Genomic DNA, 72,089 nt, shown 5'->3' with positions numbered 1-72,089 from the left:
CAGTGTATAAACATTGCAGCTGATTAAAATGGGCGTGGCGCAATGACGTGGTAGCGTCAAAGGGCGTAGGTAGGCGCGGCACTGTGCATAATGTCCGGGGGGAGGGAAAGTCACGCCCGTACATACAAGAAAGGCACATAGGCGTTCCAGTCAGTGGGGTGGGCATGGCACAGTAACGTAGATGCGTCGGACAGCACAGCCAATGGCGGTGCCAACGAACCATACGACGGATCCCGCACAATAAAGGGCAAGTAGAAAAGGAAAAAGAAAAAAGGGAAAAGGGAAGGGAAAAGAAAACAAAGGAAGCGAACGATACATAGGGCAAAAAAACGGGCAAAAAAACACACCCAGCAGAAAATAAATAGCATTAGGTGTAAGAAAAACATATCCCCCCGCATACTCCAAACGGTGGAACAAAGAGTACATCCCGAGTGGCAGGAGAGGCCTACAATGGGGCACCAGGAACAAAACAAGCAAATAAACCAGTGGCTAAAAATGGGCTAAAAGACAGAAATATCTCCATGCATATGTAGTGGCTAAAAATAGCCACAAGATGGCAGCTGTGGTACAAACAAAGTTGAACAACGGGCATATAAGGCAAAGACGTCGGTACAAGCAGAGACCCAGGTCACATACCATCAATTGAATAAAAATCAGTACAGAATATAAAAACATTTGCTATAGAGATAACATATTAATATAACATATTGGTTCCCTGATTAAACAAAAAAGAATAAGAAGAATTGTACAAAATTAATTTATACAAGTACAACGGGAATAAGGGGAGTAGTATTGGACTTGTTCTCATATATTGTGATATATTCCATGGTATGAAATATATTCCCTTCTTTTCTTTCCTGGTTAGAGACCCCATACAGGATAGTAAGCATGACATATTATAGGGTACAAGATGTAAATTGAATACCAGGATTCAGCTTCTTCATGGATGAATGCAACAGCGTTAGCTTATGACAGGTATAACATAGGGGGGGGGATAGGTGGGATAAGAGAAGGGGGCTAGTGGTATAGAGAGGGAGAATAAATATATATTTTATTTTTTATTTCATCATGTTGTTAGAAAAGGCTTAAAGCTCAGGGCATCGTTTAAGCCAGGGAACATATGGGCTCGAAGTTTGTAAAGCCAGCGCGTTTCGCATTGAAGTACACGTTGGTCAAAGTTACCCCCCCTGGTATCTTCATAAACACTCTCTAGGGCGGTAAATTTAAATACATATGGTTCGTATTGATGTCTGAATGCTACATGGTGTCCCATAGTAGTATTGAGCAGGCCACTTGTGGCATAGTAAATGTGATCCTTAATGCGTTTCCAGAAGGGACGGATGGTTTTCCCAACATAGAAACTACCACATTGACATTGAATAAGATACACATATGGATATATATTTTTTATTTTTTTATTTATTTAATTTTTATTTTTAATGCTATACATGGGGCTATATATATTGAAATCACACATACAGTATATATATATATATATATATACCGTATTTATCGGGGTATAGCGCGCTCCCGCGTATAGCGCGCACCCCTAAAGTTGCCCCGAATGTTGCCTGTGGAAAAAAGTTTTTTGTACTTACAGTTTTGGTGTCTTGCGCGGCGTCCTTCGGCGGCCTCGTCGGGTCCGGCGTCCGTCTGCGGCTTCGGGTGTCCTCTTTGTCGGGTCCGGCGTCCTTCTGCGGCGTCCTCCCCGCTCATTTCCCACGCCGAGTTTGAATACTGCGCCGACATATACAGAGCGCAGTACACTCGTGTATCGTCGGGCAGGCTCGGCAACTCTTGCGCTGACGTCCTGTACGTCCAGGACGTCAGCGCGAGAGGACCCGAGACTGCCCGACAATACACGAGTGTACTGCGCTCGGTATATGTCGGCGCAGTATTCAAACTCGGCGCGGGAAAGCGGGTATTGGCGTATACCGCTCACCCACGATTTTGCCCTGATTTTCAGGGCAAAAAAGTGTGCGGTATACGCCGATAAATACGGTATATGTATTATTTTTTTCCTGTCTTGTAGTTGTACTAAGCTCTTCTAGAAGCTGCATATTGATGGTACGCCTGCGATCTTAAATGTCTCCGGTGCAATGGATGGCTAACGATCATTCCGGTTCACATTGAACATATGCTTAACCTGAATTTCATCCCTACAGGGGATACAAGAGATTGACACTTCCAGAAGTATCACTTTCTAAGCAGACTTTAGAGAAAGCTTTCTCTTTAACAGAGTGGTATTTGGCAGCACAAGCTTTGTGGACATTTTTTTTTTACCTGACAATTGATTTAAAAAAAAAAGGACAGTTAAATTACCAAATAATTGAAGACTGAACTGTAAACATAAAAAAAGTGATGAAGTCTACGTAATAAATAACTTTCATTTGGAATTCAGATGTGCAATCATTTTGTAAATTGCCAAATAAATCAAATACTGGTGGAGCAAGAGTCTGGTGAAAGCCAGTGCAGTGATAGTAAATTCTTCCTGAACAAGCAATGTTTATTTATAGGGAGGCCAAGTATTTTATACAATTCTTTTCCTTTCATAACTCCTTGTGGAAATAAATCATTAACTTTGAAGTCGGTCCAATTACTCAGCTCTCATTTAATTGGAGTAAATTTACATCTTTATTTGGGGAGTGAGAGAGTATCTAGCATCAAGAAGCCAATGTAGCCTTTTAAATAATCTTAACATAAAATAGCAGCTCACTAAGCGTACAGAGAATGTGCACAGATTGCAGTTTTTAAATTGTGAAATATTAATGAATAGATCTTGTGCAATTGTAAACTGTTTGCTAAATATTTGATACAAATATTGCCCAGGGTTACTTTTTTTGAATATGCATTTAACTGGGCACTGTACCGCAATAAAATTGTGCCACATTTAATTGTAAGTGCTGTACATTTGAACTTCAATACCAAGAGGTGAATGCTGCTGATTTGGATGCACTGTGCTTAGGCTGTAATTATGTACATCCTACCAGGACACCTATCACCACACCAACATTTTACTGTTTGTAGGTCTTCTTACCCCACAATGTTTCATGAAAATGTCTTACATATGCCATTTAGCAAAATAAATATTTGGAAAATAAGCAAATGAAAGCAAAACTAAGTCTAAGTCAGTGTTTCTTGACTCCAGTCCTCAATTCACCCCAACAAGTCATGTTTTCAGGCTGTCCATTATTTTGCACAGGTGATTTGATCAGTTTCACTGACTTAGTAATTACCACAACCGTTTCATCGGATGGAAATCCTGAAAAACTGGCCTGCAATCTGCAGCCGGCTAATGGTGGGCTCCAGTATGTACTGTGGTGCACTTAAATACCACCCCTTTAAATCTTATTGCAGTAATGTGTTTTTAATCTACTAGACAAATAGGTAGTCTCCTCTTTTCTTTATTCTGCTAAGTAGTGGAAGAATCAGAGCAGCTACAACCACTCACCAGTCCTGGCACCCAGCAAACCTTGTCCTGGAGACTTGTCTGTCTCTAGTCCACAGGAACCCAGTCCTCAGTGGATCAGTCCTTAGCACTCTGGTTCTCAAAGGTTTAGTCCCTGGCATTTTGGTTTTCCAAGGCTTTGATTCCCAGCATTCAGGTCCTCAGTGGTAGTCACTAGTCTCTGCATACACAGCACACATGTGTGTACAGAGAGTGTTCTGTAAATCTCAAGCCCAAGAAACTCTTCTCTTGCTTCTCTTACTCCTCCCTAGTTTTTGTAAGCATTGTAGCTTGCAGCCTTATCCGTTGGTTTCTCCAGCTCCCCTAGACAGCATGGTGAGTGGTATAGAGGGATGTAGACAAGCAGGAGAAGACAGTAGTGCATCTCTGCACCTAGCTACATAGGTGTCTTTACTAGGGGTCGATCTATATAGTTTTTTCATGGCCGATACCGATTTTTTTGGCTGCCTTTAAGGTCGATAGTCGATATCAGGTGCCCATTTTCTGTAGATTTTACTTTTTTTTTTTTACATTGCCCTTTTACGTTTGTTTTTTTTTCAATTTTATTGCTGTCTAGGCGGTGACAGGTACTCTTTATGGAGGGATCACGGGTCTAAGACACCAAACCCCTCCACTGCACTTAAAAGTATTCAAAATGCCAAGATCTGGGTTTTTGAATACTTTCTATTTTTCAAACCTTTTTTTTAAACCATGTTTTGGCTCCTTTAGGATGATAGTCCGGAAGTGCTGTCATGACAGCACTTCCGGGTAACTAGATCCAAGACCCGAACAAAGCAATCAGCTTTGTTCGGGTCTCTGGCCAGCCAGTGTATAACGTCCGTCGATAATTGGCCATGTTAATAATCGGTCGACCTCTAATCTTTACCTGTTGGTGTAATCCACCCTCTAAAACCCTGTACAGTATATTACACTGTATAGTATGCTATAGTTATAGCTATGCCCTTTCTTGCAGAGGATTTGTAGTTTCAGGAGGAGAACTCCCAAATTTCCTGGTTCCACCTTACAAAGCTGCATGGCAAAATTTGTAAAAAGTAGGGGCGTGGCCTGACGCGGAGGACAATGGAGGCTTTCTGAGGAGGCTCCGTCTAGCCGAATTCAATCAAGAGCCATCCGGTACCTAGATTCGGAGATTATCGCTCCTAAATCCTCCATCCCTATTCAGGATATCCCCCAGTACATTTCGGTACCATTATTGTACCTTCAAAGGGACCCCCGGTGGTGTACGGTGCTCCGTAACGGAGCTCTGTAGGAGAGATCTCGTCGCCATTTTGGGGCCTACGAAGCCTTCTCCTCAGGCGCACTCAAGTGGGGAAGACTGGGCGAATACTGACACATTCATTGTGTCTTCTCCCTCGCGGGTAGCAATCGCAGTGAAGAGGATACGTTACCCGATAGACATAAGGCATACTTTGTACCCCAGCACCGGATCCCTCGCTCCTGAGGCCTATGCTCCCTCCTTGATCCACGGTCTCAATTACCGCAGAAGACGTCACGATCGAGTACAGCAGGGAAGGCAGACAAGTTAATCTGCCAGTCCTCTCCCATCTGTACCGCATCGATCGACGGGGGGACCCGAGACGAATGTCTGACAGGAGACTGGTGGAGATACACAGCTGATATACCTGAGGCCCTCTGACGTACTTTATAATCAGGCTGTGAGGGGGAACGTCGCCATCTTGTGGTCTAAGAATATATTGTTATAGAACTAGTTCTTATGTACTATAGACTGCATGGATTCAGATTGGCCTTTTTATTTTTTATTTTTTTCTAATTAATTCATCCCCTGGAGCCCGAAAATTGGAGTGAGGTCATCCGTTTACTTGCACCGGTAAAACGCTGCCTCAAGAGGGAAACTGAATAGTATTTCTGATCGGCGACCGGGAAAAGAGCCCGATCTTACTATCATAAGCCCACAGACATCATTTGAGGTCTATATGAGGAGGTAACGCTGCCATCTTGCGGCCTGCATACTTCAAGATACTACAAAAATAATATGAACACTTTTCTGTGGCAATAACTACTGAAAATACACACTTTTCTCTCATAATCCGCCTCAGTAGCTTAAACTCGATGTGTGGTGACTTGTGGTCATTTTGAAACATACATAATCCAATGTGTCACGCTATTTGGAGTTCTTATTGTATTTATCTCTTCTCTAATCTGAGGTAATTCTTTGTACACTGGCTACCTGACTGCAATAATAGTCTAATAGCGGTAGTCAAAGATTGGTTACCAACTGGATACGGTGCCCAGGGTAGGTGTTGTATATTGTAGGATTATCCTATGATTGTCCCTGCTATGGAAACTTGCTGAGGTATTCCTACACACCGTCCGATGTTAGTCGACAAAAGCTACAAACCAATCCGCTAATATAACACCTGCATGATATGTAATTTGAGGCATTTTTATGATGCTGATCTTTTCACAATACTTACTGTAAAGGCTCAAATCTGGGCCTGGTCTGTTCACATAAGTAATACCCACTGTAAGATGGTGGTTATAAGACTGTTATGCCTATAGGAGCTGATATAGGAGTGAACTGTTGATTTTACGATATAGAGCAACTCTACCCCTGCTGATAAGAATTCACTATAACACTTATTATATATGAAGGGGAAACAGGGCAAAAAAAATAAGAACTCAATTATCAAGGAGAGTCTTTTTGATATGGACACCCCTCCTCATACAAGTCCTCAGGTGCCTGTGGTGGATCCTAAGTTTACTGAACATTTCTCGTCTCATGTGACACCCTCCTCATCACCTCCTCCCTTAAGTTCTACTACATCTTCAGCTTTATTTTCATCTGTAGTAAGGGAGGGTATAATACCTATAATGGCTGATCACGGGATTCCTATGGTTTCTCCCTCACATGACCCTATACAAGTAACTGCTAACGTTGAAACTGCCCCAAAAGTTTCTTTCAATGTTGCTGATCTCTATAACAGGATATCTGAAATGCTGGAAAGGGGTTTAGCTCACACGGCTGAGAAAATTACTAAAGATATTAGGGCAGACTTCCAATGTCTTGGCAACAGGATGGATTCAGTTGAGCATAAATTGGACACTAACGTTTCTAAAACTGAACAACATGATGATCATATCCATTTCCTACAAGAACAACTGGAGGCCGCTCAGGCTAAGATTGACGATTTGGAAAACAGGTCAAGAAGAGAAAACTTCAGGGTTAGGGGTCTTCCTGAGTCCATTATGGACGTTCATTCAGCAATACGAGACATTATGAGAATCCTCCTTCCATCTGCACCTGATATAAAATTGGAAATTGATAGGGCTCATAGATCATTAGGTCCACTGAGAAGAGATGGTTTGCCCAGGGATGTGGTGGTCAAGCCTCATTATTTCTCCACCAAAGAAGACATTATGAAACGGTCCAGACAACAGGAGAATCTTCAATACCAAGGTACTAATATACAAATATTTTCTGACATTTCACCATATACCATTCAGAAAAGAAGAGCAATGAAACCGTTATTGTCTGCCCTCATCAACAAAGACATCAAGTATAAATGGGCTTTCCCCTTCGCCTTAAAATTCAATTATAATGGTAGAAACCATATAATACATAATTTCCAAGAAGGTGAACGACTTCTGTCTGATCTGAAAATTATATCTCTTGATCCTGTCATGGACACTAATCCGCCTCAACTTCCATCTGCCAAGAGGAACACACCTACTAGTCCGACTCAAAATCCTTGGAACAAGGTCAAGTACAGGAAAATTGGAGGTGACCAAGCACCCTGATATTGAATAGACTTACCCAGGACGTATCTCTTAATCTTTAATTCAGATGAATTTTTATCCCGGATGCTTTTTAAAAAAGAAGACTCCGGGATTACATGTCTAGTTTAATGCCGTTTTTCTTTAGATTATTCTCCTATTGTTTTTGGGTCATCCTATGATTCACATGCCTTTTTTCTTAAACTTGTTTTAAGGTGTAATGTTTAATCTGTCGGCAACTGACGACGGTGAGGTATTGAACCTCAACTTACCTCTTGTGTCGACACTTTGTCGACCCAATGGGTAAGAATATAGTCCTTTTCTGGGACTATGCAAAAATTTCTTGTTTGAATGAGGGAAGGAGAATCATTCTCTTCCCCCATTCTGGGTCACGAATTGACCTTGCACGATCTAATAGTTTATTGTGCTATATGTTTTTTTATTTTTCTCTTTTTATCTCTCCTTTTCATTTATTTTTCTTTCTTCTTCATACTCTCTTCGTTTCTTCAGCCTGCCTGCCATTGTTCGTATTTGCGAGACTATTGATGATATCTGTACGGTCCCGCATGTTCATAGATGTCGACAAGACTTATGGCTGGATCGAATGATGTATCTAAACCCCTTAGTGTTGTTACTCACAACACTCAGGGGTTGAATTCTCCTGTTAAGAGGCGCAAAGCCTTTCAAGTATACAAGTCTCTCCGTGTAGATGTGGTTTTCCTTCAAGAAACCCACTTTCCTAAACGATACAACCCTTCCTTTATGCATGCCCACTTTCCATTGTTTTACCTAGCTAAAGCAGAAAACAAAACTAAGGGTGTGGCAATTTTGTTTTCTAGGTATTGTAATTTTAACCTGACTAAAGAATTTGGAGATCCGGAAGGTAGGTTTCTATTGTTACAAGGTACCCTTGATGGCAGACTATACACATTTATTTCTTATTATGCTCCTAACAGAGGTCAGAATTTTTTTTTCTCACAGATGCTTGATACCCTCCGACCATTTATGGAGGGGATCATTCTTATGGGTGGAGACTCTAACCTAGCTTTTGACACGGGATTGGATAAGTCCAAACCTTCTGTCAATGGAATCGTCAGACCGACTAAACTTAGTCTACAAGTAGCACGCATTCTACATCAGTCTAGATTAACTGACATCTGGAGGGAGTTGAACCCAAAAAATTAAGGACTATACTCACTACTCTAACCCTCACCACTCTTATTCGCGTATAGATCATATATTAATCTCTAACCATCACGTCCCAGCTGCCATTAAGTCTCATATAGTTGATGTTTCTTGGTCAGATCACTCGATGGTTCTATTGTCACTGAGGAGAGAGGACACTTCTCCTAAAGTGTCTCATTGGACACTAAATAAGTCTATTTTGAAGGACCCTGTCCTAATGAAGGATATTGAGCGATCTCTTCTAGAATACTTTAAGCATAATGATACAGGAGATGTGTCCCCTGAAACTCTGTGGGCTGCCCACAAGGCTTCTATCAGAGGCAAAATTATACAAGTGGCCGCTGGCCTCAAGAAACAAAGAAACATAGACATAAGGAAGCTGGAAAACAACTATCTAGAGCTCCGTAAAAAACATAAATCTGATCCTCTTAACTTTCCTACTCAGGCACTTGATGCAGCTAGATCTGCCCTAAACTTGGTACTTACCACTAAAGCTGGGGAAGATATGAAATGGACTGGAGCTAATTTCTATAAATTTAAAGATAAAATAGGCCCGATGCTAGCTCATAAACTCTCACCTAGATTTCAATCACGGTCTCTCCCTAAAATAAGGATGACTGATGGTTCTCTTACCCTGAATCCTAGGAAGATAATGGAGGCCTTTCATGATTTTTTTTCTAAGCTTTATGCATCCACTGATGATTCTTCTTCAGAGGGAATGGATGATTTTCTGGACAATTTGAATCTACCTCAATTGACTGAAATACATAGAGAAATGATGGAGTCTCCCATATCAGCTGAAGAAGTATTGTTAGTAATTAAAAACCTAAAATTAGATAAAGCCCCGGGCCCTGATGGGTTTTCAAGTGCTTATTATAAAACATATTCGAGCATTTTAACACCCTACATGGTTAAATTTTTAGACCACATGACCGGTGGAGTTCCCATAGACAGGCAACTTAATTTGGCTTATATTTCGGTTATCCCAAAGCCAGAAAAAGACCATAGCCTGGTGGAAAACTATAGACCTATATCTCTCATTAACAACGATCTTAAGATACTCACTAAGATAATGGCCAATAGAATGTCCTCTTTCATTGGCCAGTATGTTAGTAAAGATCAAGTAGGCTTCATCGCTGGAAGGCAAGGTCCTGATCAGGTTAGGAGGGCTGTGGATCTGATCTCCATTTTGAACTCGGGTTGGACTGGTGATACTAATCAAAGGGGAATGCTTCTTTCTATTGATCTACAGAAAGCATTTGACTCAGTATCATGGCCATTCATGTTAGAAGTGATGAAACGTTGGGGGTTTGGCACGAAATTTCTTGGAGTCTTATCTGCACTTTACTCTCATCCTAAAGCTAATATACGCTTTCAGGGTATTTTTTCGGAACCTATTGAGATTCATAGGGGTACTAGGCAGGGTTGTCCTCTGTCTCCCCTGGTGTTTGCAATAGTTATGGAATCCCTGGCTATAGCTATTCGTGAAAACACAAACATCAGGGGAGTTAGATGTGCCAAAATGGAGCATAAATGTGCCTTATTTGCAGATGACCTTTTACTGTTTTTGACCGCTCCAGATACATCCCTACCGGAATTATATTCTCTTTTAGACAAATTTTCTATGGTTTCAGGTCTAACTGTGAATATGGCCAAGTCTAGGGCCCTCAATGTTTCTCTCTCTGAATCCTCGGTTTCTCTACTGAAGGAAAATTATGGATTCAAATGGGACACCTCTTATATCAAATACCTGGGTATCTATTTGACCCCCAACATCCAAAACTTGTATTTGGCCAATTATCCACCTATGTATAGAAAACTTGAGAAAGATTTGAGAGATTGGGGGACTCAGAATATAGGTTGGATTGGTAGAATTAACTCGGTTAAGATGACTCTTCTCCCTAGGCTTTTGTATCTTTTTAGATCATTACCCATACCAATAATCAAAAGTCATCTAAAATCCTTTCAAGGAAAGATTATCAAGTTTATTTGGAACAATAAGGGTCCACGCCTTCCATCTCGCACTCTCTATAACTTGCCTGAACAGGGGGGTCTGGGGGTACCCAACTTATTATGGTACTATCAATCAGCAAGATTGGCACAGTTATCGGAAACTTTTCTTAAACATGAACGCCCTGACTGGTTAGATATAGAAGAGCAGGCGACCCCGAATCTAACGATAGAGGAGTTAATGTGGAGTCCTACCAAGAATAGGCCTTCTATTTTATCTCCGACTCTTTCTCAAACCTTTGTTTTATGGGATTCACTTAAAAACAATCCCTCTCTAATTTCTAAAGGCAGACCTTTATCGAGTGTTTTTCTAGACCCACTCTTTGTTTCTAAAATTGAAGTAGATTCTTTCGAATGGTGGCATGACAAAGGGTTGTATCGTATAGGCCGTTTTTTTTCGCGCCCGGTCCACTTCCTGAACAACACTTCATTGACAAGCTAGGTCTTCCTGTCTCAGAAAAATTAAGATTTTCTCAACTACATGACTATGCACAAAGCCTATGGGATAGTGGCTCGATCTCTGGACTATTGACACCTTATGAAAGTAATTGCGATCAGGGTTTGATCAGGAAGGGGAATATTTCAATCATATATCAATCGCTTGCTAATAACTGCACCAAATTACCTCATATGCTGGCCTGGGAAAGGGAACTTAATAACAATTGGGATTTATCTGACTGGTGTAGTAATTATACTAGATCCATTAAAGGATATGTGAATATATCCCTTGTAGAGGCTAATGTAAAAATTTATACTAGGTGGTATTTAGTTCCCGTTAAACTGGCTTCCATGTATCCGTCAACTTCGCCCCTTTTGCTTCAGAGGTTGTCAGGGATTGGGGTCTATGGTACATATATGGTGGGAATGTCCCAAAATACGTGGATACTGGAATAAGGTGTTCAACATAATAAGACGTGTCACAGGCTGTATTTGCATCAATCCCCCACTATTGCTTTACTTCACGGATGTTACCCCAAACCTCCAAGGTACTAGAAAACTCATCCTATACATTCTGACAGGTGCCAGGATCACAATTGCAGCTGCGTGGAAAAAGTCTACTGTCTCCATCCGGTATATGAAACAAAAGGTTACATGGATTATGGAACAAGAAAAGAGGGTCTGTTCCATGTTGGATATGTCTACTCTTTTCCATGAAATATGGGAACCGTGGATGAAATTTATGGGAATATCTTTTACCCCATAAAGGCTGTGGTGATATTTATATCCTAGGACGATGTTGTTCGTTGGCAGCAGGCTGCCATTTCCTTTTCCTTTTACTTTCCCCTGATCTTCTTCGTACTTTCTTTTTTGCTCATCTTTTTGTCTTCTGTTTTTTTTTTACTTTTTTTCTCTTCTTTTCATTGATTGTTCTTTGATTTGATAATTTTGTTTTTTATACGAGGATAAAATCCTTGTTATTTCTCATTCTCAGAGTGTTATGTTTAGAAAAAAAAAATATATATATATATAAACATTTGTATTAGCCTATGTTTAGGTTGTCAAAAGATTCCACCAAATTTTTGGGGATGTTAGGTATGTTAAGGGTTTTGAGAATATATATTTACAGATACTGGTGGGTATTGGTGATAATTATTGGAGGGAGGGAGGGGGGATTGAAAGGTTTGCTTAACCTCTTGGACACAGACAGTTCCCAGTGGGGGTGTCAGAGAGGTCATTGTTATCCAGAAATCCTATCCTTTATTCGTTCCATGAAATTAGATCCAGTACACACATGGGGTTTTTTATTGTGTGACAACAATAACCCTAAGGAATTATATAGTATATGGAAATATCCTTTTATTTATTTAATTATAAATTATTGGTTAAACCTAGCTTTTCTTCTTAGCTATTACAAACTGTTATACTCTCACCGTATGGTGATAGCATATGATATGGCTGTATATGATAGACAGTTTCTACGACAAGACCATCTACTATGTAAAGCAATGCATTTGATTTATTATTTTCTGTGTATTACTGACTTGTATACTGCTGTTATAGTACAAATGTATGTACTTTTATTGAAAATAAACTTAAATTTGAATGAAAAAAAAAAAAAAAATTTGTAAAAAGTGGCAACTGCCTGATTCTGCAGTGCAGAAGATATATCTGAATCACAAGACTAGATTAACAGTGTTACACATCCATTGGTTTGACAAACTGTTTGAACATACTGAATTGTTTAACTATATTCTATATTTTTGCTGTTTGCCCAGAGCACGCTTACAAATTCAATACTGAATTATGTCTAAGAAAAGCTGAAACGCTTCATGAGGCTGCATTTTAAATTTATTAGGCAATACATGTTATTACTCTTTGTGCCTAGCTGTTCACAGCATTCCAAAGACACATTTCCTTAACATTTCTGGTAATATTCTATTACCATCAAAGGCCATCCCAGATAGATTCAGCTCATTTGTCTTTGCCCCATTGACACTGCAGCAGACAATGGGATGTAGGCAAATGTGCTTTGTAAGTAAAATATGTAGGATGCTTTATTGTAATGATCTGTCTAACAGCAGTGTGTTGTTTGATGAGACAAGGCTAAAAATTTATCCAGAGCCACACTGGCATCTAGTGGCCAAAAAGTATATCTATATCTGTATCTATACCTATTCTGTGTGTGTGTGTATATATATATATATATATATATATATATATAAAACTATTTACAGTATCTCACGAAAGTGATTAAAAGTAATGAGTGTACAGCTTGTATAACAGTGTAAATTTGCTGTCCCCTCAAAATAACTCAACACACAGCCATTAATGTCTGAACCGCTGGCAACAAAAGTAAGTACACCCTAAGTGAAAATGTCCAAATTGCGCCCAAAGTGTCAATATTTTGTGTGGCCACAATTATTTTACAGGACTGCCTTAACCCTCTTGGGCATAGAGTTCACCAGAGCTTCACAGATTGCCACTGGAGTCCTCTTCCACTCCTCCATGACGACATCACGGAGCTGGTGGATGTTAGAAATTAAACGCATTTTAGGGTGTGCCCCCCAAGTATGTTCTTTGAATTAGCCCCTGTGTCCTGTATGGACAGTCGACTCCTGCTGCGTGTTGTGGTGCCCTGCATTAAGAAAAAAAGGGCATGCGCATTTTTCTAATCCTTAGGTAGTTCGTTCAAATGAATGGGCAGACTTTGCACATTAAAGCGGTGTTCCAGTCAATTAGACAATTTAAATGATATAATATTAAACATCACATTAATCATATTTAATCTTCCCTAATCAATCGCTAAAGTATGTTAAAACTTGCCTCGTTTGCCGCAGTGATTGATGTGGCTGTTGCCATCCTATGTGTGGGCATCTGAAGCCCAGTGCATTTTTTTTACTTTTCTCCGTGGAGAGGTGCATGCTGGGTAACCAGCATGCACCTCTCGATCTCTTGCATGTGCATTAGAGCCACGCTCGTAGCTGCGGTTGTTTGTGCCGTTGTCATAACAACAGGCGGCGGCAGAGGAACGTCCCGCCCCGTTGTTATGACAACAGAGATAACACAATCCCCACACTAGCGCACAGTCTCCTGGGAAATTATGACACTCCTTTCCCAGGAGTCTGTGCGCAGTGGCGTCTCCAGCTTTCATATTTAGGGGGGGCACAATGGGGGACAGGGACAAAAGTAGGGGGGGCCACTATAAAATGCAATTATATATATATATATATATATATATATATATATATATATATATATATATATATCCTGGGGCCCTTTACTACGATCCCACTATGGGGCCCTTTCACATGTTCTGCAGTGAGCTCCCTTCCTACTATACTGGGGACCCCCAGGGTGGCAGAAAACAAGAGATATGTCACCAGCACACCAAGAAAATATAAGGGTCCAAAGCAGTGGGAGAACTATCAGGGTTGCAAAGGTTGTCTTGCCACCGGGCCCTGGTGTTCTGCCACTCTAGGGTTCCCCAGCTGTCCTGTCCCTGCTATTTACAGAGCTGGTCTGGCGTCTGTCTCCTTGGCAGCGGCGGCAGTCTATTAGAATCTAGTGCTGGTGACATTATGGGTGCATGCAGGGGAAGGCTGGCACTATTGGTTATAGAGAGCTGAGCCCCCAGCTGGTCACCTAGCAGCAGTTATGCTGTATAACCTTCTCTGTTGACATGGTGATCGGCATGTGATCCAGGTGATGCTCCCAGTCAGATCTAATAAACACAGTATTTATTAGCATCAAGAGTACAACCACATAAATATAATCAACCATATGATCAGCAACCATGTGGGCTCTATGCCTGTAAAGTGTGGGCTTTGATCAATAAAATCACTGATATTTATGACTAGGATTTGACTAAGAGCATCACCTGGATTGCATCATGATCAGCATGTCAGAGAAGGCTCCACTGCTGCTAAGCAACCTGCAGGGAGCTCAACAGTCTACAAACAATAGAGATGGGCTCGGGTGTGTTTGAAATCCCACATGCCCAATCCCGCCAGGAAGCCGACACTCCACAGTGCTAATCAATGTGTGGGCTGCCTAAGAGCTAAGACCAGCCATAGACAGTTTAAATCTCAGCTGGTTCAGCAGAAACTGGCTGAGATTTGAACCATTAATGAGCAGATTCTCTTATAATTAATCACTAGTGGTTGCTGTATAGCCACTGGTGATAATCACTGTTTGTCGGGAGAATATAATTGCTGGCAGGAGGGATATTCCCCTGTCACCACTGTCTGTTGATGGGGGAATCATGCAAGTTTCTTTCCTGCAATCTGTGGATGCAGGAAAGAAATTTGCACCGTATATTATCTGCCTAACTGAAAGTGAAAGTAAATTGTGAATGTTTTGAAAGAACAGAAGAGGGGGAGGGAGACAGATCGGGGGACAGAAGGGATGGGAGGATGGGAGCGGAGACTGCGAGCCAGGCCATCTTGTCCTCATCAGTGCGTGACTTCACAAATGTGCTTTGGAAAAATGGTCAAACATTTCCATAGACACTCCTAAACCTTGTGGACAGCCTTCCAGAAGAGTTAAAGCTTTTAGAGGGGTGGACTAATTTAATAATTGAACCCTAACGGACTAACACTGGGATGCCATTAAAGTTCATTAGTGTGTAAAGGCAGAGAGAGGAGAGAGGAAAAGAATAGAGGGACAGAGAGGGAGAGAGAGAGAGAGAGAGAGAGAGGCACAGAGATCTTCTGACTGTGACTGTCATTCACCAAAACCACATTACTCAAAAATCTTGTGGCAATAGTTTAATCAGACTTTATTGGCATGGAAGGGAACACAACTGTGAGGCCCCGTACACAATCATAGATCCATCCGCAGATAAATCCAGCAAATGGGTTTCAGCGGATAGATCCTATGGTGTGTACACGCCAGCAGATCTTTTTCCGCGGATATATCTCCCCTGGGATGGATTCCAGCAGATCGAATATTTGCTGACATGCACACATATCCATCTGCTGGAGTCCATCCCAACGATGGATCCGCTGGTCTGTACAGACTCACCGGATGCATCCGTCCGAAGGTATCCCCCGCATGCGTCGTAATGAGTTTTGACGCATGCGTGGAATTCCTTATATGACAGCGTCGCGCACGTCGCCGCGTCATAATCGCGGCGACGGCGCGACACGTCATCGCCAGAGGATTTCGGCGCGGAATTCAATGCGATGGTGAGTACACTCCATCGCAGAGAAATCTGGCTGAAATCCTCGAGAGGATTTATCCGCGGAAACGGTCCGCTGGACCGTATCCCGCGTATAAATTCTATCGTGTGTATGGGGCCTGACTCGTATTTTTTTACTATTACAAACTAATAGTACATTAAAATCATATAGAGACAATAATAGTGTCAATAAGAACAATTTGTACTTGCACAACTTAGAAACCAACTACAACTTATTTATCTACATTATGTACATGAAAAAGTCAGTAGTGGTAGCTTGAATGCATGGGTAGTGGTCTCACAGCAAAAACAGACAGATGATCAAGCCCAAACCAATCCAGCCATCAGAAACTACTACTGCAATGCCGTTTTACTGTTATCCTAGGATTTTTTGCTGTGAGACCACTATCCATGCATTCAAGCTACCACTACTGTTATTTTTAATGTGTCCTGAAGAAGCAGAAATGAGAAACGCACTGACCCATGAGGAAATTTTTCCACAACATACTTTTTGAACCAAGCAATGAGCTGTCTGTTTGAAATAACATATTATTTTATGTAATATTTATAATGTAGTAAAAAATAAGTTGTGGTTGGTTTCTAAGTTTTTCAGTGCCTAATAAAGCTCAATTGTACGACACTCCTGCAAGTGTCGGATGAGTATGAGATTTTTATCTTTTCTTCCTAAAATCATTTATTGATCCATTCAGGCCACTCAGGTAAAATAAGTGGACACCCCTCATCCAAATTAGATATGTGACATACAGTATGTAAATGTTTGCAACCCAATATTTTTTATAAGTAATGGACTTTGCATTTCAATAGAACCTATAACTTAAATAACATAGGCAGCAATAAAGTATATTCATAAATTAACAATCTAAATCCGGATTCTGTTATATATTTTTTTACAGATTAACTCAATAATATGTAGCTGTAGTTATAACGACATTCTCAATTTTAATGTCACAATAGCTGTAATATTTTATTTGGGAAAAGTAGATGACATTTACAAATGAACTACATGGATGAAGTCACGTGGTGTGACGACACGCGTCGGGATTGGAGCATTAGACTGAGCATATTCTGACGGCAGGAAGACGAACTCGCCGCTCGTAGATGATTTGTACCGCAGAACTGCAACAAATGTGAGTGTTTTTATTGTGTTTTACCATCAAATATGTTCCTATCGCGGGATTATGCAATGTACCTCCTTCTCTCTTTCTTTATTATTATCCTCTGAGCGATACATCTCATAACATTGGGAAGCTAGGAGGAAGAGGAAGAGACCCACAGGATTACTTACTTGTGATTTATTACATTCAGGAGTGTCCTCACAGTATTACGCCATATATCCCTTTGCTGTTTCTTTCATATGTAAACCTGGCGCTGAGCCCTCCAGCTACAAAAAAAATCTCTTGTACTACAGTACCTAATATACATCTGAGGTTTTTTGGCTGTCCGTGCTACAGCCGTGAGGTGAGCATTTAAGGGCCACAAGAGGTGTTTGCACCGAAGCTATCTATCCTCTCAACACTTACGTCTGGTTTTGTGATCACTTTCTAGAGACTTTTTTTCACTCTACAAGTCCGTTCAATCACATAGACTGTGTCATCTTTTTATCACGTTTGAGTGATATCACTTGTATTATATATATTGTTTGCTTTTTTGTTCACCTTGCTTTGATGTTTGTTGAAGTATTACATATTGTGTTTTATAAGAGGCTTTTTATTGCCTCTAGTGTGTAGTTCACAAATTTACCTATAGATTTAGTCACACTGTCTATGTTTGTTTAGTTATACAGTGCAGTCACCATCATTTATTTATTGACATTTTTTTCTGGTGAGGACAGATTACCAGGTGCTTGCAGCAGTGCCCCTAGCTTAAGTCACTGATAGCGCAGGAGCCCCTCTTTTGCAAAAGGGTGGACTAACTCAATACTGAACCCTACGGACAGAGACTGGGATGCCATTAAAGCTCATATGCTTGTAAATAGGTCTTAACAGACCTCTGACATCTCCCCTTTAAGACAGAGAAAGGGACTAAGGACACAGATTCCCCAGTCCCTTTCTCAGCAGCCTCAGCTGAAATGAATGGAGAGAAGCTTCTCTGCATTCATAAACTGAAGCATCATAAACACAGGAGGTTACGATGCTCAGTTATATGAATGGACAGAGTCGGTGATCACCGACTCTGTTCATTCGGTAAAGGTAGGAGCCGGGCTTACCTCCGCTCTCCCCCTGACAGATTGAGGGGGGAGAGCGGCACGGACGGGGGGTTGGAGAGAGAACTGCACAGACGGACGGGGGGAGAGAGATCTGGACGGACGGACGGGGGGGGGGGGGAAGAGAACTGCACGGACAGACGGACGGGGGGAAGGGGAGGAGAGAGAATGGCACGGACGGACGGGGGAATGGGGAGGAGAGAGAACGGCACGGACGGACAGGGGAAGGGGAGGAGAGAGAACGGCACGGATGGACGGGGGAAGGGGAGGAGAGAGAACTGCACGAACAGACAGGGGGAGGTGAGAGAGCAGCACGGATGGGGGAAGACAACAGCACGGGGGGAAGACAACAGCACGGGGGGGGAGACAACACTGACCACGGGAGAGAGAAGATTTGCAACTCCCCTGCCTGCCCAGGTATCGGATGAAGCATCGGGAGCATTTCCCCGAGTACAAGTACTCGGGGAAATGCTCGGTATCGGGACATTCCTACTTGTCAAGGCAGAGAGAGAGAAGAGAAAGGAGAGAGAAAATAGGTGGAGAAAGGAGAGAGAGAAGGGTGAAAGAGAGAGAGGAAGAGAGGGGGAGAGTGAGGAAGAGAGGGGGAGAAAGGGGGAGAGAGGGGGAGAGAGAAGAAAAGAGGGGAGAGAGACAGAGGAGAGAGGGAGAAAGGAGAGGAGAGAGAGGGGTGAGAGAGGGGAGAAAGGGGAGAGAAGATGAGAGGGGGGAGAGAGAGGGAGAGAGAAAAGAGAGAGGAGAGAGGAGAAGAGAGGGAGAGAGAGGGGAAGAGAGAGGGGGAGAGAGAGGGGAGAGAGAGGGAGAGAAAGAGAGAGAGAGAGGGGAAGAGAGATAGGAGGAGAAAGGGGGAGAGGGGGAAGAGGGGAGAGAGGAAGAGAGGGGACGAGGGGAGAGAGAGAGGGATAGAGGGGAGAGAGGCAAGAGAGAGGGGAGCGAGGGGTGAGAGAGGGGGAGAGAGAGGAAGATAGGGGGAGAGGGGAGAAAGAGGAGACAGAGGGAAAGAGGAGACATAGAGAGGGGGGATAGGGAAAGAGAGGGGAGAGAGGGAGAGAGAAGGAGAGGGAGAGGGGGGAGAGAGAAGAAGAGAGAGGGAAGTTCCTGCTGTATACAGAGGACCTCCTACTTCTGTCACCAACAGAGAAAGGCCTACAAGACAGCCTGGAAGTGCTGGAGAAATACAGTGCCACATGGGCACTACCAATCAACTCAAGAAAAACAAATATCATGGTGTCCCAAAAGAAAAATACAAAACAAACAAAGAGCCCTTCCTTTACAATAAACAACTACGCTGTTAATGAAACTAACAGCTACAGATATCTCGACCTAGAAATGAACAAATCATGAAGTTTCAAGCCAGCCATAGAGGCACTAAAAGACAAGGCATGCAGAGCTACTATGTCATCAGAAGACAGCTGTACCACCTAAAATCACCAGTGAGAGTCTGGCTCAGAATATTTGATAGCGTCATCGCCCCAATTCTGCTCTATGGCAGTCACTACAGAGAGACTACAAACTGGCCCCATACCTGGAGGTGCTACAAGACCCCAAAGACATACAGACCCTGAGCCTGTACAGACTGAGCGCCCACAGCCTGGAAATCAAATTTGGACAACACAGACAGACCTACAAGCCCAGGGAGAGTAGACTGTGCCAGCAATGTGACCAGGGGGTCCTGGAGGATGAGGACCACTTCCTGCTACAATGCCCAAAGTATTTATCAGTGAGGGACACTCACTTCCAGAGACTCTCATCCCGGACTTCAATTATATAAAAGAGAAGAGGAAACTCCAATTTATACTAAGAGAAGAGGAGCCAATGGTGAAGATAGCTGCCCAATATGTGACAGCGTGTCACAGACTGAAAGGGACATGAAAAACAGAGGACTTAAAAATCCTTTCACAGACTTATGTCCATTCCCCTTTATATTACCCCCCCCCCCCCCTTTTCTTATACAAACTCAACTGCTTTGGCAATTCTAACATGTATTTGGTCCTGCCATAGGACCACCAACAGTGTACCCATGCAAAATTCACAAAAGTGATGATCCATAAATAGTGACATCCACTGGTGTGACAATATCCACCACCATAGATAGTATGGGTATGCTTACCAGAGGGTGTGGACCCAAGTACCTTACGTGGCACTTTTATTTCTGATGTTATACACAATATTTGTCAACTGTGGTGCTAGCAGATCTGCACAAATTTACTAGTGCAGTAATTATTTTTATTTTGTATATATATATATATATATATATATATATATATACACACGATTCAGGAAGAATGAAACCACATGTATGTAGGATAACACTGAGCGAACAATGGTATATCAAGGCCGAGAAAGAAAGAAGTCAAGAAAAACTCCATTTAAAATACACTGGATTAAAAACTGGACAGATTATCAAGCCCCAAACCAATCCAAGCCACCAGGAAACTACTACTGCAATGATGTTTTACTGTTAGCCTAGGATTTTTTGCTGTGGGACCACTACCCATGCATTCAAGCTACCGCTACTGTCTTTTTCATATGTCCTGAAGAAGCAGAAATGAGAAACGCGTTGACCCACGAGGACTTATTTCCACACAACATACTTTTTGTTCCCTTTCATGCCAATAAAGTCTGAATAAACTATTGCCACAACATTTTTAAGTGCCTAATAAAGCTCAACATTCGACATATCCCTGCAAGTGTCGGATTAGTATGAGATTTTTATCTTATCTGCCTAAAATTATTTATTGATCCATACAGGCCCCTCAAGTAAAAGAAGTGGACACCCCTCATCCAAATTAGACATTTGACCTACAGTATGTAAATGTTTGCAACCCAATACTTTTTTTTATAAGAAATTGATTTTGCATTTCAATAGAACCTATTACTTAAATAACATAGGCAGCAATACAGTTCATTCATAATATGCAGCTGTAGTTATAATGACATTCTACATTTTAATGTCACAATAGCTGTAATATTTTATTTGGGAAAAGTAGATGACATTTACAAATTAACTACATGGGATAAAGTGTTGCTACTCTGAGATAAGCTCCCAACAACAAGCAGGAAAAGATCACACAAAGCACTGCTGCTCCTGGAGGTATTTAGAGATAAACATATTTCAATACTGGCAACTGTAAATGCAGAGAAATGTAGCACTGAGACCTGAATTATTTATATTTTATAAAGTGAATCTGTTGCAAATCCAAAGTCAATTTGAGCATAAGATGAGCAAACTGATAAGCAGAGGTTGCCTTCCATGCCAAAACAATGAGGCCCCGTACACACGACCGGATCGATCCGCTGAAACTGGTCCGCCGGACCAGTTCCAGCGGACAGATCCGGTCGTGTGTAGGCCCGAGCGGACAATTGTCCCACGGATCGGACAGTTTCCAGCGGATAAAAATTTCTTAGCATGCTAAGAAATCTATCCGCTGGGAACCAGTCCGTCGGACGTGTTCGGTCGTCTGTAAAGACTCACCGGACACGTCCGACCGACCACCATCCCTCGCATGTGTACTGATTCGACGCATGCGTGGAAGCTTTGAACTTCCAGGACCGCCCACGTCGCCGCGTCATCGTCGCGGTGACGGCGCGGCCACGCCCCGCATATTGTTTACGCGCGGATTTCTGTCTGATGGTGTGTACAACCATCAGACAGAAATCCGGCAGCGGACCCAGCGGATCTGTCCGCTGAAAACGGTCCGGCGGACCGTTTTTAGTGGATAGATCCGATGGTGTGTACGGGGCCTCAGTATCAATCAGTATATATAGAGATAAAGGTAGCTGAAGTTAAATACAAATCTCTAATTTATTATACAAGTTCAGCTTGCTTCCCTTCCTGCACCATGGTCTTACCACTGCCAAAGCAAAACTCACCATTAATGCACTTTGTGGCCTCTAAACTTAGATCAGTTGGCTTAGAATGGCCAATATTGGAAGTTTGTTCACTAAAAAAAGGCACAGTTACCAGCTGTCATATTGACAATATGGTTGGTTGCGATAGGAAAAGGATAACGAATCTGCTGATGAAGTGCATAGGAACAGATTAGCATAGAGTAGAGTTAGAATTTAGGGATGGAGGAAGGAAAGGCTTGTTGCATGTTAGTGCTGCAAGTGTGTGTCCTGCAGCCCCCACATGCATTGTCTACAATCATAACAGGCCAAATGTGTGTTTTTATTAGGGCATATTTTCTATTTTTTGCAGCAATGCACTTCTTCACTGCTATCTGGCTACATGTGTATTTTCATTGGGCATATTTTCTATAAGTTGCTTCCTACATTGCTTCCTACATGTTTTTTTTATGTAGCATCCCTGGGCAATGTACAGAAGCTCAATTTCTCCTTTGGGAATGCATGTGCTTTGCAGGCATGCATATTGTGGGAGGCAGAACAGAACTTTGTCACCCCATAATAGAAAGTATCCAAATATTCTGGAACACTTATTGCAGATATCCCAACCTGCAATAACTAATTTCAGGGAGTTGGCAAACTAATTTCAGGGAGGGGCTCCGCCCCCCAGTGGCAAAATGCGGGCTCGGTTTAAATTGCGCTACATATTGGGCATGGCTTAACCACTTCTCCCCTATACAACGTCATATGATGTCGCAGAATTTCAGTGGTGATATCTGAAAGATGCCTGCAGTTACAGTTATCATTCATATATAATTTTTCTCAGTCAGCAATTTCCTGCACCATGAGAACAATCATAGTGGCTGTTCAGCCGCTTGATCGTACTTGCAGGTGGCGGGAAGGGACGCCCCCCATTCCGCCACCCTCCGGTGCTTCTACTGGCTCGTCTGTACGATTGGCAAGCCGGAGAAGGAATTTGCCAACCCCTGAAAGTTACCATAGAGAATACTGGGGGCCAGATGGCCCCAGGAAGTCTCTATGACCTTTTTTTTTATTTCAGGTTTCCCAGCCTAGAGGCGAGATCTGGGGACCTGTCATGCCCTATTCCTATTACAAGGGTTTTTTTACATTCCTTGTAATAGGAATAGAAGTGATCATTTAGTTTTTTTAAAGAAAGGGTCAAAATATTAAAGTAAAAAAAAAACAATAAAAAAAAGTAAAGTGCCCTTTTCCCCACATGCTTGCTTGCATAACGCATAGGTACAGTGCCTTGAAAAAGTATTCACACCCCTTCATTAAGATTGTAACGAGACCCTTGCTCGCTCGGTTCCACTCTCCCAACACTCCTCTGCTACTATTGGATCAGATTGCAGATCGCAACGTCTGATGGTTCGGCCATCCGATGTGCCGGGATTCGAACTACAGCTATGTGCCATTCGAATCCATTTGTGATAGCTCAGAACAAACACCAGGCAGGCTGTATGTAAGTTCAAACAGGAATCTCTTTTATTGGATGCACACACACTTTTATACATAGCAGTTTGAACACCCTGCCCCCAACAACCACTTTCCTATTGGTCAATTGTAAAGTACATTGTAGTTCTCAATTAGGTGGTCTTGGCCATGCAAATGAGGACTTGAAACAGGGTCAGCAGGGATTGTTCCGATTGAATAGAGGAACTGATATGTGTAATGACACAGAAGCCCCAGGGGGTAATTAAAGTACATAAACAAACAGTCAAACACAGAACAATGCTTTGCTTCCAGACCATGGAGCCGTCTGGAGGGGGGGTTAGCCTTAAGGCAGGGCAGAAGACCCACCACTGTGTAACAGACTCAAAGGAGAAATACTTCAGTATTCCAAGGTTTATGACAATACTCCCCCCTGGGAAACAGTCCAACAGCCACAGTGGGGACCCCGAATGGGTCAACTTGAGGATGTTGGAAAAGTAGTCTTTAGGTTGCAGGTCCGTCTGCCGGGATAACCCATCCGCCTTCCTATTTTGAGGCCCTGGCCCATAATTGGAAGGCAAGAGGCTCGCATTCAGTCCTCTCCAAAAGCCTCTGTCCCGGCTAGGTCTGTCACAAAGATCTCTACTCCAAAATGTTTGCATTGACACATGTCCTCCAGGGCAGTAACCAGGCCCCATACACTTTTTATGGTCGATAAGTTGAATACAAGCCTTCAAAATGGGGATTTGGGATTTTTCAAGTTTGGGTCCCATAGACTTTAATAGGCTTTGCGGTCCAGGTCCGAACTTTTGCGATGTTCGAGAGTTCTGGCACAAAACCAATCGTGTTTGGCCCAACTCTAGCCATGAACAGTCATCTACAACAGTTATATCAAAGTGCAGTGATCTACTCCACAAGGGAAAGTGGAAAAAGACCTGTGAAAAAATATGTCTTATCAAGGTGTTTCCTGATGGACAATCTAAGAAAGCAGTTAAGGTGTACGCTCCAAAATAGTAAATAAGCGACATTGCACTGTAACAGTGCATATAAAGTGAATTGAATTAAATAAGTGACAGAAGCTCGCACAACAATGTACACCTAAAGGAGAAGTCCAGCCTGAGCTTTTTAGGCTGGGTTTCTCCTAAGGATCACAGGAGTGCAATTACAGTAGGTGCACGCGATATTGTGTCAATCTCGCTCCCTTTCTCGGCGAGATTAACCACCTACGAGCCCCATCGCGGGAGCCAGCGCCGAGCTGGCTTGCCGCGATGGAGACAGAGCCGTCATAGAAGCGACGGGAGATCCGACTTGGATTCCCGCCAATTCTACACGTGTGCGGCGTTTGTTATGAATCCTGAGGGGGAAGTCCCCGCCGGATTTTAAATAAAAATCCGGCATGGGTTCCCCCCTCAGGAGCATACCGGGCCCTTAGGTCTGTTATGGGTTGTAAGGAGAGCCCCCCTACGCTGAAAAAAACGGCGTAGGAGGTCCCCCTACAATCCATACCAGACCCGTATCCAAAGCACGCTACCCGGCCGGCCAGGAAGGGAGTGGGGACGAGCGAGCGCCCCCCCCCCCCCCCCCGAGCCGTACCAGGCTGCATGCCCTCAACATGGGGGGGGTGGGTGCTCTGGGGCAGGGGGGGGCACCGCGGCCCCCCCCCCCCAGAGCACCCTGTCCCCATGTTGATGAGGACAGGGCCCCTTCCCGACAACCCTGGCCGTTGGTTGTCGGGGTATGCGGGCGGGAGGCTTATTGGAATCTGGGAGCCCCCTTTAATAAGGGGGCCCCCAGATACCGGCCCCCACCCTAAGTGAATGGATATGGGGTACATCGTACCCCTAACCATTCACCTGTAGGAAAAATGTCAAAGTTAATAAACACACCACACAAGGGTTTTTAAAATAATTTATTTTTCTGCTCCGGAGGCTCCCCCTGTCTTCTTTATTAGCTCTTTTACCAGGGGGAGCTTCTTCTTTGACGTCTTCGGGTGGGTGGGGGCCGCCGTCTGGTTCTCTTCCACCGCCGGGGGGGGGTGGCTTTTAAAAAAGCCCCCACCCCCCCGGCGGGTTTCCTCCGGCGTCTTCGGCGGGGCTCTTCTTCTTCCGCTATCCCGACGGGTCTTCTCCGCTATCCGGGGGGTCTCGCCGCTCTCCGCTGTTGACTCGTCGCACCCCGGTTCTTCGTCTCGCAGTCCGGTCCCTTCTTCCGTGCTGTACGTCTTCTTCCGTGCTGTGAGTTCTTCTTCCGCGCTGTGACGTCATGTTCTTCACTTCTCTTCTTCTCCCGATGTTGACACGCCGGTCCTCCTCGCTGAAATGACGGATGCGCGCCTTGCATCGGACCTATATAGGCCTCACAGTCCCATCATGCTCTGTACCTACCCATGTGATACCTACCCACGTGGGTAGGTATCACATGGGTAGGTACAGAGCATGATGGGACTGTGAGGCCTATATAGGTCCGATGCAAGCCGCGCACACGTCATTGCAGCGAGGAAAGGCGACGTGTCAACATCGGGAGAAGGAGAGAAGTGAAGAACATGACGTCACAGCACGGAAGAAGAACTCACAGCACGGAAGGAGAAGAAGACATACAGCACGGAAGAAGAAGGCACCGGACAGCGAGAGGAAGAACCGGGTTGCGCCGAGTCAACAGCGGAGAGCGGCGAACATAGAAGGAGACCCCCGGAGAGTTGAGAAGACCCCCCGGATAGCGGAGAAGACCCGTCGGGATAGCGGAAGAAGAAGCCCCCCCGCCGAAGACGCCGGAGGAAACCCGCCGGGGGGGTGGGGGCTTTTTTAAAAGCGACCCCCCCCGGCGGTGGAAGAGAACCAGACGGCGGCCCCCACCCACCCGAAGACGTCAAAGAAGAAGCTCCCCCTGGTAAAAGAGCTAATAAAGAAGACAGGGGGAGCCTCCGGAGCAGAAAAATAAATTATTTAAAAAACCCTTGTGTGGTGTGTTTATTAACTTTGACATTTTTCCTACAGGTGAATGGTTAGGGGTACGATGTACCCCATATCCATTCACTTAGGGTGGGGGGCCGGTATCTGGGGGCCCCCTTATTAAAGGGGGCTCCCAGATTCCGATAAGCCTCCCGCCCGCATACCCCGACAACCAACGGCCAGGGTTGTCGGGAATGGGCCCTGTCCTCATCAACATGGGGACAGGGTGCTCTGAGGTGGGGGGGGCGCACTGCGGCCCCCCTGCCCCAGAGCACCCAACCCCCCCATGTTGAGGGCATGCAGCCTGGTACGGCTCAGGAGGGGGGGGGGCGCTCGCTCGTCCCCACTCCCTTCCTGGCCGGCCGGGTAGCGTGCTTTGGATACGGGTCTGGTATGGATTGTAGGGGGACCTCCTACGCCGTTTTTTTCGGCGTAGGGGGGCTCTCCTTACAACCCATAACAGACATAAGGGCCCGGTATGCTCCTGAGGGGGGAACCCATGCCGGATTTTTATTTAAAATCCGGCGGGGACTTCCCCCTCAGGATTCATAACAAACGCCGCACACGTGTAGAATTGGCGGGAATCCAAGTCGGATCTCCCGTCGCTTCTATGACGCGCTTGCTGGGATGTGCTGTCACTATTCCAGTGAGTGCGAGATGTCGGCGAGATCTCGGCACCATGTCGCCGAGAATCAGCGCGATGCTGTCGTGCTAAAAACACAATATCACAAACACCTACTGTAGTTTTGCACTCCTGTGACCCATTTTCAGCGAAGAACGTTCTGAAGTCCGCTCTTCGCTGTTGTCACTGTCATCAGTCATGGCAGCGCGTCATCACGACTTCCAAGTTGGGATCCGCCAGGTACCCTGATTGTTGGCAGTCTTAGCGAGCCAATGAGACGGCCCCACCCTGCCTCTCCATTGCTAAGTGCTCCATGAATGCTGAGGAATAGAGCAGAAGCCATGCTGACTGAGTCAGCATCGCTCTGCACAGGGAGAAGTGAGAACCGAGCCATCGGTGGTGTTCCGTGGCTCGGTTCTCAGTGCAGAGACGCCGGGGGACAGCTGCAGCATCTGCCTGATGCTGCATCCACCAAGGTAAGTATGAATATAAAAAAAAAAAAAAAACATACTTCTCTTTAATAACAAAAAATCTAAATCAAAAACGTGTAGCGCTTTCAAAACGTGACCATAATGATTAACCACTTCCCGCCCGACCTATAGCAAAATGACGGCCGGGTGGTGGGTCAGTTATCCTGACTGGACATCATATGACATCCAGCAAGATAACAGCCATCGCGCGCCCGTGGGGCACGCTTTTGCGGCGATCGGTGGTGCAGTGTGTCAGTCTGTGATCGGCCATGTCATCACGGCTGATCACGATGTAAACAGGAAGAGCCGTTGATCGGCATTTCCTCACTCGCGTCTGATAGACAGGAGTAGAGGATTGACAATCGACGGCTCTCCTGACAGGGGGGTCTGCGCTGATTATTTATCAGTGCAGCCCCCCCTTGGATGCCTACACTGGACCACCAGGGAAGCCGCCAGGACCACCAGGGAAGCACCTAACATGTGGATGGCCAGGTAAGTCCCCCATGGCCATCCACATGTGCAAATGTATGCATAACATATGCCAATCCAAAAATGGGCACTGACTGGCACCATTATGGCACAAAGAAAATTTGTGATGCCCAGCAATGCCACCCAGCAGTGTCCATCAGTGCCCACCTATCACCAATGGCGTCCCTAGGGGGCAGAGGGGACCCTGACCCCCCCCCAACATTATGCTGTGCCCCACCAAAAAAAATAAAATTATTTTTTTTGTATTTTGCTCGGGCCGCCGCTGGAGTAACACAATCTCTCCTGAGGGGGAGAGTGTCCCCAGTCAGCTCCTGCGGGGGATTCCTCCCCCTCCCTCTGCTCGCTGACACTGCATAATGCGAGCGCTCACACAACCACAGCCACCCGATCTGCTTCTTCCCCTGTATCCTCATTGGCACGGAGAAGAGCGAGTTGCAGGAAGGACTTCATGAGCACTGGTGGGGGGGGCCCAAGCCTTCATCTCAGTTACTGAAAAACAGACTGATTTCTCCTGTCCTTAGAACAGGAGAACCAGCCTGTAAATTCCGAGAGTGGTGACTGCAAGCTGAGCCGAGTGTCAGTCTATGACACTCTTTCACAGCCCAGCAAGTCAAGCCATCCCCTCACATACGAGCAGGGAGGAATACAGCTCCTCCTCCTTCCAGTCCCGCCCACACTATCCCGGCGTGCTGTATCTGAAGAGAAGGAATGTGTGGGCGGGAAATATAAAAATCAGCAGCATTCCTGGCTGTGTGTGAATGATGCCTGAAATTCTAGCCTGGACCGTGGGTAAGTGTGTGCACTGCAGTACACTGTAATCACTGAGCTGCATTATCTCCATCCCTTCTCTCCCCCATATGTCTCCCTCCCCCTCTCCTGTTCTTTCAAGACATTCACAATTTACTTTCACTTTCAGTTAGGCAGGTAATAGACAGTGCAAATTTCATTCCTGCATCCACAGATTGCAGTAAAGAAATTGGCATGATTCCCCCATCAACACAGACAGTGGTGACGGGAATATCCCTACTGCCCACCAATTGTATTCTCCAGACAAACAGTGATTATCACTAGTGGCTATACAGCAAACACCAGTTATAATCATATGAGAATCTGCTCATTAATGGTTCAAATCTCAGCCAGTTCCTGCTGAACCAGCTGAGATTTAAACTGTCTATGGCTGGTCTTAGCTCTTAGGCAGCTCATAAATTGATCACTTTTTTCATTCAACTATTAGGTTGAATGAAAAAAAAAAAAGAAATGATGCAATTCCCCCATCTACACATTAAAGGTGGATGGGGGAATCCTAGCGTGGACCAGTGGTTTAACAACCAGAGTTGCTGTCCTGTCCCGGCTATTCACAGCGCTGGTCTCTGTCTCCCTGGCAGCGGCGGCAGCACATTGGAACCCAGTGCTGGTTACTTTATTGGGCTGATGTACAGGAGGGCCAGCACAATTTGTTGTTAGAGATGGGCTGGGCATGTTCAAAATTCCACATGCCAGAGCCTGCCAGAAGCCCACACTGCACAGCACTAATCACAGGCAGTGAGATATTTCCCGGTCCGCAGCTGCACAGATCAGGAAATGTCTCACTGGCTGTGATTAGCACTGTGGAATGTCGGCTTCCTGGCAGGATCAGGCATGTGGGATTTCACGCACACCTGAGCCCATCACAGAGATAAAGAGATAAAAGGTAGCTGAAGTTAAATGCCACCAAATACCACCAAAAGAAAGCTTTTTTTGTGGGAACACAATGACAAAAAATTTGTTTGGGTACAGTGTAGCATGTCCGCGTAATTGTCTTTCAAATTGCGACAGCGCTGAAAGCTGAAAATTGGCTTGGGCAGGAAGGTGTATAAGTGCCTGGTATTGAAGTGGTTAAAGTATAAAAGAAATCTATTAGATTGCAATAAAGATGACATGTGAAAAATGAAAAAAAGGAAAAAATAAAAACATTAATAGTCCAAATGTCCCAATTCCACATCCATAAAGTGAATTCATGTATGCTGATCCAATGTTCAATCTGTGAACCCGGTGCTCCCCAATAGAGAGGGCAAGTATATCTGCTTACCAGATTTTAAGACCCTCCAGGGTCTATATGCGCATTAGTGAGCTTTCACCCCTCACTATGGGCTCAACCGCACCTGCTTAATTGGATTCAACAGGTGTATACCCCACAGTTATTATCAGTGAAGGAAACTGCAGAGAAAGAGGAAGATGAACTCATTGTGCAACATTCTTTAAAAGCACATTAGAGTTTCCTAAAAGTTGTACAAAAACAATAAGATTAGGCTCAAAATGGAAACATTTGTTCATCCAGCACCCTCAACGAGGTATTGCCTCACAGAAGAAGGACGAAACTTACACCAGGCTAGGCACGGAGCAGCAGTGACGCTTGAACCCTCCTGGAGGGTGCTGGACAAACAAATGCTTCCATTTTGAGCCTATGGTTGGCAACTACATGGCAAATGAGGTTTAATGTAGAAAATCTTTAAATAATGCATTTAGGTAGCAAAAATATGAATGCAATCTATACACTAGGGGAGAACCTCTGTGGGAATCTAGGATGGAAAAGGACCTGGGGGTCCTAGTAGATGACAGGCCCAAGCTGCTGCAAACAAAGCAAACAGAATATTGGCATGCATTAAAAAAGGGATGAACTCCAGGGATAAAGTGATAATTCTCAGACTCTACAAGACTTTGGTCCGGCCGCACCTGGAGTATGCCGTTCAGTTCTGGGCACCAGTCCTCACGAAAGATGCACTGGAAATGGAGCGAGTACATAGAAGGGCAACAAAGCTTATAAAGTGGAGGACCTGTTGTAAATTTACAAATACCGTACTGGTGACCCACAATGGGGATAAAACTTTTTCATGGAAGGGAGTTTAACAAGACACGTGGCCACTCATTAAAATTAGAAGAAAAGGTTTAACCTTAAACTATCTAGAGGGTTCTTTACTGTGAGAGGGGCAAGGATGTGAAATTCCCTTCCACAGGCGGTGGTCTCAGCAGGGGGCATCAATAGTTTCAAAAAACTATTAGATAAGCACCTGAACGATCACAAACATACAGAGATAAACAATGTAATACTGACCTATAATCACACACATAGGTTGATCTTGATGGACTTGGTGTCTTCTTCAACCATCACCTACTATGTAACTATGTAACCCCTTATTAAAAAAAGTGTGAAGATGTATGTCATAAAAATAAAATAAAATGCAAATTGAATTGACTTTGCACACAACAAGGCCAACAAAACCAAAAGATAACCTGGTTTTCAGATCAGTCAAGGATTGCCGCAAAGACTCTCTCATTTAATTCTGTTTCCTGTATTATATATGAATGTTACAGTAATGGGATGAGTGACTGAACTTTGATTTATTTAGTATAATGTTTATTCATTTTGCATATTTATATTTGAATATATATTTGAACCGTGTGCACAGAAGTACAACTCCAGGCAAATAGCTAAAATAAAAAGCAAATGAACCATCCCCCCCCCACATTCTGTTGTGGAAATTTCATGAAGATGTATTTAATATGTATTGTCATAGTGTCACCCATTGTTGGTTCTCCCGCAGCCCGCTCTAAAGAGCTGACTGGGGCGGACTGAGACTGGTTGAGATACACTTCCTGATTTGGAGAATGGTGTTTGTGGAGTGGGGGTGTCGGCCAGCGATAGGGCCCCTGTGTCATGCACAGATATTTGCCTGTCGGATGTGTCCACTCGGCAAACTCATTGTCGGTTTGGCAGGTGTGCGCTCTTGTCATGTCTCGGAGCCTGATCAACACTGTTTTGTGATGTGAGGATACACCTGCAGATAAGCTCCCCTCATCAGGAACTGTAGAAAAATAGAGGGGTCTCAAGGATTCCCCAACTAACCCCGAGACTCCAATGAAGCAATGTGGGCAGGGAGGACTATACCGGTACTTAATAATTAGGTTTAGAAACCTGGATAATTCATATTTATGAAAGCATTTATTAACAAATAAACATTCAAGACAAGAATAAAATTACAGAAAATACAGACATTACAAAAAATACAAACTTGACCACAATCAGGTCACCGGTTGTGCAATTCCCATTTAGCAGACGGGCTAAATATCGGTGAAGCAATTGAAATCATGAGACCATAAGTCTCGAGTCTCGACTAGTTTCGCTTTCCCGCTTCGTCAGGAGACGGTCTAAAAACACAACATAAAAACAAACATCAGGTATTAAAACAACACAATTTGTTATTAGTAACGGGGGTCTTTTGTGTAAAAAGACTGCCCGTACATACTGTAATATCCAAGGGGATTTTTATGTCCAAACATGTCTCATACCTAGAGGCACAAAGTCTCTTGTTCCCAGAGAGAGCGGGGGTCCCAGTTGAACGATAAGTCATAAGAACTATGACCAGATCTAATAAAACAGACCTGGATAATACAACAATATATGGTAAGTTGAATGTGTATATATAAAGAATATATACAAGAAAGGGAGAAGAAGGGGGATATCAATTTGTGAAGGAGCTTCCGCAGATGCAGAGTGCATGCAGTGATATTAGAGACTGTGACCTAAAAAAAGAGTTAGGTCCAGATACGGTCCAAAAATTACTTATAAAGAACAATTGGTGCATATATGAAGTGTGCTGAAAAAGGTAGTATAGTAGATGCCACCCAGACTGAAAGTGAGTGGGATGTGAAAAAAAGGGAGAAACCAAAAAAGAGAAGGGAAAAAGTGGGGGGGGGGGGAAGGAAGGGGGGGGGAAGGGGGGGGGGGGAAGGGAATAGAAAGCCAGGGGGAAGTAAAAAGGAATATTTGAATGGGAAGTGGGCGCAAGGAAAGGGGGGAGGGGGGGAGGGAGAAAAAAAAGGAGAAAAAAAAGAGGAAAAAGAGAAAGGGGGACCAAGGGGAAGGGAAAATATGGGGAGGAATTGACAAATCAAGGGGGGGGGGGGAAGAGGGGGAGGGGGGGGGGGAAGGAGGAAGGAAGGGAAAGGGGGAAGAAATAAGAGGGAAAGAAAGCAAGTGAGGGAACAAAAATAAGGATGGAGTGGATGAAAGGGAGTGGAAAAAATAATGAAATAAAATAAAGTACCATCAAGATCCATACTAGAAGGTCTAAGTTAAAAAGTGCCAATGCAGATATAATGAAAAAGTCAAACAAGCTCAGGGTGACCGAGGATTCCACCCAGTGTATAGTTGAAAAATACAGTAGTGCCAAGAAAGGAACCTAAAATCCAATTCCCGTGAAAAGGTGGTGGAGAATCTAACATAATCTCCATACCTGTATGCCTGATGGGGCCTTTAAAGATTAGAGGGGTGATAATGGGTCCCAGGACATAGACGTCCTGTAAACCAGGAAATGCTCACAATAATGCCAGTAAGGAGGCCAATGCAGAGGCTGGTAATATATTAGTTACCAGTCAGGGGGATAACCTTCAAGTGAGCCTGGAAAAGGTAATGGCAAACAAATATCAAATATTAGTGTCTATGTTAAATCATCCAGTGTTAGATGGGGGTAATACCCCCTCTATAAAGGTAAGCCTTATACTTACTTTTGGTAGTTGGAGTGTGTGTATGTCCTGGGACCTGGCTCCGGTGCATTGTCTCCAGCTGAGGACTGCAGCTAAATACCTCCCCATGTGCGTCTCAATCAGGTGCGTCCTGAACACAGGAACGCGCTGACGTGTGTAAGGGCGGATTTACAGAGAGGCTGGCTATCTCTCTGGGCGGCGAGGGACCTGGGTCACGTGCTTTGGTCATCCAATAACTTCAGCACATAGAGCTGGAGGAGGAGCCGATAACAGCACGTCTCCGCCCGCTCTGTGTCTCGCTGTAATAACACAGCGTGCAGGGAGAGAGGGCGGGAGCAGCCGTGCGAGTACGTAGAGGGATAGCAATGACTTTCTCCATGTGGGCGGATCTACGCCCACGAGACTCAGCCGTCCCACTATGTGTCCGAGTGACAGACAGCCAGGGGAGGGACCAGCTGTAACAGTCACTGCCCATGTCACGCATCGCCCTGTGGACGCGGCGAATAAGGAAAGAAGAGAGGAGGGGGGGGGGCAATAATCTGCATGCTGTAGCCAAGGTGACCGCCGGTGGGCGTCACCTAATGAGGCAAGAAGTAGTACTTTCAATCGCCAATAAATTTAAAGAGGAGGATGTCACAGCATATTCACAGTACACTGCTGGAGACACGTCCCGGAGTGTGGGAACCCAGGCAGCGAGCACCCAGATATAATTTACACAATCCAAGTATGCTGACGGCTAGATATAATAGTTACTAAACTTGGATGTAGAGGAAAAAGAAAAAAAGGACAATCAAGCGAGTGAGGGCAGAAAATAAAAAGGAAAGGGGGGGGTAAAAAAACCGAAAGGAAAGGGGGAAAGTGGAGAAAATGTTATCAAAAAAGTCCTGGGTATCCCAGCTCTATGGGTCAAGAGTACATTTAAGGCATGAGGACATGATGGATGGGATAATAAAGATAGCAAAAACATTAGTGATGATAACATAATTTACAATTAGTTAATCATTACATTTGAGGGGTTTGTATAGCAATACAGCCACAATTTATATTTAGGTATATAAAACAACCTTCTGTATAACTGGAGGTTGTTTATTGCAAGTCATTTCAAACAAAATAATGTATTAACTCACAGATCGATCACTTAGGGTGACAAAAAGGACAAATACAACGGAGTGGACAGCGTGTCGGGAAGCAAAATATTGTGTGTCTTCCCGACCCAGATAGGGGGATTCAATCAAATGAATCTCACACTGCCATTTCGAGAACCGTCCATGTCAAAGCAGGTCGGATAAATGGATGGGTTCTAATTGGCTCCCTGTCCCAATAAGAGGGGGGGGGGGGGCAGGGACCCAATCAAAACCGTCTTAATCACAAAAATGGTTTGAAAGAGTTCATTTCGTTCAAGCCGGGGAACACCGTAGCCCCCAGTCGTTCTATCCATAGGCATTCACGCTGGAGTAATGTTTTGTCTCTATTCCCTCCTCGTGTATCTACGGGTATCACTTCTAAAACAAAAAACTTTATGACATTGGGGTTGAATCTATGATAGAGCCCTATATGTCGGCCAATAGTTGTTAATTTGCCATTGGTTGAATGGTACAGGTGATCTCCTATGCGTTGGCGCAATTCCCTTATAGTTTTTCCTACATAAAAAGCATGGCATTCACAGGTCATGAGATAAATTACTCCAGTGGTGCCACAATCTACTGAAAAGTGTGGGGCAAATAGTTCCCCATTGGGTAAAGTGTGTTTGTGACCCGAGAGTATCCACGGGCAGCGAGAGCAAGATCCACATCTTGATGTGCCCCTGGGGCCTCCTGTTTTGACTTTTGGTGGCCTGTAATGACTACTTGTCAGGCGGCTTTTAAGAGCATTAGCTCTACGGAAAACTAATTCAGGGGTAGCACGTACATGTTTGTGAAGAATAGGGTGGTCACTCAGTATGTGCCAATGTTTGCTCAAAATTGACCGTAATTGGTCATGATGTGCGGAAAATTTTGTGATCACCTTCGCTGTGTGGGGTCTATTAACTCGAGGTGTTTGAAATAATAAAGAAGATCTCCTTCGGGTCTTAGCCCTATTGAATGCTCTTCTGAGGGTTGATCGAGTATACCCTCTCAAGAGAAGGCGTTCCCGTAATGCATTAGCCTGGGTACAGAAATCTGCATCTATAGTGCAGTTTCTCCGCAGGCGTAGGTATTGTGCGTAGGGTATACTTTGTATAAGCGAGTGTGATGTGTGATGACTCTCGGATCCCCTATCTGGATCTGACAGTCATCAAGAATGTAGATGGTACGATTATTACTGATCTCTTTCGTAAACCTACGGCCGGGAACACCCTTTTACATGCCTCCAGTGCTCATCCACACTCGCTTATACAAAGTATACCCTACGCACAATACCTACGCCTGCGGAGAAACTGCACTATAGATGCAGATTTCTGTACCCAGGCTAATGCATTACGGGAACGCCTTCTCTTGAGAGGGTATACTCGATCAACCCTCAGAAGAGCATTCAATAGGGCTAAGACCCGAAGGAGATCTTCTTTATTATTTCAAACACCTCGAGTTAATAGACCCCACACAGCGAAGGTGATCACAAAATTTTCCGCACATCATGACCAATTACGGTCAATTTTGAGCAAACATTGGCACATACTGAGTGACCACCCTATTCTTCACAAACATGTACGTGCTACCCCTGAATTAGTTTTCCGTAGAGCTAATGCTCTTAAAAGCCGCCTGACAAGTAGTCATTACAGGCCACCAAAAGTCAAAACAGGAGGCCCCAGGGGCACATCAAGATGTGGATCTTGCTCTCGCTGCCCGTGGATACTCTCGGGTCACAAACACACTTTACCCAATGGGGAACTATTTGCCCCACACTTTTCAGTAGATTGTGGCACCACTGGAGTAATTTATCTCATGACCTGTGAATGCCATGCTTTTTATGTAGGAAAAACTATAAGGGAATTGCCCCAACGCATAGGAGATCACCTGTACCATTCAACCAATGGCAAATTAACAACTATTGGCCGACATATAGGGCTCTATCATAGATTCAACCCCAATGTCATAACGTTTTTTGTTTTAGAAGTGATACCCGTAGATACACGAGGAGGGAATAGAGACAAAACATTACTCCAGCGTGAATGCCTATGGATAGAACGACTGGGGGCTACGGTGTTCCCCGGCTTGAACGAAATGAACTCTTTCAAACCATTTTTGTGATTAAGACGGTTTTGATTGGGTCCCTGCCCCCCCCCCCTCTTATTGGGACAGGGAGCCAATTAGAACCCATCCATTTATCCGACCTGCTTTGACATGGACGGTTCTCGAAATGGCAGTGTGAGATTCATTTGATTGAATCCCCCTATCTGGGTCGGGAAGACACACAATATTTTGCTTCCCGACACGCTGTCCACTCCGTTGTATTTGTCCTTTTTGTCACCCTAAGTGATCGATCTGTGAGTTAATACATTATTTGGTTTGAAATGACTTGCAATAAACAACCTCCAGTTATACAGAAGGTTGTTTTATATACCTAAATATAAATTGTGGCTGTATTGCTATACAAACCCCTCATATGTAATGATTAACTAATTGTAAATTATGTTATCATCACTAATGTTTTTGCTATCTTTATTATCCCGTCCATCATGTCCTCATGCCTTAAATGTACTCTTGACCCATAGAGCTGGGATACCCAGGTCTTTTTTGATAACATTTTCTCCCCTTTCCCCTTTCCTTTCGGCTTTTTTACCCCCCCTTTCCTTTTTATTTTCTGCCCTCACTCGCTTGATTGTCCTTTTTTTCTTTTTCCTCTACATCCAAGTTTAGTAACTATTATATCTAGCCGTCAGCATACTTGGATTGTGTAAATTATATCTGGGTGCTCGCTGCCTGGGTTCCCACACTCCGGGACGTGTCTCCAGCAGTGTACTGTGAATATGCTGTGACATCCTCCTCTTTAAATTTATTGGCGATTGAAAGTACTACTTCTTGCCTCATTAGGTGACGCCCACCGGCGGTTACCTTGGCTACAGCATGCAGATTATTGCCCCCCCCTCCTCTCTTCTTTCCTTATTCGCCGCGTCCACAGGGCGATGCGTGACATGGGCAGTGACTGTTACAGCTGGTCCCTCCCCTGGCTGTCTGTCACTCGGACACATAGTGGGACGGCTGAGTCTCGTGGGCGTAGATCCGCCCACATGGAGAAAGTCATTGCTATCCCTCTACGTACTCGCACGGCTGCTCCCGCCCTCTCTCCCTGCACGCTGTGTTATTACAGCGAGACACAGAGCGGGCGGAGACGTGCTGTTATCGGCTCCTCCTCCAGCTCTATGTGCTGAAGTTATTGGATGACCAAAGCACGTGACCCAGGTCCCTCGCCGCCCAGAGAGATAGCCAGCCTCTCTGTAAATCCGCCCTTACACACGTCAGCGCGTTCCTGTGTTCAGGACGCACCTGATTGAGACGCACATGGGGAGGTATTTAGCTGCAGTCCTCAGCTGGAGACAATGCACCGGAGCCAGGTCCCAGGACATACACACACTCCAACTACCAAAAGTAAGTATAAGGCTACCTTTATAGAGGGGGTATTACCCCCATCTAACACTGGATGATTTAACATAGACACTAATTATTTGATATTTGTTTGCCATTACTTTTCCAGGCTCACTTGGAGGTTATCCCCACTGACTGGTAACTAATATATTACCAGCCTCCTGCATTGGCCTCCTTACCTGGCCATTATTGTGAGCATTTCCTGGTTTACAGGACGTCTATGTCCTGGGACCCATTATCACCCCTCTAATCTTTAAAGGCCCCATCGGGCATACAGGTATGGAGATTATGTTAGATTCTCCACCACCTTTTCACGGGAATTGGATTTTAGGTTCCTTTCTTGGCACTACTGTATTTTTCAACTATACACTGGGTGGAATCCTCGGTCACCCTGAGCTTGTTTGACTTTTTCATTATATCTGCATTGGCACTTTTTAACTTAGACCTTCTAGTATGGATCTTGATGGTACTTTATTTTATTTTATTATTTTTTCCACTCCCTTTCATCCACTCCATCCTTATTTTTGTACCCTCACTTGCTTTCTTTCCCTCTTATTTCTTCCCCCTTTCCCTTCCTTCCTCCTTCCCCCCCCCCTTGATTTGTCAATTCCTCCCCATATTTTCCCTTCCCCTTGGTCCCCCTTTCTCTTTTTCCTCCTTTTTTTTCTCCTTTTTTTTCTCCCTCCCCCCTCCCCCCTTTCCTTGCGCCCACTTCCCATTCAAATATTCCTTTTTACTTTCCCCTGGCTTTCTATTCCCTTCCCCTCCCCCCCCTCCCCCCCCTTCCTTTCCTCTCCCCCCCCCCCTTTTTCCCTTCTCTTTTTTGGTTTCTCCCTTTTTTTTTCACATCCCACTCACTTTCAGTCTGGGTGGCATCCACTATACTACCTTTTTCAGCACACTTCATATATGCACCAATTGTTCTTTATAAGTAATTTTTGGACCGTATCTGGACCTAACTCTTTTTTTAGGTCACAGTCTCTAATATCACTGCATGCAGTCTGCATCTGCGGAAGCTCCTTCACAAATTGATATCCCCCTTCTTCTCCCTTTCTTGTATATATTCTTTATATATACACATTCAACTTACCATATATTGTTGTATTATCCAGGTCTGTTCTATTAGACTTGGTCATAGTTCTTACGCACTTATCGTTCAACTGGGACCCGCTCTCTAGGTATGAGACATGTTTGGACATAAAAATCCCCTTGGATATTACAGTATGTACCGGGCAGTCTTTTTACACAAAAGACCCCCGTTACTAATAACAAATTGTGTTGTTTTTAAATACCTGATGTTTGTTTTATGTTGTGTTTTTAGACCGTCTCCTGACGAAGCGAAAGCGAAACTAGTCGAGACTCGAGACTTATGGTCTCATGATTTCAATTGCTTCACCGATATTTACCCCGTCTGCTAAATGGGGATTGCACAACCGGTGACCTGATTGTGGTCAAGTTTGTATTTTTTGTAATGTCTGTATTTTCTGTAATTTTATTCTTGTCTTGAATGTTTATTTGTTAATAAATGCTTTCATAAATATGAATTATCCAGGTTTCTAAACCTAATTATTAAGTACCGGTATAGTCCTCCCTGCCCACATTGCTTCATTGGAGTCTCGGGGTTAGTTGGGGAATCCTTGAGACCCCTCTATTTTTCTATTGAACTAGGACGATGGTACACCCCCTATCTACTTTTACTATCAAAAAAATAAAAAGGTTTTGATCATATTCTCATCAGGAACTGTGTTCATTGGTTATTGTATTATTACTGTATCGTATTGTTATTGAATTATTACTGTATCGTTATTGTATGTATCCCTGTCGGAAAGGGTTTATCATGTGCTGCCAAATCCATTTATTGGCATCTGCTGGGTGGAGCTCACTTCCTATGGAGGAGGTCACATGCTGTGACATCACTACCTCTATGGTCACATGCTGTGATCTCCTCCAATCAGCTGTGGTCTGTGAAGGCTTTTGTTGTAATAAAAGGACTCCGTGTGGGCGTCGGCAGAAAGTCTGGTGATGATGGCTGTGATGGCGAACTGAGAACAAGATGGTTGATGTTTGGTTATTTGAATGAATGGCAGACCTAATGCATGGTGAGTGAACCTTTTAGCTTAAAGATGGATTATTTCACTAAGACGAAATCTGTTACTATTAGGCTCCATTCACACCTAGGCAGACAAATTTGCGGCGTTTTGTCGCCGCAAATCGCGGTACAAATAGCGACGTTTTGTACCGCGATTTGCGGTGACAAAACGCCGGTATTGTCCGCCTAGATGTGCCCCAAGATTACACCCTCTATGGAGATGGTTCCCATCTCCTAGCCGAACGCCGAAAGCCGCCTGAAAAAAAGGTCCGGGACCTTTTTTCAGGCGGCAGGCGTCAGGCGTTCGGCGTGGAGATGTGAACCATCTCCATAGAGGGAAATGTGTTTTCATCCCTCTGGCGGCAGCGGCGTCACACTACAGGAGACAAAACGCCTAGGTGTGAATGGGGGCTAAGAGACACGATATCTGTCTGTGTGCTCTGCATACAGCCAGATTCCCCCCCCCCCCCCCTCCACATTCACAGAAGTACAACTCCAAGCAAATATCTAAAATAAAAAACAGATGAACCAACCAACAATGCTCAATCCCCCCCCGCCCCCCCCCCTTTTACCCTCCAAAGTTTTTCTTACTTATTTTTTTTATTATAACTCTGTTCAGCCACTCTTGGTGTCCAGGCAGTCCTGCAAATCAATCCTGTCCTGTCAGTGGCCTTACTTTACTTCACTGCAGTTCATAAATACAGATTTCTCAGAAACACACCCCTGGCCGATGATGAATAATTGACAATACTGTGCAATGCAGTAAAGCCTGCATACAAAATGTCAAGTCCTCATACAGACTGATATGTAGCAATTTATACAAAGCTAATATACAGACAGATTCAGGTAAATATAAACTAAATGTATTTAAACATACATTTAACTTTGTTTTGAGGAATATAGAACTGCATTCTTTGGCATATGCCTAGACCTCAGATTAATGTTTGAAAACAAGGTTCCAAAAGTCCTGAGTGGTAAAATTTTTGGTTTCTGTCAACCAGCAGTCTGAATGCCTGAGCCTCTTTTTTGACTGTTCAACGCTGGGCTTCCACATGTCTCTCATACTTGAGACTTTGATGCACGTTCTTGCAAGAATGAAAAGGATTCTGGCACGGGACATGTTAGGTGAGGTCACCTCTGCTTTCCACTGCTTTTCTTTTAGACCCTGTAAAAAAAAAAATGTCAGGTAGAGGAACATGGACCACACAAAGCACTACATCAGAGTTTTACATATGTTACCGACTCTTAAAATACAGTTTATTGTTTGGGTGTAAAACTTTTGGGACACTCTTTACCAGGACATAATAGACATATTATTAAAAATCACTTCCTCCTCTTCACAAAAGTATATGCAGTTCTAATCCTTCCCCACTCCATCCTCTAGTGTCATTCTAAAATTGAAGCATTTATTCTTCTCTCATATAAACTACCCTTTCCACCCATTCTAAATTTTAACATTTCCACAACTGTCCACATTTCCATGTCTTTTTGTCAATATAACAGTATAATCTGCTTTCCTGCTTATAGACACAAGTAGTTACAGTAGTTTGAGGGGCACTCAATTTCAAGTTCATCACTTTTTATAGCTGAGATCTGGGCTTTTCCTTAGAATCCATGGAAAAGAATTTCCATGCCAAATTGTTTACATTGTTGAATTGGGAACCAAGTGAGTTCACCATTTTTCAATACAATCATAAGCTTTACAAAAGTTTAGATATGTTTAATACAGTATCACAAAACCAGATTAATCTTCTTTTCAGAAGAAGAAACTCTAACACTATTCAGCCTTCTCCAGAGCAACCTAATAAATGGGTATTTCTTTACCTGTAGGACATCTGTCCATAGCATCTGGCCTTCAGGATTACCTGACATTAGACATACAGAGCCTTGAAAAAGTATTAATCCCCTATGAAATTTTCCACAATTTGTCATGTTACAACCAAAAAATGTAAATGTAATTTTATTGGGATTTTATATGGGAATGTCGAACAATGGCGGACTGTAGCGGTGCATGCAAAAACAGTAAAGGAAAATAAGAACAAATAATGTAATTTTTATTAATTTATTAAAAGACAGCGTAGTGTCAGGTTGAAGGACATATCATAGACTCTTCGAGAGCCCACTACATAAATCAATAACCTGAACAAATGTAACAAAGTTAAAAGGTTTCCATAACAGACATAGGTACTGTACAGAGATCACAACCCGGTTGTAAACCCTATATATTTCGGCCTGGTTAGGCTTCTTCAGGGTGGTTGAGATCAGAGTTTTGGGATTCTGATAATGACATACAGAGAAAAAGAAAGTTAATCATTTGTACATAGATACATTAGATATACATAAACAATAAATAAAGTCGCTCTGTCAGTGTATATTTCAGTAATGCCCACCTGCTGGTCCTATGGGAAGTAAGAAGACAACAGGGGTGTGTAATACCCTGATACCATCACATGCCTGAAAGATCAGGCCGTATGAACACGAGTTGACAGCCACAAGGGTATCCTAGGCAGGAAAAAGTAAGAAACCGCTGCAGATGGGGATTCCCATCTGTTCCATGATGCTGTTTGTTCACTAAGGTTCTAACAAACCTCTGAGGGCTTCACAGAACAGCTGTATCCTGAGATTAAATTACAAACAAGTAGACTCTATTTTCTAATTAGGTGACTTCTGAAGGCAATTGGTTCCACTAGATTTTAGGTAGATTGTATCAGAGTAAAGGAGGGCTGAATACAAATGTACTCCACTCTGTTTACATATTTTCTTTGAAAAAAAATATTGAAAACCATTTTTCCATTTTCCTTCACTTCACAATTATGTTGCCACCTGTGTTTGGTTTATCGCATAAAATTCCAATGGAATACATTTATCGTTTTTGGTTGTAACAAGACAAAATGTGGGAAAATGTCATGGGCATGCATGGGTTCAGGGTTTTGAAGGAAAAGAAGGTGGGAATATTCTGCAATGGTCGAGTCAATCACATAATCTCAACCCAATTGAGCATGCATTTCACTGGGCTGAAGGTAAATCTAAGGCAGAAGGCCCACAAACAAAGAACAACTGAAGACAGCTGCAGTAGAGCCTGGCAAAGCATCAGAAAGAAGGAAACCCAGTCTTTGGTAATGTCTATGGGTTACAGACTTCTAAACGATTCTCAACAAATAGTAAAGATTAACATTTTATTAATGATTATATTCATTTGTCCAATTACATTTGAGCCCTGAAATGGGGCACTATATATAATAAATGGGTTGCAGTTCCGAAAAATGTGTACTTCATATTTATTTTCAACCCCTTGAATTAAAGCTGAAAATCTGCACTTCAAATTCATTTGGATTGTTTTGTTTTACTTTTTAGTCTGGTGGCATACAAAGGCCAAAAGTATGAAAACAGTGTCCAAATAATATGGACCTAGCTGTATAAGAAAACAGTTTCAGATTCAGTGGAGATAGTCTATGGTTTTGATTAAGGACAATATAAACATATTGGCCGGGATTCAGATTCATTGGCGTATCTTTAGAGCGGCGTAGCGCATCTGATATTCGCTACGCTGACGTAACATAGAGAGGGAAGCACACGATTCACAAAGCACTCGCCGACAACGTTGCGGCCGGCGTAACGGAAATCAGCTGGCGTAAGCCCGCCTAATTCAAAGTAGGTGGAAGGTGGGCGTGTTGTATTATAATGAAGCGTGACCCCATGTAAGATGAAGCGCCGAACGAACGGCGCATGCTCGCGCGCATGCTCAGAATCACATCGAATTTACTCCATAACATTACGCCGACTCAATGCCTGTGACGTGAACGTAACCTACGCCCAGCCCCATTCACGTACACATAACGTAATCGACGTAAAATTCGACGCTTGTTCCGACGTCCATACCTTTGCATTACCTGCGCCTCATATAGCAGGGGTAACATTACGCCGGACGTAAGCCTTACGTAAACGGCGTAGCTTACTGCGACGGGCGCAAGTACGTTCGTGAATCGCGTATCTTGCTCATTTACATATTCGACACGTAAAATCTATGGAAGCGCCCCTTGCGGCCAGCGTAAGTATGCGCCCAAGATCCGATGGCGTACTAAGACTTACGTCGGTCGATGAAGCCATATTTTAGGCGTATCTAGTATTGTGAATAAGGCCATAGATACACGGCGCATCTCTACACTTACGCTGCGTATCTGTAGATACGCCAGCGTAAGTGTTTTCTGAATCCCGGCCATTATCTTTCACATTAACTAGATTAGATATACTACACTATATGGCATTTTTTTCTTTCAAGATTTGTTCACTGTCGTGATCGAAACACTACAAAGGAGTTACAACCAGAGAGGCCATTACTGATTGTTGTCTGGTCTACATTGTACATGGAAAAGTTTGAGAGGAAGATTCTTTGGAAGGACATTTTTTGGATTGGGACTTTAAGATTATTTTAAGTTTGCAAATAGGGGTCACTTATTGATATATACTGTATGGTAATCTCCCTAACTGTATACAGGGGGCAAGTTCAGAGGGTAGTGATAAATGGGGAGTACTCAGAATAGTCTGGTGGTAATGGGGTCCCCCAGGGTTTTGTCCTGGACCAATCCTATTTAATTTATTCATAAATGACCTGGAAGATGGGATAAACAGCTCAATCTCTGTATTTTGCGGATGATACTAAGTTAAGCAGGGCAATAACTTCCTCGTAGGTGTGGAAACCTTGCAAGAAGATCTTAACAAATTAGTGGGCTGGGCAACTACATGGCAAATGTAAAATAATGCATTTGGGTGGCAAAAATATGAATGTAATCTACTCGCTGGGGGGAGGACCGCTGGAGGAATCTAGGATGGAAAAGGACCTGGGGGTCCTAGTAAATTACAGGCTCAGCAATGGCATGCAATGCCAGGCTGCTGCAAGCAAAGTAAACAGAATATTGGCATGCATTGAAAAGGGGATTAACTTCAGAGATAAAAACGATAATTCTCTCACTCTACAAGAATCTAGTCTGGCCGCACCTGGAGTATGCCCATCCAGTTCTGGGCACCAGTCTTCAGAAGGATGTGCTGGAAGTTTTAGAGAGTCCAGAGAAGGGCAACAAAGCTAATAAAGGGACTGAGGACCTTAGTTATGAGAAAAGGTTTCGAGCACTGAATTTATTCTCTCTGGAGAAGAGACGCTTGAAAGGGGAGTATGATTTCAATGTACAAATACCATACTGGTGACCCTACAATAGGGATAAAACTATTTCGGCAAAAGGGGAATTTAATAGGACAAGGCGGCCATTCACTTAAATTGGAAGAAAAGCAGTTTAGGCCCTAAACTGCGTAGAGGGTTCTTTACTGTAAGTGCGGTAAGGATGTGGAATTCTCTTCCGCAGGCATGGTTTCAGCGGGGAGCATTGATAATTTCAAAAAACTATTAGATAAGCACCTGAACGACCACATCATACAGGGATATACAATGTAATACTGACATAAAATCGCACATGTAAGTTAGACTTGATGGACTTTTTTCAACTTCGCCTACTGTGTTACTATGACACAAACTAGAGGCTAAAATGCACTTAACAGGAAATAGGAAAGACTTGAAATACAGAATAATAAAGGAGCTAAAGCTGGACATACACAGCAAAAAAATGGGCCTGCTGAATAATCTGAAATTCAAGCCTTGGCACTACCCAGTTTAACCAATTGCTTACTGGGCACATATACCCCCCCTCCTGCCCAGGTGAAATTCAGCTTTCGGCACTGCATCGCTTTAACTAACAATTGTGCGGTCGTGCGACGTGGCTCCCAAACAAAATTGACGTCCTTTTTTCCCCACAAGTAGAGCTTTCTTTTGTGGTATTTGATCGCCTGTGCGGTTTTTATTTTTTTGCGCTATAAACAAAAAAGTGAGACAATTTTGAAAAAAATACAATATTTTTTACTTCTTGCTATAATAAATATCCCAATTTAAAAAAAAAAATATTTTTTTTTCTCAGTTTAGCCGATACGTATTCTTCTACATATTTTTGGTAAAAAAAAAAAAAAAAAATCGCATAAGCGACTGGTTTTGCGCAAAAGTTATAGCGCTTACAAAATAGGGGGACAGAATTATTTTTTTTAATTATTTTTTTTACTAGAAATGGCGGCGATCTGCGATTTTTAATGGGACCTGGCGACGTTATGGCGGACACATCGACACATTTTTGGCGCCATTCACTTTATACTGCGATCAGTGCTATAAATATGCACTATTACAGTATAAATGGTGACTGGCATTGAAGGGGTTAACACTAGGGGGTGAGGAAGGGGTTAAATGTATCCCTGCTTAGTGTTCTAACTGTAGGTGGAGGGGGGTGACAGGGGGGTGACCGATCTGTGTCTCTATGTACAAGAGACACAGATCCGTCTCCTCTCCAGAGACAGCACCGCTGTCTCTGTGTAAAACGGCAATGAGAGATGATCTCATATGTTTACATATGAGATCCTCTCTCATTGGCCGCACAGATCGCCTCGCGAACGGCCACCTCTGATTGGCCGTTCGCGGCGATCTGTAATTGGCTGTGTCCGAGGGGACACGGCCAACACAGATTTTCCCCGCAGCGCGCTCTGGAGCGCGCGCGGGGACCGGCCCTAAGGGGCGGACGTCAATTGACGGCAGTTTGGAGATTGGGATCCGCACTGTAGCCGTCAATTGACGGCAGGGGCGGATCCCAAGTGGTTAATAAATGTGAATGAAATTCAAAGAAGGCAGGTGGAAAAATGTTGGCTGAACAGTGACTGTATCCTATCAGATGCAATAGAAGGATTTTGAATAACCAGCTTACCTGTAAAATCCTTTTCTTTGAGTACACCACAGGACACAGAGCCTTAATCATTACATAGTGGGTTGTATGGTCACCAGAGGTGATTGGACACTGGTACAACCTATGAGAACAAGTTTCCCTCCATATAACCCCTCCCATACAGGAAGTTACCTCAGTTTTTGTAGCAAAAGCAGTAAGTATCCCATAGAAGGGGGACCCTCTGTGTCCCGTGGTGTACTCAAAGAAAAGGATTTTAAAGGTAAGCTGTTATTCAAAATCCTTCTTTTTATCGTACACCACGAGACACAGAGCCTTAATCATTACAATACTGGGACATCCAGAGCAATGCTCAACATAAAGGGTGGGAGACACAGATCCATCAGGGCCGCCAAAGGACAATAAGCCCTAGACCGCTGCCTGCAGCACACTAAGCCCGAAGGCAGCCCCCTGGAACTTCACATCATCCGCTTCGGCTTTAGGGGTGGCAATCTTCAGATTTTCCACTGCCGATTTATCAGCCAGGATTTCAGAGTTGTCAGCTGATATTTCCTGATAGTCCCAGGAAAAGGGAGCCCCACCCTGCTGCTGAGCAGAGTCTAGCAGCTGTCTGTAGGCGATCTCCAGCTCCCATTCCTAAATGGCCAGAAACTCCAAATCTTCCTGTGCCCACTGCCCTTCTGAGACATTCAATTTTTCTCTCTGTGTTCCATTATTTCCTCCAAGCGCCACTCTCAATCACTCCCAAAGTCAGGGTCACTGGACAGCTTCCAATACAAACAATCCCAGGCCATCAAAGTCAAAGCCTTCCGTGGGGCTGTCATCCGCTGACCACGGGCACTCTTGGGCTACATACTACCAGAGGGCTCTGTAGCTCTCGACCAACCGCACCTCTGCCCGGATCAGCCTGCTTAACTCGGCTGTCCACTCCTGCTTCGGTGTTCCCCCCAATAACGGCAGTTTGTGCATCATACTGCGACCAGTACCTTACATGGATCTAGAGGAGGACCCTTCCCTGGTGTTGCTGCTTGAGAGCTAGCGCTTTCTTTCAGAGTTCGCAACGGATCAAATCGGACCATCCCAGCAGGACCTCCTCTGATACTGGTCCTCTGTGCTGTATCTGCATCTCTTGTAACCTCCTTCTGAATTCCTCTTCCATGCCGACTTGAATCTGTACCTCTCCTCTCCCTTCAGTTGGTGCTGCTGTGACTTCTGCTGCTGCAGTACCTCTTGCATCCACAGCAGCTATAACTAGGTCTATGATTTCCGCTGAGGGTTAGAACCATACTGTGCCAGTCTTAGTTTAACGGCCCGATCAAAACTTGCCTCTTCGGGTGTCCTGTCTGTTACGCTGGGGCCTTTCCGTTAGGTTGGGTCTTTCAGCTCTATCCATTTTTTACTAGTTCTGCGATAATGTCCCTTTTTTCTTACGGGTGTTGGCCACTCTGTCCCGGTTCTCCAGTAAGTCCTTGAGGACAGAGAGCTTTAGCTGCTCATACTGAGCCTCCATTGTCCCGTGTCCTCTTGTAGCTGTTCATCTGGTGGTGGGAATCATACCACTTCTTGCCAACAATTGTAATGGAACCCAAATGGGACAGGGGTTAAAGCCGTTTAAGATATTCCATTCCCAAACCCAAGACAGCTATCGACACTCCACAGTCAGGCAAACGAACCCAATACCAAGACACACAGCTCTGTTTGAGGTTCCACACGAATAGACCCTTTATTGAGAAAATCTGGCTCTTATATACCGTTAGATACTGCATCCAAATGAACAATGACCCAACTCCACCCATAACATCACACAATGAGCCCCAATACACTTCTTTTTGGTAGACATCATGACTCCGACTCCTGATCTAATTTACATGAGCTAATTAACTACAACGGATGTCTCAGACACATGACCTTTAGACTGTCTGTTAACTTGCAATACACATTTATCACAGGACTCCTTCACACAATACAGGGTCAATTGGCACAAGCCACAATGACAGATCCTCAGAAGTTTGTCCGGATTCAATACACATTTCACAGTAGCAGACTTAATTACCACAATAGAATGCAATCACAGCAAGCTTTTTAGTACACCACATCCAACACACAATATATATCCAATATATCCCATATATAACACATTAAATCTGACTAGCCCAGACCATAGTGGGGTTGCTCATTCACCCTGTGCCCCTATTAGAGACACAGGGTGATCTACACATAAGAGGCATCGGGGAGCTTCTGGGTCCCACGGGCCCTTCCGTTACAGTATCCGAACAGGTAACCCTGTAACCTGTGTGTCCAGGTTTTGAAAGCTAAATATACTGCCCGAATCTCCAATATGTTTGATGGGCAGGTTCTCTTCTGTTTTGGCCCAGGTACCCTGGGCTGAGGCCTCCTCTAACACGGCTCCCCAGCCTAACAGGCTGGCATCCGTGGATACCCACTTTCCAAGCTACTGGAAGGAAAGACCGTAATTTTTGCAAATGTTTTGCTTTTCAACCACCAACTGACGCTTTGGCGGCACTTGTGGAGACAGGTGCATGGGGAAATCCAAAGTTTGGCTCTTCCTGTCCCAGGCAGCTAGAATGCCGCTCTGTAGACACATCGAATGAGACTGGGCAGTAAGGGACCCGCCTCGAAGGAGCCCACCATCTTCCCTAAATAGTCTCATGCACAGGCGAATAGATGGTCTTCTTTGTCCTGACCCTGTGGATTAAATCCCTTAGGGACTTGACCTTTGGTTCTGGCAGAATACCCTGCCTAGGGCTGTATCTATGATCATGCCTAGATACTCTGCTCTTCTTGGAGCTTGTAGAGAGGATTTCTGTCGGTTTATCACCCATCCTAACTGCTCCAAGTATCTCACTGTATTGAGTATGGCGTGTTCTAGCCCCGCCTTTGACTGATCTATTACAAGTATATCGTCTAGATAGGCTGATACCGTTACCCCTTTGTGCTCTCAGGTTCGCCAACATAGCAGCCAGGATCTTTGTAAACACCCGAGGTGCAGTTGAAAATGGCGATGCTCCACCGCAAACCTTAGGAATTTTTGGTGAGCGGAATAAATAGGCACATGTAAATAGGCGTCCTTGATGTCTATGGAAGGCCAACAATTCTCCACCTTGTAGGGTGGCGACCACGGACTGAATGGTTTCCATTCGGAAATGGCGAATGACCAGATGCTGGTTCAGATCTTTCAGGTCCAGAATGGGTCTGACGTCTCCATTTGGTTTTGGAACTACAAAAAGGTTTGAATAAAACCCTGCACCCTGCTCCCTTAGGGGAACCTCTTTGAATACCCCCTGAGACAGCAAATGATCCAAACCGTGGAAAAAAGAATCCCTCTTTAATGGATCTTTGGAGACCCCAGAATGTTCGGAACCGATAGGGTGGGATCTCTCGAAACTCCAGTTTGTACCCTAGGGATACAGCAGAGACTACCCATCTGTCCTGGACCTCTGTCTGCCAAGTTCCTGAAAACTGCTGAAGCCGCTCCCCCCCACTCGGCCGAGCGGGGGCACCCCTTCATGATGAAGCTTTGGGGTTCTGCTTATTAGATTACGGGGTGCCAGATAACCAACCACAAAGAGATCTTATGTGTCCTTGGCTGCTGTGTCCCATCCAGGGTAAGCTGCAGGGGCTGCCTGGCTTTTTAAAAACTTTCTGCCTGTCACAAAAACGCTGTGACGACATGCACGCGCACTTCCGCAACCGCCCGGTCTTTCCCCGCCCATAAAGCGCACTTTAAAGGATGCCTCTTCCTGGGCCTTGTAAAAGACTATGCCAGGACTTTTAGCGTTGAAAAAAGCGAAAGTGCTGGACCCCAGAGCCCAGTCCTCTGAAAGAGACATTACAGGCGATACCTCGTGCACGCAGCCCGGATACCAATGGGCGCAATAAAATAAGCATATATTGGTATAAAGATGAGGATGGACAGCCGCACTCCAAACCAAACGGTTTGTCTTTATTCAAATCAACAGCAAGAACACAGCAGATCACAGCAATAGGAACAGGAGAATACCGACGTTTCGCACTGGCTTCAGTGCTTATTCATGCCATGAATAGGCTGAATAAGCCTGCACCCTTGGAGTCCTATATTTGTAAACGACCCTACAATAGACCTACCTTGAGCGGTGATCTTCTCTCTCAATAAAAATAAGCATCTTGGATGGACCCGAAGTGTAGCTTCTTTTGCCCAAAGGGCCTCCATGGCAGAGCTTCCTTAGCACTTATTCTCATCGCATCCATCTTCTTAGACACTGGTGAAAAAACTGAGGTACTTCCTGTATGGGAGGGGGTTATATGGAGGGGAAACTTGTTCTCTATAGGTTGTGCCAGTGTCCAATCACCTCTGGTGACCATACAACCCACTATGTAATGATTAAGGCTCTGTTTCCCGTGGTGTACGATAAAGAAAACTGTTTTTGTATTCAGAAATTGTGGGCACTGCAGCTGTCTGAACATGCTAGCTGGCAGGAGAGATTCTTCCATCCATGCTGTTTAGTGTGGGATGGAGAAATCTATGAGTGTATGACTAACATTACTTGTAGAGGACACTCAGAGAAAAGACCAAGATACAGTACAGCGTTAAGTCTAGCGAGTCTTTTGCTTTTTTGAGTATAGAAACCATGAGTTGACCATGTGCTACAAACTAAATTTCAATTTCAGAGTGTTCTCTGATACTGTAAATACAAAATTACAATGCAGTTAAAACAATAAAAGATCTTAACACGTCTGTCCAATAAACTGCCTTGTGCTTGCTTTGTTCCAAAACAAAGCAAGCACAAGGCCCTGTATCATGTTTCACTCCATGGATCATGATGCCACCATTGAGTTAATATATCCTTCAACGAAGCCGCTTTCCTGGACTGAGCCAACCCATAGGTGACTTGGTAGAACTTGGAGCTCTCAAAGGATTGTAATGTTGAGTTAGGTTACCAATTAAGTCACTGTTGCACAGTATAAATACATTCTTTGGCATCCAATAGATGCCAAGAGTATATATGCAGCAGGAATGGGGCTGAGAAACGTAAAAAGATTATAGCATTTTCTGTTCCTGTATTGACTTTCTAAGCTATTGATATATTCTGAGCATACTGTAAAAAAAAAATACTGATTTTGGGTTGAGATTTCATATTAAATAAAGAACCTGTAAAATAAATTATCATGCCAGGACAAATAAATAATTTAAATCAATCGAAAGTTTAAAAACTGTCTTTGACCAGGAACAGTTCATTATGATTTCATGCACAGGTTAACTACAATAAATCAAAGCAAGCAATGAGATCACTTGTTTAGATGAAATAGCATGTCTGATGGTTTTAAAATATTACTAAAATGTCATTAACGTTCAAATTTTTTACTAGCAATAATTTATTTTTATACTATGGTATTCACACATACCTTTTCTGTCAGCCTTTTGTTATCCCAAACTCTTGTACAGACCATGCATTCAAATGCATCAATATAAATTGTCTTGTGTTACATCTTGTACAACCCCATTTTCTTTCTTGATGGCAGTGACCAAGTGCATGTTGCTAATATGACCTTTTAGTTTCCAATCTAAAAATTCATGTACAAGCTGTCACTTTGTCCAGCTGTTTTATATACCTTGCCAGTTCTCTTGGATTGTGTAAATCTAGAAACAATGATTGCACTTTTATTACTAGGTAGCCAGTCCTCGACATTTGGGGCACCATAGTATATGGGTATAGATCCTAGCTTAAGGGGTCTCCACAACTTCTCTGTTATGTAATCTTCACAAACTGCATTTTCAAATGCCAGGATAAATTTATACTGAGCAAGGATGTGATAGAACTGTGCGTGATCCATAAATGAAGGGTTGTTCACCTCTGAAGGGAGATCTCGATTATGTAAACATTCCCCATAGGAATCCACAGGAATGTATTTCATTAGTTCTTGAATGTAAGTATCGCGATCTGATGGCGGGTCACAATCTGATTGAACATATACTACTGGAGCAAGTTTCTTCCTTAGGGCATTCTTTTTTCCCACAGCCACAAAGTACTCAAGTGATGTTAGTATTTGTAGACCTTCCAAATACTGGCTTGTCAAAGGCAAGTGTGAATGTCGGCTAAATGTTGCTGTGTGGTTAAAAAGGGTAATGGTGGGTGGATGGAAGAGTTTGTAGTTGTTTTTTTGGAGACTCTTCATGAAATAAAGCCCATTCATGATGCCCATTTACGTGGAATTGGTAAACTGTCTATATTAAGGTCTGTGCCTAAGAAGAAAACAAAATTCACGTAAAATATTACCGGATGACAGACTTATGGTAACTACACATAAACATAGTCAGTTTGCCCTCCTTTAGCATTCTTAAAAACGTGGAATATGTACACACACTACATTTCAAATTGGATTAGCATTAACTACAGGCCTACTCTACTTTCAGCACTTGGCTAACCACAGAGCAGAATATATTAGCGCATAATAACTGAAGCATCATGGTCATATACAAGTGTCACCAAAAAATTCCAGAGCACTTATAGAAAATGTAATTAGCCTACTAATTGACGTAACATGGCCATAAAGCACAACATTTTAGAGAGAGAGAGAAAAAAAAAGTTTTACATCAGGGTTTACCAAACTATGGTCTGCAGTCCACATGTGGTCCATTACAAGATTTTATCATGCCTGCAGCTGATGTGAACAACCTCCACTCCTCCACCTCCTAACAGCTGACATGCACAGATTTTGCTTCTCCCCCAACAACACCCATGACCCCCTTCCTGGTGCAGTCACCACCGCATGAGGGCAGGTTTCCCCTATGGCTGCAATTAACCCAGCATTCACAGGAGGACTTCCTGTATCCTGACCAGCTCCCCTTCCTTGATCCCATTCTAGGGACATTTCTGATGTAAGCAAGGTCTTTGATGGTGTCACTGATCTGATGATCTGATGAAGACACCAATGTAACAGTGGTAAGGAGAGTATTCTGATGAAGACACTGATGTGGGCGGGGGGGCACTGATAGGGATCCTGATGTAAGGGGGTACTCTAAAGTTAGGGGAAACGCTGATGCAAGTGGGACCCTAATGGGGCCTTGATGTAAGAGAAAATGTTTATGGGCACCTTGATGTAAGGGTATACATCAGAGTCCGATCCTTCATCAATGACTGACCCTGATGCCAAGGGGATGTTGAGGAAGGTGCAGACAATTTATTTTTGTTCAATCTTTATTAATGGGTCAATTTTGTTTTTTGGAATGTCTTTGCTTTACTGAAGTTCTTTATCTGTTGTTTTGAATCATGTGATGCTGAAAGAGCTCCAAGTAACAATTATTTATTCATTTAATTGTCTTGATTAATTTAGAAAAAAAAAAATTCTACCTGTAAATTATATAATATTGAAAAGTTTGGGGACCCCTGTTTTTACACAACTATCTCCTAAGGCCTCGTACACACAATAGGTTAACCAGAGGACAACGGTCTGAAGGACCGTTGTCCTAGGTTAACCTCTGAAGCTGACTGATGGTCCGTCGTGCCTACACACCATCAGTTAATAAAACGATCGTGTCAGAACGGGGTGACGTAAAACACAACGACGTGCTGAAAAAAAACGAAGTTCAATGCTTCCAATCATCCGTCGACTTGATTCTGAGCATGCGTGGATTTTTAACTGATGGACGTGCCTACTAATGATCATTTTTTTCCCATCGGTTAGGAAGCCATAGGTTAATTTTAAAGCAAGTTGGCTTTTTTTTAACCTAAGGTTAAATAACCTATGGGCCTACGCACGATTGGTTTGGACCGATGAAAATGGTCTATCAGACCGTTGTCCTCTGTTAACCTATCGTGTGTACGAGGCCTAAGAGATACTTTACTTTACTTAGCTCAAGAAAGCGGATGGTTGAAGTTTACCCATGTACACACATATAAAGAACAAAATTTACAATTAACTTCAAAAGTCTGTAATATTTATGAATGCGTTGTGTGACATATCACAAAACCCTTATAAATGTATGGTAAAGGAAAATTTATAAAACCAAGATGAGGTGGTCAAAAATTATATTTTAACAATATGAACATATAAACACTATCACAGAGAAGGGAAAAATAAAAAACATACCATAAAACAGGACAGCTTTTGTCATAGGATGATGCAAGTATGTTCTGTTTATAGTGAAAAAACATGAATTGTCTCCACATCGTCCCAGCCTTCCATTCTCACCAGTCAGTGGAGACCACCAAAGCATGATGGGATATTTCTCCCATCCATTGTCAAACCTTTTGTGGAAAAGATTTGCTGGTAATCCCGTCAGCAATGATTGAGATTGTTTCTGCTGTTGTAAATCCTGTAAAGAAATACCTTTTTTCTTCTGTTTTTCAAATCTGCCTAGTTCAACCACCACCTTTAGGAAAAAATTATGTTGCATAATTATTGGGAACATTATACCAGAGTTTTAATTAAAACTTAAAAATGACTATTACATTTGGTAAACTGGAGAAGAAAATATATGCCAGTAGATGCTTGTTACACTTTCCATAGTATGGGCTGCATTGATTTTTAGTACCATCAGGTAGTTCAGAGCCTTAATACAGTACATGCTTACTGCTGCTTGTGCTTGTAGGTTTAATCAGCATTAAAAATGTTTGCACTTTTCTTTATCTATAAGGCCATTTTGAATATGGTAATGCCCCTACAGGACTTGGGATGTATTGGAGGCTAGCCTATTATTTATTTCTAAAAGATAGTATAGCAGGGTACATGTAAGTAAACAGGGATCTAAGAAAAAATGTGCATTTCAGGACCAGTTCATGGCCAAAAAAACAGCATTGCAGCTCTGTTGCTCATACTTTGTGATTTTAGTACACGACTGACCACTATCTTGCAGTTAAAATATCAATCCTAAAGCGGAGTCCTGCTGAAAAAATGTAAAGTCAGCAACTACAAAAAGGGTGTAGCTGCCGACTTTTAATAATCAGACACTCACCTGTCCCACGGTTCAGCGATGTGGGCGTACGCTTCTCTCCACTACTGCTTACTGTGGGTGCCCAGCTGTGGCTTTACAGCCGGACATGCATTGTGCATGCGTGAGCCGTGCTGTGAATGGGCGGGCAATCTTCTGGGCACAGTGACGTATCCCAGAAGATTGCATGGAGGGAGAGCCGCAGAGCCCTGGATGCCCCCCCCCCAACAAAAATGTCAGGGGTCACCGTCACTTAAAGTGGAAGTTCCATTTTTGGGTTTTGAAGCATATGTCTGAAACTCCAGTTGATTTTTTTTTTTAAACCGTATTATTGAGTAACATTTAACAGAGTATTCCACAGAATACAAGGCATTCTCTGAGTGGACAAAAGGAGAGGATGGGAGGATAAACAGGATATTGCCCGATTATTCACAGAATGATGTGCATTTTTAAAAGAGTACAAGGCTTTTTTTGAGTGGATGAGAGGAGAGAAAGGGGAGCATGAGCAACATAATTCTTTAGCGTACACTAGCTGGAACTGTCAGTAGCAGCACCGGAAGAAGAGCAATGTTTGCAATATCTAGCATCAATGAAACCGCAGCAGCCATACTGACCTAGCATACTCTTTATTAGACTAGCTTATTTCAATGGTAAGGTTTTGAAAAGTGACGTTAGACTTTAACTATACAACCCAAAATAAGGCCGGGTATAATTTACAGCCTCTCAAGGGGTGTGCCACGCATGTATGGCACTATTATATACCGTAGGTGGTATACTTGTTCCAGGTCAGTAAATGGAAACACTGAAGCCAAAGCATCAGCATGGCAGCCAAGCAACTTTTTCAGAAAAAGACAACAGCCTAAAGCCCTGTACGCACGATTGGTTTGTCCGATGAAAACAGACTGATGGACTGTTTTTATCGGACAAACCGATCGTGTGTGGGCCCCATCGGTTTGTTTTCCATCTGAAAAAAAATAGAACATGTTTTAATTTTTTCCTATGGATAAAAAAACGATTAAAAAAAACGATCGTCTGTGTGGAAGTCCATCGGTCAAAAATCCAGGAAGTCCCACTCAAAAGTATTTCCAGGAAAGTCATAATCCCAAGGTTCTCTTTAAATGAGGGAAAACAAGGAAGGGAACAGAAATGTTTCTAATGCCGCATACACACGATCGGAAATTCCCACAAGAAAAGTCTGATGCAATTACTTTTGAGTGGGACTTCCTGTCCCACTTCCTCCCACGGGCCACCTAGGCGACTCCTCCTAGGTGGCACCTCTCTCTCGACAATCTTCTGGGACACATGACAGGTCCCAGAAGATCGCCTGTCCACTGGGATCGCGCAGCGTCACTCGCGCATGTGCAGTGCGTGCCCATCCGTGAAGCCGAATGCTGTCACAGTCGGGTGCCCACAGTGGCTATGACAGCGCCGGCGGAGAGGAGTGACACTCTATGCGCCCGCATCGCTGGACCGTGGGGCAGGTAAGTGTCCTTTTATTAAAAGTCCGCAGCTAAACTTTTTGTAGCTGCTGATTTTTAATAATCAAAAAATGTCTGGAACTCCCCTTTAAGAATAGTTAACTCCCTCCCAGAGCCCTGGCCCTGCCACATTATCCAATCAAACGAATGTGGTATGCAGAATCAGTATGTGTAATGAAATCTCATTGTGATGTGCAGCACACCATATTTTTTTTATCATCTTACCTGAAATGTAACTAGGAGAAAAAAAAAGGCTACGATCAGACACGTGATCCAAAACTTTGTGCCCCAGATTCTAATCATTTTTTTACTTTGATCGCCATCAGCGAACACTCTTCAAAGAAATGCTTCAACGAAACGTGCCAATACGCGGTTATTGAAACCATATGTCTCATCTTTTGCAGCTTAAAAAATCTATAAAAAAAAAAGAACAAAAACATTGTAAGGGATGTGCTAATCTTAGCAAACAGCTTTACTTCCCAGTTTAAACTGAAATGCATATTTTATGTAGTGAGAAACTAAGCTAGATAGAACTTAAAGCGGAATTTCAGAATTTTTTTCAACTCTCCATCTATTAAATCGTCTGCCCTTGTAGTTTTAACTTTGGATAGTAAAACATTTTTCTGCCAATAAATACCTTATACAGCCCACTTCCTGTTTATTGTCTGGTAAAAAGCCTTATGACATGCACAGCTCACTCTCTCTCACTCTCGTGAGAGTTTGCCAGGGAAGGGGGTGAGTCATAAGAGGACCAATTAGAGCTGCAGAGCTGGAGGTGTGCCTCTGTGTGTCTCAGGAAATCCAGGAAGTGAACAGGCAACAGCTTCAGCTGCCCACAGGTAAAATGGATGCAGCCAGACTCAGTGGAGGGAAATTACTGCAGCATATTTGGCAAGTAAAGAATTGCAGTATATATAGAATAATATGCAAAGTGGTTGGAGAGAAGCTTCAGATTAGCAAAGATGTTTTTATTACAAATTACGTGAGCAGACTAATTGCTCTTTAAAGTGGTAGCAAACACTGCTGGGATACTTGTATCTACAGGTTAGCTTATAATAAAGCTTACCTGTAAGTACAAGTAATATCTCCTAAACATGTACCGTTTATAAGATATTCAGTGTTGCTCCAGCTGGTGACATCACCGGCGCATTCCCTGTGCCATGGCCATGTCTCCTGTGCACATACGTGGGAGTGACGTCATTGCGTCTCAGCCATTTAAGTGGCTGCAGCCAGTAAAACCAAAAGGAAGACCAGTGAAACGTTTAACTTGCAGGGAGATGTTTTCTCTTTTTTTTTTTGTTATGTATTTAAGCTTGCTACCACTTTAACTTGTACATTTCTAGTATTTTAAGACACAGGTAGAGGTTAGAGGCAAATAAAAGCCTTCTTAGAAGCCGAAGATTGCGTACCTTGTTTTTTGGCTGAAAAAACCTTAGTAAGGCCGGGTACTCACGACCAAACATGTATGGTGAAAGCGGTCCGTCGGACCGTTTTCACCATACATGTCTGCCAGAGGGCTTCTGTACGATGGTTGTACACACCATCGTACAGAAGTCCGCGCGTAAACAATACGCGGGGCGTGTCCGCGGTGTCGCCGCGACAATGACGCAGCGACGTGGGCGGCCCGCCTTTAAAATGCTTCCACGCATGCGTCGAAGTCATTCGACGCATGCGAGGGACGGCGGGCGCCTGGACATGTACGGTAGGTCTGTACTGACGACCGTACATGTCCGAGCGGGCAGGATTCCAGCGGACTGTTTTAAAACAAGTCCAGGAATATTTGTCTGCTGGGAAAAGGCCCGGCGGGCAAATGTTTGCTGGAATTCGGCCCGCTCGCGCCCACACATGACCAAACATGTCTGCTGAAACTGGCCTGCGGGCCAGTTTCAGCAGACATGTTTGCTCGTGAGTATGGGGCCTTAGACTTACCGGTAACGGTATTTCTATGAGTCTTTCAGGACAGCACCTGGAGAGAGCGCAGCTCCACCCACTTCCCAGGAAACACTGCAGTCAATGCTATAACTTCCGCCCCCTTCCACCATGGCCTCAGTTGTTCACGAGTACCTCCGGCCACGCTGAAATTAGATAAGCAGAACATAGAAACTACACACATTAGCATATATATATATTATCTTTAATAATAAAAGGGCGGGTTATCGGTGCTGTCCTGAAAGACTCATAGAAATACCGTTACCGGTAAGTCTAACTAAGGTTTTCTCACCTCGTCTTTCAGGACAGCACCTGGAGATGATAACCGAGTACTTACTCTAGGGTGGGACCACCGCTTGCAGGACCTTCCTGCCAAAAGACTGCTCTGACACCGAGAGCAAATCCATCCGATAATGATGAGCAAAAGTGGAAAAGCTCGTCCACGTTGCCGCTTTACAGATGTGTTCTGGTGAAGCTCCAGCCCGTTCTGCCCAGGAAGTTGCCACCGCCCTAGTAGAATGGGCCATTACTCCCGGAGGGGGATCCAAACCTTTAGCTTTGTATGCCTCATGGATAGCCATGCGTAACCATCTAGCCAGAGTACTTTTGGAAGCCCCATGCCCCTTGCGGGATCCTGAAAACAGAACGAAAAGCGAATTCGCCTTTCTGAACTCGCTAGAGACCTCTAGATAGCGTCTAATGCATCTCCTGACATCTAAGGAATGGAATTCCCTCTCCTTCTGACAAGAAGGAGTTGGACAAAAGGTAGGTAACACTATTTCCTGCGTCCTATGAAATACTGACACTACCTTCGGAAGAAAACTCGGATCAGTTCTTAATACTACCCTATCAGGGAAGATTGACAAAAAAGGCTCCAAAACGGAAAGCGCCTGAAGCTCGCTAACCCTCCTCGCTGAGGTGACCGCTACCAAAAGCACCAATTTTAAAGTCAGAAACTTTATAGAGGCGTCTACCAGTGGTTCGAAGGGCTTTTTAGTCAAACCCCCCAGGACCACTGATAAATCCCACTTGGGGAAAAATTTAAATGGGGAAGGCCTAGCCCTGGCTAAGGCCTTAAAAAATCTGATGACGTAGGGCTCTAGAGATAAACGTCTCTCTAGAAACACTGACAAAGCCGCCACCTGCGCCTTCAAGTTGCTGGCTGCCAGACCCTTATCCATACCGTCTTGTAAAAACTCCAAGACGGAACAAGTATTCAAAGGAGAATAATTTTTACCTTCACACCAAGAATTGAAAACCTTCCAAGTCTTGAAATAGATGGCCCTTGTGACCTCTTTCCTGCTACTAAGTAGCGTATCTACCAAACGTTTGGACAAACCCTTCCTGCTAAGAATTAGCTCTTCAGTAACCAGGCCGTGAGTCTTAACCGACTCACGTCTGGATGAAGTAGAGGGCCCTGAAAAAGTAAATCTCTTCTGACTGGCAGAACCCAGGGATCTTCTACTGTCAGTTCCAACAGACTCGAAAACCAAGGCCTCTTGGGCCAGTACGGGGCTATCAGGATCAGAGTAGTCTTCTCCTCCTGAAGCTTCCGTAACACTAAGGGAATGATCTGAACTGGGGGGAAGGCATAGCACAGGCGGAAGGGCCAGCGTTGAACTAACGCATCTAGACCCTCTGCCTGGTCCATTCTGTTTAGAGAAAAATAAGCCGGAACCTTGGCATTGGACTGGGCCGCGAACAGGTCTATCTGAGGGGTTCCCCACCTGTTTATTAGCTCTTGGAAGACCTCCGGGCATAAACACCATTCCGATTCCAGAACCCTCGTCCGACTTAAAAAGTCTGCCAGCAGGTTTAGGCTGCCTTTTAGGTGTACTGCCGATAGGGAAGGCAAGTTCACCTCTGCCCAGGACAGAGTCTGTAAGGCCAGATTGAGGAGTACCTTGCTTCTCGTGCCCCCCTGTCTGGAAACATACGCCACCGCTGTGGCGTTGTCTGACAGAATCTGGACATGTTGGTCCAGAATCAGCTCCTGGAAGGCCCTTAGCCCTAACCAAATGGCCCTGAGTTCCCTCCAATTGGAGGACCTTCTGGACTCTTCCCTCGTCCAAGATCCCTGTGCCAGCTGCCCGTTCAGGTGAGCACCCCATCCCCACGAACTCGCGTCCGTAGTTAGGACCCTTGTAGTGGGGAAGGACCAAGACAGACCTAGGCGCAGATTTGCCTGGCCTCTCCACCACCAAAGTTTCCTCTTCACTGAAGACGGAACTCTGAATCTCTTCTCTAGGGATTCCCCATGGGTCCAATTCTGAAGGATCACCTGTTGTAGGTCCCTTGAATGGAGACGAGCCCACTGCACCGCCGGAATGGCGGCCGTGAGTAAGCCCATTGTGGACATGGCTGAGCGCACAGAAATCGGCACATTCGTCTGAATTGTCTTCACCGCAGCCTGAACTTTCTCTATCTTTTCTTCTGGTAGAAAGATCTTCCCCTGAACAGAGTCTATAGCGTATCCTAGAAAGACTATCCTCTGGGAGGGCACTAGATTTGATTTTTCTTGGTTCAGGATCCAACCGAGCCCTTCCAAATGAGCCTGGGTCCTCCTCAGGTCCAGGAGAAGCTGCTCCTCCGACTTGGCGAACACCAGGAGGTCGTCCAAGTATGGAATTATAGAAATCCCCCTGAGCCTTAGGGGTGCTAAGGCCTCTGCCACCACCTTTGAAAAGACTCTGGGAGAGGAGGAAAGGCCGAATGGGAGGGCTCTGAATTGAAAATGTCTCACTCCGCTCTCTGTTCTGATGGCTAGACGCAGATAGCGCTGGGAGGAAGTCCTGATCGGGACATGCAAATATGCATCCCTTAAATCTATTGATGCTAGAAAGCACCCCAAGGGAAGAAGCTTTCTCACCGAGTATATAGAATCCATGCGGAATCTCTTGTACCGGATAGCTAGATTCAGGACTTTTAGGTTTAAAATTAACCTGAATTTGCCCGACGGCTTCCTTACTAGAAAAATATGGGAATAACAGCCCTCCCCCTGTTCTCTCTGGGGTACTGGCGTAATCACCCTCTGTTGGAGAAAATCCTCCACTAATGCCAGCATAGCCCGAGACTTCTCTTGCTCCCTGGGCAATTGGGTCACATAAAACCGCGACGGTGGTTTTCCCGAGAACTCCAGTGCGTATCCCTCTGCAATCAGTTTGAGGACATACGGACTGGACGTCGCCTCTACCCACTGTGGAAGGAAGGCTTGGAGCCGACCTCCCACAGCTGGGAGACCGTCACTGGGGCTTAGCGGGCTGGCTGGGGGAGCGAAATAACACCCCAGGCTTCCCGCGGCCCCTCTGGGACCGCCAGGGTCTACCACCCTGGCCTCTTTGCGCCTCCTTAGGACCCTTGGTTTGGAAAAAAGGATGAAAATTTTTCTTGGGCCCCGAATCTACCTTTTTTAAAGGAAGAGCCTTCTTTCTATCCGCCGTCCTATCCAGGACGGTGTCTAGCCCTGTGCCAAACACCAAGTCTCCTTCAAACGGTAAACCACACAGTTTCAGCTTAGAGGCTGTGTCCCCCTGCCAGGTCTTAACCCATAAGGCCCTTCTGGTTGAATTTATCAACGCCGAGGATCTGGCGGAGAGCTTCACGGATTCAGCAGAAGCATCCGCTATATAGCCTACCGCTTTCATAAGGACTGGAAAGGACTCCAAAAGCTCTCTACGAGAGGTACCAGCCTCGATGTGACCCTTAAGCTGATCCAGCCAATGTTCAAGGTTTCTGGCCACCACAGTGGATGCCATAGCTGGCTTGAGATTAATCAAGGAGGTATCCCAGGCTTTTTTGAGCAGGCTATCTGCTCTCTTATCCAGGGGATCCTTAAGGGCACCTGTATCCTCAAAAGCTAGGTCCGTATTGCGAGAAACTTTTGAGAATGCTGCATCCAGCTTAGGCCTTTTATTCCAGGCCTGCGTTGGATCCTCATCGAAAGGAAATCTCCTTTTCAGAGATTTAGAAAAGAAGGGTGCCTTCTCCGGGTCCTTCCATTCTCTCTTAATTGTTTCGGACAATACTTTATGTACCGGGAAGGTACGATGTTTTACCTCATCCAAACCCTGGTACATCCTGTCATGCAAGGACAGCTGAGTCGCATCTTCCTTAATGTTTAGGGTAGAATGAATTGTCCTTAATAGGTCATCAACCTCCTCTAAGGACAGTTTATAGCGTGAGGAAGAAGTATCCCTTTCTTCTTCATCCTCCGCCTCTGATCCTGAAACAACATTTTCAGGTTCCTCCTCCTCGGACTCACTGTCTAACCTTCTAGATGTGGAGGGGGTACTGGCCCTGGCCTTAGATCCCTTAGTCGGACCCTTGTCCAGGATGGAGCGAAAAGACTGGAAAGTCTGGTGCAACTACTCCCTGAATGAAGAGAGCAACTCCCCCGTTCCCTTGACGGTGGGCTGCTCAGAGGCCGAACTAGTAGAGGCTTCCCCCCTGACAATCTCCGCAATACAAGTTTTGCATAAAGGTTTGGTCCAGTTCCCTTTAAGGGAAGCTTTACAAGTAGCACACCGCTTCTTGGAAGGAGGAGGTTCTACCACTTTAAGTTTTTCTTTAACTTTCTGAAACGACACAAAGGACAACAACGCTATGTTTAACCTTTGTGTGCCAGACCAGCAAATCACCAAGTGCACACAGCTAGTGAACAAATAAAAAACCAGAACCCATCACCGCTGTACCAGAAAACTACACACACCCACAGAAGTGACTAGGGTGAGTGAGGCAGGCTCCCCTCCCCCGAAGGGGCAGAAAAGAGGGACATAACAACACCCAGGTACATTGACCACCGCTGGGTCTCCTACCTGGGCCGGGCTGGTGCTTGTGGCTCCTGCTCCCGCCACCTCCGCTGCGTCTTCTGGCTCCATGGTCCCAGAACGCTGCGGGCGTGCGACAGCTTTTTAAATTTCCCGGGTTCCTCTCGCCGCTGCGAGACCCGGAAATAGCACCGCCGAGGCTCACTCCTCCTCCTGCGTTCCAGGCGGCCGGAACCGGAAGCCGCCACGCGCCGCCGGAAGTCCCGCCTCCACCCGGAAAGGACATCACTACGCCCTCCGCTCCGGAGCCTCGTATGCCGGAAGAACGGCACCTGACCGCCCCCCCCGCAAGCTACGATGCCCGGACTAAGGGAGCGGGACCTCCAGCAGCCTCTGTCCTCGCCGGACCGAAGAGGAGAAGTACCCGACCTTCACCCGCGCGTCAGGGGAGAAGTCGAGTCAGCCTCCTAGAGGATCACCTCCTAAAACCTAAAACACCGGTATGCTCAAACAAAAACCACCTTCCCCGCCTGGGGAGAGAACAGCACACCCCTGGTTCCCTGCAGCGCTTCCACCATGGCCGGAGGAAACACTACAACTGAGGCCATGGTGGAAGGGGGCGGAAGTTATAGCATTGACTGCAGTGTTTCCTGGGAAGTGGGTGGAGCTGCGCTCTCTCCAGGTGCTGTCCTAAAAGACGAGGTGAGAAAGTCCTACCGCGTGTATGCATACCAAGTTCACGGACAACGCCCTTCAGAAGCAAAATCCACAGAAAAGTCAGTTGTAAGTCTGATCGTGTGTATGAGGTTTAAAGGGTCACTAAAGGAATTTTTTTTTTAGCTAAATAGCTTCCTTTACCTTACTGCAGTCCTGGTTTCATGTCCCCATTGTTCGTTTTTGCTTTGATGTTGCTGTAATTCCTCTCTGTTCTGGACACTCCATGGTTGTCTGTTTCCTGATAACCACAGTACTGGGAGATTTCTCACTGTGGTCACTAATCAAAGAGGTGTGATTACTGTCTGTCTAAAACCCCTCAGCACCAATCCAGTTTCGTTTTACAAACCATCACTGCCCTCCATTGGCTCTCTGGCTCTGTACATCAGAGAACCAGGAAACAACAGCAAAAACGAAACTAAACTGCAGGCACATTATATGATTGTTTTTTATCTATTATTAATCATTTTTAAAAGGAATCAGTTAACTATTATGTCTCTATACCCTGTAAACAGTAATTTCAGCAGATTTTTTTTTTCCTTTAGTGACCCTTTAAGGATCGTTTATGCTTGGAGGGGAGGTAAAACCCTGACAATTGATCTGCATTTTTCTATTGATACGTTGTTCTATCACCCTTCAATCACTCCTCCTTCAACTTGGAAGGCAGAGGCCAGGGGGGGTACATATGCCGCAACAGGAATTGCCCGTAACAATGGGCGGGCACATTGGGGGGGCACTACCACCCACTGAAAGGAACCCATTCAAGTAAATAGTGCCACACTGCAAATATGCACCATGTGGTTGCAGTGCAGTAGTCCTGATAAAAAAAGAAGAAAAAAAGAAGAAGAGGTGAGGAGGCAATACAACACCTCCTCACTGCCTGATCAAATGCTCTCTAAAGAGCAATCTGCTTACTGCTCTAGCCCCATTGCACTCATGTCATCCTATCGTTTACTTCCTTATGACAGGACCACTAAGGCGAGGGGGGGGAAACAATCCTGTTTCTGTGGCTGCTGATAGCAAGAGACCAATGCAGTAGAAACAAATGAGTGCTTTTTGTGGATTTTTATTTGTCCCCATTAGTGATCCTGTTGCTGGCAAGTCACCACCGACACTACAGAGGGAAGAAAAAACTGTTTCTCCAACTGACTGAAAAGAAGAGAAACTAAGGCCCTGTACACACGACCGAACATGTCTGCTGAAACTGGTCCGCAGACCAGTTTCAGCGGACATGTTCGGTCGTCTGTAGGTCCGACCGGACAATTTTCCGGCGGATCGTACAGGTTTCCAGCGGACAAATGTTTCTTAGCATGCTAAGAAACATGTCCGCTGGAAGCCTGTCCGTCGGACATGTTCGGTCGTCTGTACAGACTCACCGGACATGTCCGCTCGGCCGAAAGCCCTCGCATGCGTTGAAGTGATTCGGTGCATGCGTGGAAGCATTGAACTTCCAGGGCCACGCACGTTGCTGCGTCATCGTCGCGGCGACGGCGCAGCCACGTCACCGTGTATCGTGTCTGCGCGGATTTCTGTTTGATGGTGTGTACAACCATCAGACAGAAATCTCCGAGCGGACATGTCCGATGAAAACGGTCCGGCGGACCGTTTTCATCTGACAGTCCGTCCGTGTGTACGAGGCCTGATTCACAAGTAAAGCCAGTAAAATAAGTAATGCCTCGCTGTCCAGGATAGCTACGGAGCACCGCCATAAAAACAGATGAATGTTTTGTCATACATTTTTATTTCCCCAAATTGACCCTGTCTGCCAGCGAATGGGCATCCGTTAAACGATCAATAATGTACCATAGGCCTTCAAGAGATTTCCCCTCACTTCCTGTCCTGTGACCACTAAGGAAGGGAGAGGAACTCTAGGCTACAGTATATATGTATATAGTGCAGTCAGTGTAGTATAAATATATAATACAGTTTAGAGTATATATTGTAGTCAGTGTAGTATGTATAATACAGTGCAGAGTATATAGTGCAGTCAGTGTAGTATATATAATATAGTTTTGAGTATATATTGTAGTCAGTGTAATTATATATATATATATATATATATATATATATATATATATATATATATATATATATATATATACACACACAGTATATATATATATATATACACACACACACACAGTATATATGTATATATATAATACAGTGTATAGAATATATAGTGCAACAGTGTATAGAGTATATAGTGCCATCAGTGTAGTATACAGTATATATATATATATATATACATTGCAGAGCATATAGTGCAGTCAGTGATGTATATTTAATACAGAGGGAAATATATAGTGCCGTCAGTGTAGTATATATAATACAGTGCAGAGTACAACAAGGAAACAAGGATGGGTGATAAAGCTTCAGGGGAGACACCTTTTTCCTATAATAACTCTTACAGGGGTAGATTTCCTCTCACTTCCTGTTGTCACCCTCGATTTGTAAGTAGGAGTCGTTTGTAACTAGGGGACCGCCTGTAATGAACGTGTAGCACTACCCCCGAAGGAGCTGCTGGTTGTTTTTGGGTGGCATGTTACCTCATGGCTACTCCGCCGTCTAAGGGTGTATGGTGCATATAGCAGTAAATTGAATGTTACACGACAGGTGTCTTTTCTGTGCTCTTTATTACCCAGCCGGGTAAAAACAGTAAACTTGTGGTGAAAGGTAGAGTTGAAAGGAGAAGGAGAACAGCAGATTCAGGCGTAGCAATAGGGAAACAGTCTTGCTCCCTCATGTAACACTTCCTGCGCCACTCCTGCCTGAGTGGACTTAGTGTACCTGGACAGGCCTCACTCACCGACCTGGCAGCCAGAGTATCACTCGAACTTAAAGGGAAAAGTCTCTGCCACAGACTCTCCTGAAATGAACTTGAACCTTTAAGGAAAAGTCTCTGCCACACTCTCCTGGGATGAACTTGGGGAAAAAACTCTGCCACAGGTAAGGATGAGCTCTGGCGTGTTCGCATAGTACACGTGCAGAGCCCGCCAGGAAGTGTGCATGGCGCTGTGCTAATCACAGGTAGGGAGACATTGTCCCGATGCTCAGCTGCAGAGATCTGGAAATGTCTCCTTGGCTGTGATTAGCACAGCGCCATGCACACTTCCTGGCGGGCTCTGCACGTGTACTATGTGAACACGCCAGAGCTCATCCTTAGCCACAGGCCCTCCTCGTGCTTGCGATTACAGAGATGATCCCCCTTGATAGAAGTGTGTCTGGATCTCCTTCAGACAGTTTCAGGTACCGACCGAGAGGTGACCAGCCTCTCAGTGTCCAGCTACCTTGATCCCCGGTGGTTCGTCGAGACCCTATTGGAGCACCAGCCTCTCATTGGCTCTCCTCAGATAGACTCCCCACTGAACAGCTATCCCGCTTGGGATCTTCTAGATTGGGAACCCAGTCGACTACTGGGCTCCCTGCCACAGCTTAAATGTTCCAGACCAACGTGGTACCAGAACCAGGAACACCATGTGGCGTGCACACCCCGGCCTGGAAGGCCATAACGCCGGGGCGCCACGATGCAGCCACCCTAAAGGTGGGTGCCGCACTCCGAAGAAGAACCCAGACCAATGGCTTCTGTCCCATAAATACCCTCCCCCAGCATGCACAACAAGGTAACTCCCTCCTCACTGGCTGCTAGGGAAGAGCACCCAAACCTCGACTCCACTGTTGCCACCCATCGTCCTGGGGTGGGAACAGCACCCCAGAAGCAACAGAATGAGCCCACAGCACAGCCAAGCTGAGACAGAGACCCAGTTTTGAACACATTAACTGGATCAGAGTCAGTTAACACTCTGATCCACCTCTAAATTGAACTAGCACCGGTACTTTGAAGTAACCAGGCGCTACAAACAATCAGATAAATCTGCCCACTGCAGCAGGTTAGCAATCCATCAAATGAACATCATGGCTTTGGACGTCAGGACAGGAAGGCTCTGATTTTATATGCCCCCTTCTTTCACTGCCTAAAAAGAGTAGACATGGATTTCTGTAGCGTGCAAGACTGTAAACACAGCATGCAAGACAGAAAGCAGCCTGTCAAATTGAACAACCTATAAGCTTTTATTATACATAATAACAATGATTATATTTCTTAGGCTGCATTCACACCTAGGCGTATTTACGCCCGACGCTCGTGCCGCTGGAGGGACGAATTTACATTGATGTCTATGAGATGGTTCACATCTCACGCCAAAAGCCGTACGCCTGCCGCCTGAAAACAAGTCCCGGACCCTTTTTTTCAGGTGGCTTTCGGCGTTCGGCATAGACATCAATGTAAATGTTTTGTAAAAAAAAAAAAGTTTACAAATCGCGGCAAAATACGCCGTGTTATAGTGTGAATGCAGCCTTGGAAAACAATGCTAAAGTGTCATTGATTTTACACCAAGGTATACATTAGGGACTCACATAATCCTATAAAACATCCTATGAAAACATAAAGGAAAATGTGAAAGCATAGAGGAGCAATCAGTTACTAGCTAATAGGAAACACAAAGAAGAGAAAATGACACAGTGATGGAGTGACAATCTCAGACATGATGCCTCCCTTACCAACCAGGCTTTCCCGCAGTGTTTACATTCCCTATGGTTCAGCACACTAGTCAGCTTGTTAGAAACTGGGACTGGATTATTGTCTGTCCTGGGTGAGGGACTAATAAAGGCTGCTGCTAGCACAGCTCCAGTCATTCACAATGGATCCAGCTCATGTCTTGCCTCATGAAAGCAGCTGGAGGTGGGGAGGCAGACACACAAGAAATCCTGGCCTAGATTCCCTGCAGCTGCCTCTCTAAGCTCAGGAATTCAATGAGTGGAGTTTATCCAGCAGGGTTTCTATTCATAAGGATGTCAACGCCATATTTTTCACAATGCCTCAGCAAATATGCGTTCTGTCTTTAAGGAACAGTACAAAGATTCTTTAGTTTTCCCTTGTTTTAACCCCTGAATGCCTGAAGGTAAAACAAATGGCCAAATGCAGTTTTGCAACGTTGTCGTGTATTAGTAAAACTATAATTACTTGTCCATATAAATTATAATATCTTCTTTTTTTTTTCAGGATAAATTGGGCTTTCTTCTGGGGGTAAATGTTAATAGATAATGTTTTGTTTGTTTGTTTTTTGTTTGTATTTTATTGGAAAAAATAGTAAAAAAAAAAAAAAAAAGTCGTATTTTTCTTGCCATTGCCATGACTCACTACCAAAAACACAAAAAACAAAAGCATAATCTATAGTCTACTATGTTCTACGATGTTCGTGGTGATACAATAAAGGTGTATATTATTGTTTGTGTCTTTAGTAGCTTACCTAAAACAAACTAAAACCTAAAACAAACTAAAACTAAATAAGAGTTTTCTTTTTTTGCAAAGCTCAACTCCAGGCAAAGAAAATGTCCTTGACAGTGGGACTGCGCCCGCAATGCAAGGGTTACCGGTCATTTTTGTCGGGGGATCGGAGACTAAGGCCGCGTTCACACGATAGGATCGGCAGAGGAGAACGGTCTGAAGGACCGTTTTCATCAGTCCAAACCGATCGTGTGTGGGCCCCATAGGTTATTTAACCTTCGGTCAAAAAAATGAGAACTTGCTTGAACCGATGGACGCCTAATCGATAGGTCAAATCCGATCGTTGGTATGCAAAAGCATCGGTTAAAAACCCGTGCATGCTCAGAATCAAGTCGACGCATGCTTGGAAGCATTAAACGTTTTTTTCAGCACGTCGTTGTGTTTTACGTCACCGCCTTCTGACACAATCGTTTTTTTAACCAATGGTGTGTAGGCGCGACGGACCATCAGTCAGGTTCATCGGTTTGACAAACACGAACGTAGTGACGCACTATGAGAGTGTAAAGAAGGAGTTCATTTCTCAAGCACCACCCTTTGGGCCCCTTCTGCTAATTTCATGTTAGTGGAAGTTTGGTGAGCGTTGATTCACGATTTTCAGATCGTACAAAACAAATGTCTTTTAAAATACGTTTGGCACGTTTGTCATAACTACATCAGTATCACAGCAAAGCAGTTTCAATATTATCCCATTAACCACTTAACAATCGAAGGCCGTTATTTAACGTCCTCGACCTGCAGCTACAGTAATTATTCAGATATCACCGTCTTCAGCCGTCGATTTTGTGCACAATAAGAATGATTACGGTCCCTTTCACACGGACGGATATAATGGTGCTTTTAGCTGCGGATTTTCTAGTTTTCTACCGCAGCTAAAAGCACACAATGCTTTCCTATGGCCCCATTCACACACAACATTTAGCTGCGATTTCGTTACATGCGGTTTAATGTGAATAGAAAAAATAGAATTGAATGCGTCCAGGTGCGATTTAGCGCAGCAATATGCACTTAACCGCAGGTAATCGCAGTCTTTTGTGTCACCTGCGGATAGCAGCGTGAGAAAAAAAAAATAACAACAGGAAGCACATCATAATCCAAAAAAATAAAAAGGGTTGCTATGGAAATGACTACTGCAGCTAAACGCGGCCGCATGTAACCGCATGTAATCGCAATATACAAATGCAGCTAATCGCAGTGCCCAGAGCCTTGAATTTCACTAAAAAAGCACATGCTTTTAATTGCGGCAAAACTGCCATCCGTCTGAAAGGGGCCTAAAGCAGCAGTTCCGCCGCTTGATGGTTCTTAAAGGCGGCAGGAGGGGACGTCCCCCCACTCCCGCCGCCATCCGGTGCTTCCCCAGGCTCTCCCGTGACATTGGGGGCCCGGAGAGCGAATCGGCCGGCGCTGCCTGGGAAGCATAGAGATGATCAATAATAAAGTGGAAAAACAGTGCGCTTATCTAGTACAGAAAAGAAAGCTGCAAACTCAAAATGTTTATACAAAACAAAATAGCATAGGTAAAAGATGGAGTTGCGCTAGTGAAATTAAGTCTCAGTAAAGCATAAATATTCAGAAAAAATGTCCAATAGTGAATGTAGGTACGTCTTCCCAAAATATTAAAAAATGGTGAAACAATTCAGTGAAGAATCAGCTTCATAAAGGTGTCCCAACAGTGAGTATTGAAAACTGGATCACAGCTGTCTGATATAACAGACCCTTACCGGAATTAGCGATCCCAAAAGGATCAAATCAAGCAGGTAGCCGTAACCTGGGCTGTACAGGGGATCAAATCCAGGACAAAACTTCCCGACAGTCCAGCAGCGATGAGACAGAAAAAAAACAAACAATAGAACTCCAATAGTGTGATATTGTATAAAACACTACTACATAACATCACCAA

The 72,089-nt window shown here is 44.3% G+C and overlaps 1 protein-coding gene across 1 annotated transcript; it reads right to left on the bottom strand.

Moving 5' to 3' along the window:
* Positions 1–41,063: 41,063 nt before the first annotated feature.
* FUT10 (fucosyltransferase 10) lies at positions 41,064–69,587 on the bottom strand. Its single transcript, XM_040325324.1, is given in 10 exon segments — positions 41,064–41,427; positions 52,433–52,498; positions 52,500–52,614; positions 52,616–52,659; positions 52,661–53,188; positions 53,190–53,228; positions 53,230–53,270; positions 55,118–55,400; positions 57,662–57,850; positions 69,406–69,587. Coding segments are annotated over 9 exon segments (1,422 nt in total). The 5' UTR covers positions 57,740–57,850; positions 69,406–69,587; the 3' UTR covers positions 41,064–41,199.
* Positions 69,588–72,089: the final 2,502 nt, after the last annotated feature.

This window comes from Rana temporaria, chromosome 1, assembly GCF_905171775.1.
Source record: "Rana temporaria chromosome 1, aRanTem1.1, whole genome shotgun sequence".
Lineage (NCBI taxonomy): Eukaryota > Metazoa > Chordata > Amphibia > Anura > Ranidae > Rana > Rana temporaria.
Note: the sequence above shows the minus strand (reverse complement) of the source record. Positions and strands in the feature narration are given on the sequence as shown.